The sequence below is a fragment of the Dioscorea cayenensis genome, chromosome 16, assembly GCF_009730915.1.
Source record: "Dioscorea cayenensis subsp. rotundata cultivar TDr96_F1 chromosome 16, TDr96_F1_v2_PseudoChromosome.rev07_lg8_w22 25.fasta, whole genome shotgun sequence".
Classification (NCBI taxonomy): Eukaryota; Viridiplantae; Streptophyta; class Magnoliopsida; order Dioscoreales; family Dioscoreaceae; genus Dioscorea; species Dioscorea cayenensis.
The window spans coordinates 2483707-2539274 of NC_052486.1; the positions used below are offsets into that span (position 1 = coordinate 2483707).

The 55568-nt window shown below is 34.0% G+C and overlaps 4 protein-coding genes across 6 annotated transcripts; 1 reads left to right on the top strand and 3 right to left on the bottom strand.

Moving 5' to 3' along the window:
- Positions 1–3130: 3130 nt before the first annotated feature.
- LOC120279021 (putative multidrug resistance protein) lies at positions 3131–11830 on the bottom strand. Its single transcript, XM_039285854.1, is given in 10 exon segments — positions 3131–4662; positions 5686–5856; positions 5858–6586; positions 9821–10361; positions 10475–10932; positions 11012–11140; positions 11142–11191; positions 11305–11338; positions 11340–11360; positions 11441–11830. Coding segments are annotated over 10 exon segments (3756 nt in total). The 5' UTR covers positions 11690–11830; the 3' UTR covers positions 3131–3288.
- Positions 11831–13040: 1210 nt separating this feature from the next.
- On the bottom strand, positions 13041–31318 carry LOC120279631. 3 transcript variants are annotated; one of them, XM_039286557.1, is made up of 12 exons: positions 31251–31318; positions 24856–25096; positions 23310–23460; positions 22364–22541; positions 21077–21192; positions 17375–17434; positions 15622–15775; positions 15100–15166; positions 14399–14470; positions 14163–14228; positions 13850–14008; positions 13041–13713 (listed from the first exon to the last, which is right to left on the bottom strand). In XM_039286557.1, exons 2-11 carry the CDS (start codon positions 25036–25038, stop codon positions 13868–13870), a joined length of 1188 nt encoding a protein of 395 aa, XP_039142491.1. In that variant the 5' UTR covers positions 25039–25096; positions 31251–31318; the 3' UTR covers positions 13041–13713; positions 13850–13867. The 3 variants fall into 3 exon arrangements, with proteins under 3 accessions (XP_039142491.1, XP_039142492.1, XP_039142490.1); XM_039286558.1 differs by lacking the exon at positions 13041–13713 and having other exon boundaries at positions 13720–14008; positions 22364–22538; XM_039286556.1 differs by lacking the exon at positions 13041–13713 and having other exon boundaries at positions 13720–14008.
- On the bottom strand, positions 30349–31164 carry LOC120279183. The gene has a single exon (XM_039286048.1). It carries the CDS (start codon positions 31162–31164, stop codon positions 30349–30351), a length of 816 nt encoding a protein of 271 aa, XP_039141982.1.
- An 11795-nt stretch (positions 31319–43113) lies between the features above and the next one.
- On the top strand, positions 43114–46034 carry LOC120279083 (protein CLMP1). The gene is given in 3 exon segments (XM_039285939.1): positions 43114–43815; positions 43817–44068; positions 44070–46034. Coding segments are annotated over 3 exon segments (2322 nt in total). The 5' UTR covers positions 43114–43188; the 3' UTR covers positions 45513–46034.
- Positions 46035–55568: the final 9534 nt, after the last annotated feature.

Sequence of the window (55568 nt, forward strand, 5' to 3'; positions counted from 1 at the left end):
CTCAAACATTAATGTCACGCCCCGAACCCGGTTCGCCAGACCTGATGCGCTAACAAACGACAGCACACCTACAAGGCCGAGACCCAATAGACGTGCAAGGCCTCAAAACCCGATTCTCAAAGCGGTGAACTATTAAACTCCTGATCTTAAAAAAATTAAACAACAAATTATGAGTTTGACAGAACAGTAAGTATCCACTAAAAATTATCGGGATCATAAAAGTTTCAAAATTTCAAAAGTCAAACAAAATATAATAAAATACAAGTTTATCAAAATCAAATTCAGAAGTTAAGATTTTTTTCAATAAAACATAACTGATCAAAAAGTCAAGCATATATGTCCCACAAATAACTAATACCAAAATAAAATGTCAAAGGTCAAATGTTTACTCTCGGTGACCCGAGCCAGAATATCAGAGCTCATAAGTTTACCGTCAGTGACCCGAGCCAAAATAATCAGAAGCCGTTATTCTCACCGATGGAACGGTGGGAAACTATAGTTTCTATTTCACAGATACATGTCGACAAAGTCAATGTTTAAACCCCAATGATAGGGTTATTGCAAAGTTAGTTGGGGACTACAAGTTGCTATGTCAAAATACATAATGTCCAAACATTTATTAGAACAGAATATAGAAATTTGATGATCCCATTTTTAAATAAAAATAATTCCAATTCATTTACAAAACTAAATACTTACATACGAATTGCAAATAATAAGTAAATAAGTAATTCAAAATATAAATTGAAATAATAACCATTTTTTCTCAAAAATTTTATAAATTCAAAAAGACTAGAATTTTCAAATATATACATATAATAGGATTTATATATGGGATAATTACCTGATTAACAACCAGATTTTGAATTCTTTCACCAATTGAGATTTTTTAAGAAGTCCTATATTTGGGAATAACCCATCAGAATTACAAGTAAATCAATTTCTAAAATTCACACGAATGCAAAAATATAATCAAGACACTAACAAAACTACCTAGGTCAAGACTAATAACCAATTCCCCTACAACCTTAAGATTGAAATCATCATAGCTTTGTGAACTCTAACCCAAATCAGAAATTTCAAACTTCTGAAAAAAACTAGACATCCACATCTATAACATATCCAAATCTCACAATGATTTGAGCTCTACAGAATTTAAGCCATCACTTTTAAAAATCATAAATATGCAAACCAACAATTCCAAACATACCTATTCCAATAAAAATATCTCACAACATATAACTTCAAATAAGATCAAACTTTAAGAGCATATAACTAACTCAAAATGTAACAACTTTCTTATTAAATATGAGTCCTGATTCAACCTCTAAGATCAAAAAATTCTCAAATCAATCTTCATACTTTCTGCAGAAATGTCATTGAGCACACCTATAGGAATCTGATCATATCTCACAATTTACAGCGATAAAAATTCTAAAATTTGGCAGAGAAAAAGATAACATCAACTTCTACAACTTTCTTGTCTAAATCTAACTCAGACTCTACAATCATGAAAAAAATTAATAAATTCTCAAGGGCTGCACAGAAAAGATGTCCGTGTCACCTGAATTTAAAGCCTATAATTTATAGGATACTACTTGATGCAGAGGTATACTTGAAACCCGTTGATTCGCCTTCGAATGCCCGGTAACAAGTTGTCTAAACCCTATTGATCAAAGATAGCCAGAAATTTGGGAAGAGTAAAATCTTGTTACTCAAGAAAATAGTGATAACAAAACTGATTTTCTCTTGCCCATATGCTTACATTAAATAGGCAAAAATAGCACTAAGAAAGGAGATAATTCAAAATTTTACCAAAAATAGTAAATTCTCAAATATCAGCAAGAAATAAAAAATCTATCAAAATAAAGACTATTGCCACAAACGGCTCACAAATCATAGATTTCTATCCTAAGATATAACGAAATCAATTATTACTAAAAATGGCAAAATTAGGTTTTTCGAGGCCTAAACGATGGAATTTGGCCAAATTTTGATATGACACACAAGCAAAGCTAGTGATTTGTGTTCGTTGACCCGTTTTTCTTCAAGTGAGACCCTTAAAAACCAAAACTCTACCGCTTGAAAAAATTACCATAATACCCTTGTAAGGTCATATCCATTTTGTCCAGAAAGACATAGGCTTGCTCCTCAATACGTCCCTCATCACTACTCCAAAAATTCTGAAATTTGGAAGGTACTTAGCTAACGTCAAACTCTACAAGTTTTTTATTTTACTTTCCTCCAAATTATGCCTTTAAGACCCCTAAAATCGAAGATGAGTTTCCACCATTATCAAAAACGAAATCTGAAACCTATCAAATTAATCTCAAACTCCTCAAACATGAAGTTAACGTTACCCATCCATCACTAATATCCGGCACTAACATATCAAGATCTAGAAAAATAACAATAATAATTCTACAATATTTTTCAAAGATCCTAGGAAGAGGGTTCTTACCTCATCAATAACAGTGAATCAACCACACCCGTGACGGCGAGATCCTTCTCTTTTCCTCGTCACCGACACCACCCACCAATAGGAAGAGAAGGATGAGACTAGGTTTTTCTCTTTTTCTAACGGCAATCTAAATCAGAAGGAGTGTCTAGGGTTTTGAAACTGAAAACAAAATCAACGGCTATGATTAAAAGATAATACCAATGGCTAAGATTTAATTAAGGGGTGGGGCTCACAATTAATGATTTGATCCTCTTTAATTTGAATTTATATGAAAAAAAAATTTATAAATGTGGACAAGTCACAATTCTTCACCACAAATTTTCTATAGCTCAATAGGTGAAAACTTCTCTCCACTCTAATTCTTTTCGAATTTAAAATAATAGATGAATTTAAAATATTAAAGATCATCTCACTATGATTGGAATTTTTCTCTAAATTTATTTAGTATAAACATGTCTAAATCTCAAACGAATGTAAAATTCCAAAAAAACCCCATGCACATTGTAGACTCTCAATTCAAGATTTAAGTGTTTTTGTTTCCCCTACGCAAATACTTCAATAATTTGCTCCAATTCAAATAAGATTCATGGTTCTGTTTTTTATTGTATGATCAGTGTTGTGTGCTTATTTATGAATGAGCTAAAATTTCATATAATTATTTCTGAAACATGTAACAAATACCTTTCTCCATTAATATATACCATCATGTTTTTTAAGTTCTTGCCATCTCTTGGCTATTAAAAGTAACATTCAACCACCTCAATACATAATTTTAACATATGAAATAAACTAGCAAGATAACCAAACAACAAAAACCACAATCTTCTTCATTGTGTTCTTTTCGGTCCCTGTTGGAGGTTAACAAGCGAAAAATAAGATCCAGAGGGACCCTTGGCAAGAAGAGAAGCATGACTACCCTTCTCTACAACCATTCCTTTCTCAAGCACAGCAATAAGATCACAATTTTGAATTGTGCTTAGCCTGTGTGCGACCACCACACTCGTCCTCCCTACCATCACTCTCTCGAGTGCCTCTTGTACCACTTTCTCCGATTGACTATCTAATGCACTTGTTGCCTCATCAAGCAACAATATAGCAGGATTCTTCAACACAGCTCTAGCAATCGCAATCCTTTGTTTTTGTCCACCAGACAATTGCACACCTCTATCCCCACATGATGTCTCATATCCATCCTTGAGACAACTTATAAAATCATGTGCATTTGCAACTCTTGCAGCCGCCTCCACTTCCACCTCCGTCGCCTCCTCGGCCCCGTACTTAATATTCTCTTTAATAGTCCCGGCAAACAATGTCGGTTCTTGTCCCACAAGCGCAATGTGTTGCCTCAATGCTCGAAGATGGTATGTCTTTATATCCCGTCCATCTATTTTTATCATTCCTTTCAAAGGATCATAGAACCTCTCAATAAGTCCGATTATGGTAGACTTCCCTGACCCGCTTTGTCCAACAAGCGCAGTCGACTTTCCGGCTTGAATGCTCAGTGAGAAATTCTTGAAAATAATAACATCAGGTCTGGCAGGATAAGCAAAATCAACACCTCGAATATCCACACTTCCATTAATCTTCTCCGGCATCTGCCCATCCGGGTCCTCTGGCTCAATACGTGTGTATCTATCCAACACCGCAAACACTGAAACAACAGCATCACCACCTTTAGCAAGATCACTCGTCATACTACCAGCATCTGCAATAACTCTACCAGTGCTAACAAGAATCATGAAAGTTTGGAGCAATGCTTTAGCAGTGATATATCCATGAGAGACAAGTTTCCCTCCATACCAAAAGTCAAGAGCCCAAGTGCAAGTCATAAGACTCTGAGAAGAACCAAGACCAATACCAGCATACCATGATTGCTTAACACTCTCCCGGCGAGGTCCTTCTTGAGCCAGCTCAAAGAGGTGAAGAATTCGATCTTGTGAAGAGAAAGCAGTGACCGTGCGGAGGTTACTAACCGCCTCGGCGGCGAGTTTACTGCTTTCAGTTTGAGCCTTCATGGATTTACCGGACATGCTTTTAAGAAGAACTCGGCGAGCATAGAAGCAAATGATGATGATGGGTTGAACGGCGATCATGACTAGTGCTAACCTCCATGCAATGACAAGTCCCATTGTGCATGCAATGATCACTGCAGAGAAGGTTTGAATCAAGAGTGCCATTCTATCTCCCACCAGTGATCTTACCTGAATAAGATCAGCAACAAAAACATTATTGAGCATATGTTTGTTTGTTTGTTTGTTTGTTCTAAAAAATAAAGTTAACAAGTTAATGTTTCTTCATGAGCACATCCAAAGTAAAAAAATATTTTTATTAGGTAACTCTTATTATTTTATATTATTGGATTCTAACAAAAGTATGTGATTATGGTAGGTTTACCATTAACAATTATGCAAAGATAAAAATGATATTTTCTTTCTTAATTAGATTTATTTAAATATTCTTGGAAAGATCATTTGATTATGTAAGATGAATGTGACAATTCTCCTATGAAAAAAGCTTTTGAAAAGATGGAAGCTAGAAGACAAACTAAAAAGAGCTTCTTTAAAATAAAGCCTTTGGTTAATAGTTTGATTGTGAAGTCTATAAAAAAATTTTTGTTAAAGACGTTTTTTTAGATGCAACGCTAAGCATAACTTTCTATGGAATAAAATCTTGCATTTTTCTAATGAAATAGTAAACAATTAATGATTCGTTGAACAAGTAGCTCACTAACACCAAGAAAAGAGATTTCTAAGTATAACAAAAGAAAATTCTACTTGTGGTGTAGCTTTTCCTTTATCCTCCATTAAAGAAAATGATTTGATATGTAGATAAGAGCACAAAAAAGAAAAGGAGAAAAGAAACAACAAAACCAAACAAAAGTTCCATATACATATTCCTGCAATTCTTCAGCAGAAGAATGGGGAAATATGAATGAAAAATTAAGAATAGAATATGATTCCTATCTAAGTGATCTTCAATGGAATATGGTCCATATGGACTTCAGTTCATCAAGAAAAGCGCACTATTAGTAGGATCAAGTTCTTGTTGCACTAATAAGTCCTCATTAATTTTATGTCTGCTTTTACTTAAAAGGAAAAGCTTTAGCATAAAAATTTCTTATATATTACTAGATTGTTTTCTTTAGTGACTAGCCAACTACATTATATTATAACCAATAGATACTTAAAAGTACAGGAAAAAAAATTAAAGGGTGTGTGACTAACCACATTGGCATCTTTAGCAAGCCGAGAGCAAATTGCACCGGTGGAGTTCTCATCTCGATCAAACCAACCAACTTCAAATGTGAGCATTTTCGACAACATTCTTTGCCTAACTCTCTTTGTAAGGTATTCACCCATGGCACCAAAATTATAGTGTTGCCCTACATTGAGCAACAAAGGATAACAAAGACAATGAGAAGAACATCAATGAGTACATCCTTGTTTTGTTCTTGATCTCAGTGTGATCCTTGAGAAAGTATACTGATATCATACTTCCCATTGCATAAGCATAGAGAGGTTGAATTCCACCAAATAAAATTGCACTAATGCTACCAAGTGTTGCTTGTTTCCATTCCGGTGAATTCATAAGCAATAGTCGTCGAAAAGATGGGACGGAGAACTTCATCTCCGCCTTATTATCGTCTTCTTCATCTTTGTTACTACCCATAGACCTCGCCGAGCTCGAACGGCTTGCTATGGAGAATCTCCGGCTCATGCTATTTGAGCCGCTTTGGTTGTTTGTCATATATGAGGATGAGGAGGGATCAAAATCTAACTCATCTCCCTTTGTTTTCGAGGATTGTTGGAGACGGATTAACGACGAATATAAACCATTGAAACTTTGAATGAGCTCGTCGTGAGAGCCGGTCTCGACAATGTGACCGGCTTGAACAACTGCGATAACATCTGCATTGCGAATGGTGGAAAGACGATGAGCAATGACGATAGTAGTTCGGCCAAGTGAAGCTTTGTCTAGTGCTTCTTGGACAATTCTTTCGGATTCAGAATCTAGTGCACTTGTGGCTTCATCGAGAAGGAGGATTTTCGGAGACTTGAGTATTGCTCTAGCTATCGCAATTCTTTGTTTCTGACCTCCAGACATTTGCACTCCTCTTTCTCCTACCTATAATCATAAATCCAACCATAAATGTCGCAATGAAATGGAGAAGAAATCAAGAACAAATATCTATTTTTTTATGTTTTGAGACTAAATCCTAATTCAGAGAATAAACTCTAAACTTTTTGCATTTAAATAATAATCAAAACATGTATAAGGAATACTAAATAAAATGTATAACTAGTTTAAATTTAGTTGCAGAATGAAGATAAAATGAAGATAAAATGAGCTCATATATTTAATTTCGTGAACACAATTTCAAATAACATGAGCTCATCAAACTTGACTATATCAATTCATATCCTTTTAACTATTACTAAAAGAGACTTTAAATTTAGTTGCAGAATGAAGATAAAATGAAAAAAAAAATGTCATGATTATCACGGACTTATCTATCTAACATATGCTTATCATAATCAATGAGTTAGCCAACTTATATATTCTAACTAATATTGTCATCAAAAGAAGACAAAACAATGCATTTCATGCAAGAAAAGAAAATTCCAATTGAATGTTTACTCAAGCAACATCAATCAAATAAAGTTCAATTTTTGATCTATGGATACATGAATGCTTTAATGAATGTTCAATGCCCACTTTGTAAAGGGACAAGGAGAGGAGGAAAGGGTGAAGGTGAAGGCACCATTGGCCTTTGTTTACTCTAATCAATCATGCTTTTCAGGTACTGCTTTGAAAATTAGAAACTTTGACAATACATATATAATCATGCAAAGCAACATCAATGGATGTTAAAGATACTCTTTCTCCACAAAAATATATAAAATAAATTTAATTTAATTTTTAAAAAATGACTAGTCAATAGTTACTCCCACCGGAAGAAGACCTTCTTTTTCTATTTGTAATTTGTATAAGTTAATTTTTATTTTCTCCCTATATAATGACTCATTTTGCTGAAATTAATATTTAAATTTTAAAAAATTATGAAAATTTGTTAATCTAGGCATAAGAATTTTAATTTATTGTATTGATATTAAATATTTTTTAAAAAAATTATCAAAATAAACAAATCATTATTTATATTATTCATCGTGTATGAGAAAAAGATTTTGCCTCCCACATAAAACTCCTGTGCATCCGCGTAGCATCTTCCAAATCTAAAACTATCAATCATTACTTAATTTGAAATTTTTTTAAATTTTTTAATAAAATAAATATTATATAGACATTCTTTCACCCACTTGTATAAAAACACATAGATGCACCACTTTTTTCTCTCTCTAAATCTATGTATATCTATCTATATATTTCCAAAGGTAACTTTATTCAACTTACAAACTCATATCCGTCCCTCTTTTTACATAAAAATAATATAAAGTACCATCCTCCTAAGAACCTAGTTTAGGGATGGAAAATAGGTTAGGATTTCCCCCATTAATAAGTTACCTTAAAAATTACAAACAAATTAATTAATTACCAAAAAAATTATAAAAAATTAATTTCTAATTTTTAAAAAAACTCTAATTTTGATAAATTATTAAAAATTAATTTTGAAATTTATAACTATATATTATATAATTTATTTATTTTTTTAGATATAAACAAATCATTAAATTAAATTACCCATCTTCTATCGTGGAGGTGGTTATAATTAATTGATTATCTAATTCATAAAAAAATTATTCAAATATTTTAAAAATATATATTTCAATCAATAACTTCTTAATCTATTGACACTGAATTTTGTGTGTAAAATATGTTTTTTATTAAAAATAAAAATTCAAATCTCAACACATTCAAGGTATAAAAATACAAGTGTATTAAAATAATAACTCTATATTTATACATGTCTCAAACAGAAACTTGTCTTAGATATATATATATATATATATATATCATATTTCTATCAAAATTATTAAACACTACCTCACATGAAATTTATGCGAATTTATATATAGAGGGAGTGACCTGCCATTAAGACATATAGGTAACCAAAAGTGAAAAGCTAGAATCATTGAAGTATAATACTATTAAAAGGAAAGAAGATGGGTTTGGTGAAGAACTGACAGGACATAGAACATGAAAAGAGGGAATAAAGCACAGTGATTCCCCCATTTAAGGGGCAATTCATGAGAGTGCCACTCACAGGGCCATCCTTGTGCCTTCTTCTCCTTACATAGTATAATTCACTGATTTTTAATTCTATTTTATAGATCTTTTGTTTTTCATGTTCCTTCCCATCTTAAAAATTCTTGTTTCTTCTTCTCCTTCCATAGTATAATTCACTAATTTTTAATTCTATTGTATAAATCTCATGTTTTCATGTTCTTTGCTATCTTTGAAATATATATATATATATATATATATATTAATGAATTCAAACCTATTTTATAAACTTAAACTGATAAAATGAGATGTCATTGTTTCATTAATATTTGGTTATCATTAATTTCAATATTTCAAATAATTATATTGTATTTATTTTACCTATTTTTTAGAAGTCACATACTCTAAACTAATCTAGCATAAAGATATTATGACTCTATAAAGACGTAGACCTCTCTCATCATGTCCCTTTTGCATATATATATATATATATATACAAAATTTCAAGAGTTAAAATCACTTGTTTAAATTATACAATCCTTTTACCACTTGAACCAACTCCTATTTATTTTAAATATAATTAATTAGTATAAATATTAAATATAATCTATATTACTTAGTCTATATAAATATATTAGTTTTTTTCTCCTCTAAGATTTCATAATTCTTTTTATTTTTAATATATGGAATAAATAAAATATGAATAAAGGTGAAACTTTTCACTATCTACACTATCTATTAAAAAAGCTTTTAGTAAATAATATTATAATACATAATAATAATGATTTATTATTATTATTATTATTATTATTATTATTATTTAGGATGTGTAAGGATATATGGATGATAGGGACAAGATGGGGGGTGTTTATGAGGATAACAAAGCAACTAACCTAAGTGACACTCACAATCAAATGATTGACCTCTTCTTGTGCAGGACCCCCCTTCCCCAAATTGGGCATGTCCAAACAACTCCATTATGAGGAGCATTCCACTATAAATTATACTTTCCTAATAAATTTTAAATAAATCTAAACAAATTATGTGAGTCCCTAAAACTGCAAAATCATGATTATACCCCTTCCAAGTTGATTTATGAATCAAATAAGCATCCAAAATTATAAAGAAAAATATACATAAAAAAATTAATAAACTTAAAAAAAGATATATGCAAACCTGAGTATCATATCCCTGAGGCAACTGAGAAATGAAGTTATGAGCATTGGAAGCCTTGGCAGCAACCACAACTTCATCCATTGATGCATCCTCTTTGCCAAACAATATGTTTTCTTTTATTGAAGTTGCAAACAGAGCTGGTTCTTGACTCACTAAACCCATTTGAGACCTCAACCACTTGAGTTTCAACTTCTTAATGTTCACACCATCCAAAAGAACCTCACCATGCAATGGATCATAAAACCTTTCCAACAATGCAATCACTGTAGACTTCCCAGAGCCACTACCACCAACAAGCGCCACCGTCATCCCGGCCGGCACCTTCAAGCTAAACTCATTCAGTATCAAGTTCTCCGGCCGGGAAGGGTACGCGAAGCCGACCCCTTTGAACTCCACCTCTCCATGCACATTCACTAATACTTCACCATCTTTTGTATCAATGTCAATTTTTGGAACTCTTTTCATCACCTCCATTATTCTTTCCCCAGCACAAATCCCCTCTGAAAAGTACTTCACATTTGATAATCCAGCTCCAAGCGCACTAAACATCAAAAAAAATAAATAAATAAATATATATATATATATATATATACATATATATAATTACCCGCACTAAATATTAACAAATAAAAAAGAAGAAATATGAATAATTACAGGCCACCGACGACAATGGCAGCACCAACAGCAAAAACAGTACCACCTTCAGCACTATGATAGATGACAAGCTTACTACCATACCAAACAAGGAATGCCCAAATAGCAAAGGTGACACCATTGCTGCCAATGGCTAAACCTTTAGTAAGTGCTTGCCGGAGACCGAGCTTGACAGAGCTATCGAGTGCAGTGGAGAAGTCGGTCATTGTTTTCTGTTCACCGACGAAAGAATAAACAGTCCGAAGAGATGAAATAGCTTGCTCAACCACCTTTCCAGCCTTATCATACTCTTCCCTCATCTTCCTTGCAAGTCCCATTAGTATCCTTCCATACATGATTCCAGGAATGATTAGAAGAATTACAGTTGGAAGTGCAACTAGTGCTAGTCTCCACATTAGGAAGAACCCTATTATGTAGCTTCCAATGAAAGTGGATGAGTTCATGATGAAGTTTGGTACCTAGAAAATATAATTACAAGATGATTAGTGAGTGAATGCATGCATGAATGTATGTGTATGTGTGTGTGTGTATGTGGACCTTTTCACTGATAACATCTTGGATGATGAGACTGTCACTAGAGACACTGGTGATAACTTCACTAGTAGATGCCACCTTGAGATCAAAGTACTCCACATCTTGTCTTAGCACTGCTTTTAAGTACTTTGGTTCTCATTCTTGATGCTTGTCTCTCTGCTGTTCTTGTCCAACAATACCCCTCTGCATGAATATACATTAAATTTACATCAGAAAAACATAAACTATATTTAGAGAGAAAGAGAGATTGAGATCTATATTTGTGTGTGTGAGTGTGTATATATATATATATATACCTAGAAAAGAGGCCACAAAGCAAGCACAAGCCAAAGTAGACAAGGTTGAGAGAGTTCTGAAAAAGTATATCAATTAGAAGAAGATATATATATATATATATATATATATGAAGATATTATATATAAAGATAGATACCTGATTGATGTGATGAGAGAAGAGAGAAAAAGAGGAAAGGGTGTCACCCAAGTTGTTCATGATCTTGCTGGTGATGAGAAGCATGACAGGAGTAGAGAGGCCATCAACAAGAGCACCAAGGAAGCCAAAAGCCATTAACCATTTGTCTGCAAGATCTGCATGCATGAAGATTGTGAATATTGAGGAACATGAGGAGGTTTTCACACTCTTTTTGTGGTCACCATTAACAGCATCTTTCTTCTCTTCCATTATCTTCTTCTTCTTTCTTCTTCTTCTTCTTCTTTCTTCTTTGAAGGGAAATAAAGATAAAGAGAAGAGAGAAAGAGAGGGAGGACAAAAGGCCTTATTGCTTTATGCTCTTGGGATTGATACCAAGAGCTCTCTAAGATAGGCCTCAATATATAGAAATACATATAAGAGAGATACTGTGAGAGATTTGGTGTTAAATGCCAAAGAAAGGGAAATTATCTGTAAGTCCCTGAAGCTTTTTTTCTCTTGACTAAAAAGCCCCTGTTCTGTTTATTTTGGTTTGGCTTAATTTAACGTATACGGTGTAACATATCCGTTGTTAGTGAATTAATAAATAGTGTTATTAGTTGCTGATGAAGGGGACAGTGTGGTTTTCATGTTCCGGCATGCAGCTCAAGACTAAAAGCATGAGTTTCTTAAAAGAAAAGGATCTTTATAGAGATTTCTCAAAAATATAAGGACTTATGAATACTTTCAAAGAGTGAGAGTTGGAAATTTTACATTCTACACGCTTATTTATAAATAATAATAAAAAAAGTATAAATCTATTACGTAATCCCTGACTTAAGGTTGTTAATAGATGCTTGATATTAGCTACACAATTATATTTTTAATTAAATGGAATAAATAAGACATAAATAAAAGAAGGAAGGGGTGGTGTGGTGGATGACTTTAAATGGGAACATTATCGTCATTGATGATGTCTGGAAGAGAGACACCTCGAGAAGTTAAAAAGAAAAGAATAAGGGTAGGAAGACCTATACCTATACTATATATATATATATATATATGTATATAATTATGTATTCATATATATATATAATTATATCTATAAGTAGTAGTTGTCTATCATTTCATAGATCTTGTAAGGTATGCACCTCCCAAAATGAGGAAAAGAGTGATGCTGTGGAACTAGTGCACAGAGCTATCGCCTAAATGGTGGAGAGTTGCAGAGGGATTATTCTCTTTTGCTGTTATTGGAAATTGGATGGAGGAGTGGCAAAATAATGAGGGGAGATGGAATGGGAATTTGTATTTGATTGGAGGGGAATATGGGAGTCAATGGAGGATGGGTTTTCTTATTTTATTTAAGTCTTTCTTTTTTTACTTTTGTTGTTTTTTATTTTATTTTATTAAGTTTATGTGAAGCCCCACACTCTTGTAAGTTCTAATCATTCTGTGTTTATATATATTATTCTTTGGGAGTTGATAACTTGTTTTTAATTACCTAATTTAATTGTATTTCAATTCACTTTGGGATTTATTCCCTTCCGTCCAACTCATCACTTGATTTTATTTATTTATATATATATATATATATTTACAACAAAAACAAAAACATGCATATACATAAAGTTAATATCTCAATACACATGTGCTCTCACTTTATATGAATCACACAGACATTCAAATCTACCTCTTTACCATGACATGAACATCTACATGAAAAATCTAGTACTAATAAACCTTAAGATCATTAGTTATCACCAAGGAGAATTTGCTTACAAGTTTTGGCTTGCTTAAACTTATTTAAATAATAACAATTAAAAAAAATAGCTGAGCTCAATGAGCGACATTTGTATGATAATTTCAGCTCAATGGCACTTTTAAAAAGTGTAAAAAAAAAAATGCCTCTTGAAGCTTCAACAAGAGTGAAATTGATGTAGAATTGAAAGGACTATGAAAGGCCAAATGAGTGAAAGAGGATATAAATAAAGATGAAGTGGTTGTCTAGTAAGAGCAAAGGTGAGAGAGGTTATGAGCCTCCAGTTGTGCAACTAGCAGTCTTTTTTGGCCAGACAACCTTTGATCTTTTCAGTCTAGTTGGTGACAGAAGTACACAAGATTGGAAAGCATGTTGCACTTACTGTTTGAAAGACCTTTGAGCATGCAAATACTGTATCTGATGTGCCACAACATTTCCTCATACATAATAATGTGTCATTTCTAGTCCCGGTTGAAAGGGTTGATTGAAAGATTGATTTTCTGGGAACAATAATTGGTATGCTAGCATTTTACTGATTCTGTAATATAAAAATTTAAAAAAAAAAATTTCAAAATTTCAAAATTTTGCACATTTCACAAGGAATATTCCAAGAATACTTCCTCGCTGGTTGGAAGAAGGCAAAAGAGAAGTTATTAGAGGTTTTAGTATTTTACCAAAGGGAAAGGCCAGGATCAACCACCGTCTTTGTCTTTCTCCGGTCCAGTATATACGGTGCTACATACTGATACAAAAATAAGAAAGCAGCCAATAAGTCGATTGAACGAGGGTGTCAATCCCGATAACGTCATGCCGCAGACTTGTGATATCAGAACCTGAGAATACATGATATAATCGGCAAGTAAAAATTAATCAAAAGGAAGAAAGAACATGAGTGATATTTTTATTATAACAAAGGCTTGTTATACGTATCGGCACCAGTAATCAGTTTAGACATTCTGGAAAAAAAAAAAAAAGAGGGGGTTAGACCTTTATATACAGAATATTTGTCGATTTGCATACTTTCAAAAGTTGAAGTCCCCGTGCTAAGGAAAGCTGTGGAGAAATAGGCACCATCAGATTGGATTGCTAAAATAATTAGAACAGAGAAGATACGAAATACTAAAACTACAAAATAAATCTACATGTGATCAGAATCATCAGATATCGCCAGTGAAAAGGATTGGTGAAGAATAAAGCGAACAATTATGAGAATATAAGAATACCTCTGCAAAAAATGCCAAGATGCTTAGGACAATCATTAGGAGAAAGGTGAAAAAATTAGGTAGTACAAACTCCTGCAAAGGTGGCAAAATCATTAGGGAGGACAAATCATCCATGAAACATCTTTAAACTGTTCAAGAATAGTTAGCGCAATTGGTAACCAAATCATTAAAATGAATCAGCTATGCAAATTTTAAAATGTCTAGTATCAGAAAAAGTGAAGAACAGCTACGCATGTAACACATTTTTATTCCTAATATGATTGCCTTTTTATCATGGTAAGATCACTAACTACAGAGGTACTAAAAAACAGCTGTTTTGTTGTGAGGTGGCAGGTATAAATGCTCAATACAGCAGTGCATAGCATGAGGGGCCGCTGAACTTGCAGCTCACCTGCATAAGTACTGAATGGCATCACCGAGGCACAAGGCACTCAAGCTTAACTTATGAAAGGACTTGTGTTTACAAGAAAAGAAAAGACTGGGGACTATTGAAATTCAACCTTTAAAAATCAGATTTGGTGGCATATTGTTCAATCAGTGATGGGATGTGAAGACCTAAGTAGATACACTTCAGATGACCCGATAACTATTGTTTACCTATAACACAAGGCCTCTAGTAACATAAAAACTATTTCCTGAGTCAAACTATTGTAACTTTAAGCACTAGGAGAGTATTGGTGATAAAGAGCTTGAGAGAATACCTGCCAGGTGAAAGTAAATATTGCTGAGAGAGGAGTAGCAAGAATCCCAAATGAAAGCACTGTATACCTAGAACATTAGTAAGATAGCACCATAAATTACTTGGCCCAATCAATATTTTTAAGTAGCATTAGTCTTAAAATATATTAATTAGCACTGCTAACGACATCAATGAATTATTTTTAGTAAGTAAATTCTTACATATGCTGCAGAGAAACTGAAGCAATAAAAGACTTGTGAAGCAGTTGAAAAAATAACAAAAACAAAGGAATAATATAAATACTACAAAGATGTGTTGAGGCATGAAAAAATCAACTAGTTATGAAAACGGGTGGGAAGTATGTCATGAGTGAATTACGTCAATCCTTTTGCATCCGCCATCTATATACATCAATTTAGGACATTAAAACTATAGAAAACGGCATTTGAGATATTGCTATTACTCATTGTATCAAGGATTCAGGTAAGAGAGATGCTTACAATATTTCAAACCAGTAAAAGTTATAAGAGTTTAAGTTGCTTACAAAGGCTGATCAGAAGCCTTAGCCCCAGCTCGAATGAGGCAGTAACTAATCCCACCGGCCATCGATGAAACTATTCCAACTAATAGCGGATAAATAAGACCCCTTCCTTTAGCCACATTTGGATTTATTGGTTCATCTACTGCATACGGAATTTCTAGGAAAAACAAGATTTAAAATGAATATTAAACCAAGATCCCTACTTGCAAAGGAGAAGAAGAAGCATATATTATTTCTCAAAGTAAAAAAGCTTAGCAAGACTAGCAAAAAGACATTGACGTACAATAAAACATTAATTTCTTATTCAAATGACTCAAATATAATATTATAGTGAACAAATACTGATGTCAACTTAATCATTGATAAATTACAAATTTAAGGGGGAAAAAAGCAATAAGATAGGCTAATAAATTGGCTGTGTGAAACAACAAAGATAAAATTTGGAAGTATCTAGATCTACAGGACATTCAAGGTCGCACAATGGCAAAAGATGATTGTTTTATAAGAAGAAACTGGACGAAAGTAGAGACCTTCCTTAATTGGACAAAATAAGCTTTCAAACAACATGAGTATTGCTAATATATGAGTTCTATAACTGAAAAGGAACTACATTAACGGCATACTAAGAATGCAGAAGTCTAACATGCTACCATAACCTTCAGACTGCATTCATCAGTGGCGTGGCAGGAGGGCTTACAACCCTCAGAAGGAAAAAATACACCTATTTGTTTATAATGTCGTATTTTTAATCCATTAGTTATTTAATACTTTAGCTTACTCCTAGCTCAATGATAAGGAAAATTCTATCCGAGGTGCAGTATGATAGATTACACCTAGGATCTATTCCTAGATTCTCTAAGCGGATGAGGGGTGTAGATAGCAACCACTGCTTTAGGTTTTTTTGTACATGTCCCTGAAAATTTTAATTTATGTGTGTAAATTACAAAATTTATTGTTTGTCTTCAATACCATCATAAATATTTTATGTTGACACACATGCTCATGAAAGAATTAGGGAAGGGTATATTTTAATAATATACACCAATACATAGGTGGAAAGGAAAACTCATGATCTTCCATCTGACACTGTGTACCAGAGAAATCTGAGACTGGCCTATAGTAGAATTTCCCTTATGCAACAATCATCAGAGTCAGGACTCAGGTATCAAAGACGTGGCATGATTAGGTATACCTGACTGATCCTAAGACAATGGATGTCTCGTCACATACGTGATGTGGGTGAAAGACTATTTTCTACTGAAAGGTCATTTTCTTCAATGTATGAGAATGTACAGCTAGATGACAATGTCTGTTTTTAGTTTTTCCACATTTAAAAAAAAAAAATTTGTGATGCATCATGCATGACTAAGGAAGACAGGAGCTAAACAGAGTTACTATTGTACCTAGAAAACTCAACTGAAGGCCACACAACTAAAAGAAAGATTTAGATTGTGCATCTTCATGCATCAATTGATGTCTTCTAATGAATGCCAAGTGTTGGTAAGGCACACAATCACATGCAACGTACAAAGCTGAAAATATAAATAATTCATGACAGTTTAAACAAATGTAAAGAGATCTTTAAATTGATCCAGAATACAAATGTTGCTTAAAAAGAACATGTACTAGCTTTTCATCACATAACCAATATTTTAGATGGTGAACACAGAAATCCCACAGTACATAAGAAGTGGCCAACAATATCATGTGGATGGATAATTTTATTGATACAGGGGAAAAAACAAGGAAAAGATACCTCTTGTGATCAGTACAGGTTGGAAGATGAACAGAAGGCCGATGAAACTACAAGTGAGACCTGATACATTGATGAAATATGGCAAAGTTTACTTCCTGCATGACTAAAATAACAATTCATAAAAAGTTGTTTGTGCTTATTAGAATCAATATGAAGTTAATTCACAGTTAAAATGAGAATAAGCAGACCAGCGCTAAATTTAAAGTCTTGTATATGGATTAAGTTAACCATTGATGGTGCGCCTGATGAATAAAATTCAACATAGGAGGTTTGTCAATTTCCATTGTTTAAAAATTCAAAACAATCAATAAACCAATAATACATTGTTTTTATAGCATCCCAATTGAAGGCAACAAAGTGCCAAAGGACAAACCCATACAACAAGAATTATAAGAATATGTCAAGGTAAACAAATTAAAGTTAAAAGGTGAAAGTCAAAATACTTAGATTAGCTGGGAAATGTTCCTATTAAAAATTAATGGAAAGCACAGTTTTGCTCAAGTTTAAAAGAGACTCACAAGCCAAAGGTAAAAGAGTAATAGTTGGAATCCTCTTATATATGAGTATATCATATTTCACTTTTTTCATCCTTTCGAGATAAGTATGAACCTCTTGCATTGCAAGGATAGGCAATGTAGAGACACGATAAAAGAAAAACTAAGGGACCAATCTTTGCTAATAAACGATCTTGATAATCACAGGAATACTAGTTCATATCAGCATAGCCTAATTTTTTTAATTTTTAATGGGCTTACCTTAAGGTTTACCTATTGCATCGAGACATAGATCCTGAAAGATATGTGCAAAAGCTCAAGGTAGGTTTTTTTGTAATCAAAGGCATGTGACCTGCAAACAGATTTTAAGGGCCACCTTTAATGCTTAACATAGACCCTCCAAAGGGATTGACCCATTATTGGTTATAAACTTATAATAGTTAATAAATGTACATTTATATGTTACTTAATATCATTTTGTAAATTTATTTGGCATGTATTAGAGTATTCTTATGGAAGATGGTGCTAAATGTATTCTCAAGTACAAGGCAGTGCTAAAGGACAAGAAAAAACCAAAAGAAGCAATCAAGAGCTAAAACGAAGAAGATGGAGCTCGCTCGGCATCAACAACTGAAACAACTGAAGAACAGGCAAGACATAATACTTACTGGCACCTTACGACCGTGCTTACAACTGTAAGCCTCAGGCAGAAAACCTTACTGGCATGCTTATGCCCATAAAGGGCAGGCATAAGAATCAACAGAGAGACTTATAGACAAGACTTACGCCCGTAAATTAGACCGTAAGGGCTGCCCCAAGGAGTTTACAGGAAGCAACATACGCCCGTAAAGGTGGCCGCAAGCGCAATCCAGAGAAGATTATGGCATTAAGTTAGGGCGTAACACCAGATAAAAGATCTTACATACGAGACTTATGAACGTAAGGTGGTCCGTAAGACACGCGACCCATCATCTCCGGCTCCTTACGGCCTCGTTCTTACGCCCGTAACCAACCCCTAAGTGGCTAGGTATAAAAGATTCTAGCGAGGGTTTTAACACAATCTTTTGATGGCCAAGCTCTCCAAAAAAAAAAAGGATTTTTCTCCGGATCTTAGAGGGTGAATCATTAAGGAGAGAGGGCTTATCCAACTTGGAAGAAGAAAACTAAAGCCATTGAGAAGCACCTTGCTGGCATTTGTGGAAATCAAAGGGGAAGCTCTTTCGCAATTTCAAGACGTGCAATAAAGAAGAGAGTTTTAATGCTTTCAATGATTTTTATTGTCTCTTGTGAATTGTATGGTTGTTCTCCCTTGATGAAGAACTTAATTTGTAGGTGTTTGGGCATAAATGAACTCTGGAGTTAGGTTTTATTGACATTGGTTGTGGATCTTTCATGCTTTACATTTGGTATAATCACCGAAATAGTCCCTGTACTTTTCTCTCTCTTCCCTTTTGGTCCCTCTACTCAGAAATGCTCCCGACTAGTCCCTCTACTTTTGAAAACGTGCACAGTTAAAAATGCTCCTGGTCCCTCTACTTTTAGAAATGTGCCCACTTAGAACTTAGTTAAAAATGCTTTCAGTGCCCTCTACTTTTTAGAAATGTGCCCACTCAGTGGGCACATTTCTAAAAGTGAGGAACTGAGCATTTTCTAACTAGCAAGTTTTCAAAAGTAGAGGGACTAGTCGGGGCGTTAGTGAGCATTTCTAAAAATAGAGGGGACTGATGAGCATTTTTTAACTAAGCGACATTTTCAAAAGTAGAGGGACTAGTCGGGAGCATTTTTGAGTAGAGGGACCAAAAGGGAAGAGAGAGAAAAGTAGAGGGACCAACTAGGGTATTATACCTTTACGTTTATTTCTAATTGCAATCCTTTACTTTTGAATTCAATCGCGTGTTATTATTGTCTTGAATGTTATTAAGGCAAGCGCCCTAATTTCATGTTTGATGTGCTTGTGTGACGAGTCGAGAGACCCACCTAGCATAAGCAAGCCGCGATTGGATGGGATTTGTGGGTAAACCTGGAGGTATGATACTTTGAAGTCGAGATTTCACCTTCCACAATCCTTCCGAACGAATTGGCAAGCAATTCCATACACTTTGCAATCATAGGGAACAGATCTAAAGAGAGATTTCACTTCTATTTTGTATAGGATTAGGGGCATCACTTCGAGAAAAGGGTTGTCTACAATTTGAATTCTTATTGATTTTTGTTAAGATTTCACAGAGCGCATTGCGATCGTGGGGTTATCTATATCAGCACCGTACTGGATCAGTTATTATTCACCTTGAGAAAAGGGATAGTATACTTTAGGATTTCTCTCGGTTTAATTAAGATTGCTAAACTTACAACCTTTTGTCCTAGACGTATAAAACCCTAGAGGAAGTCTATACCCGAGCACCCCGTTTCCCTTGTTTGTTTGACCGTATTTGCTTTACTATCTTTGATTTTTGTTTTCTTTTCATTAATTGCTTTCACATCTGCGAGTGTGCTAGTTTTCGGTTTAAGAATTAATACTAGTAGACTCTATTTTTCTAAAGGATCGATACCTTGCTCTTCAGCACACTTATTACAAGATTGACACATACACTTGCTTCCTAATCAATAGTTCTTTAGAACTACCATCTTTCATTATTAGCTACTTCAATTTGAATGAAGATACTGGGGATATAGTAAGCTCAAATTAAAGTTAGAAGAAAAAAAAAATCTTCTTCGATATGTAAATTTTAGAAAAATACAAGAAAACCAAGAGTGACAAGGAACTTAAACTAGAGGAAAATGCTATCACTAAAATGTAAGTTGCTTAGAAAAATACACAAATGCAAGAAAAACAAGGAAGTTAAACTAGAGAAAACAATATCATGGAGGTTGTAATGCCAACCTTAACAGAGCTATCAACAATCACGTCATTCAAAGAATATTCTCAGGTTTTAAGTTTTGGCTATAACAGAAACATGAGGAGATGAAATTGCACATGCAAAAATAGAATATATCGCATATGCCATGCGATATATATAAAGGCCTTAGGTGTAGTGGATATATCCACTACACCTAAGGCCTTTATATATATATGCATATATATAACCAAACAATAGTAAAGGAATAACCATTCATAACTGATATTCTCCAACCATTTATTATAAACATGACACAACAAAACAAAAGCAAATAGCAACAAAAAAGTGCAAATTTTCTTTTGAAATCATACCTACAGCATCTGAAATAGTCAACTTTTCCTGCAAAATGATTCTTGCTCCCATAGAAGCTATAAGTGGAGTTGTAAAATTTAACACAACAGCCTGTGACTGCGGTAAATTGTGAACACTGGAAAAACAAAGGAACCATGGTCATCAAAGACTTAAGAAGCAGTAATGGAAGAAAACAATAAAGTCTTTATAAATACTAAAAAACAGTGACTAATGTCTGCACCCTTAAAGAAAAAAGAATAAAACACAACAAAGCCCATGCAACATAAAAGAGATGGCTATTACAACATAGCCTATAAATTCCTCTCACAATTAGCTGACTAAAGTCATTAATTGGGGAACTAAATACCCAAATATGGAGATCTCAGTATTAAAGATGTAGCTAATGTGAGCATCTATAAAATGCCACAGGCAATCTAGTTTGACCATTCATCATCCAAATATTCAAGCTTGACTTGTAAGATTTCAATTCTGTAGAAACAGACAGTTATAAATTTAAAAGTAGGTGAGTAGCAGCTAGTAAACAAAGTAATTTACTTCTTCTCTTGAAACAAACAAAAATTCTAATCATATCTTCAGCAAAGCGCAAATATAAAAATTGCAAGGCAAAAGTAACTTTCTTATCCCCTTCAATGAGCTCAAAATTGGGAACCATTACAATTAGTCTCCTAGACAGCCATCTAGCATCCATGTCGATAGCCAACTCAGGCCTAAAAAAGCATCTTTGGTAGAAAGTAGCTTGCCTAACAATCCAATATCTATCCAAAAGCTAAAACAAAACTAAATGGCATCATAAACCCATTTGATACTTCACCTCAGAGCAAACCTCATACTTTTGGGACAAAACAAAGAAACAGTGAAATAAAGAATATGTGGCCTACTCATTCACAATGATGTGAAGTTTATTATTCAATTACAGCTAATTCAATGAACAAGGTTATCCATATACAAAAGCTGGTTTTTCTGCCAACCAGGAAATGAAATAAAACCAGACGAAAGTTATTTAAGGTACCCAAGAAAAAGGCAAATAACAATGAACTTGAAAGCCAGAACTCCATTAAAAATCAAATTTTGGAAGCCATAAGTAATACACATCTGGGCATTAACTGCAAACACTTCAATTGTTCCCTGTTCAAATACAAGTTGGAAAGAACCAAAATTAATAAAAATTTCTATCCTTCCTTTTTAGCAAATAAAATTAGAACTATTTGCTTGACAATCAGTACAATTGAACTCAATCAATTTTACCATTTTATGGGTCAGTAAATATCAGAAAATGTATTGCTTACCTATAGATAAAAGTCATCAATGAGATGAAACCAAACAGAGATCTCACAAACAGTAGATTTCTTATGTGTTTTGGTACAATAATTGGTTGCTCGGTCTTCCTCAACCACACAAGGGATATAATCAAGATAGTCGTACATCTCATGAGAACAGTTTGAAGTAATGGGACAGAATAACCTGCTGAGGACATAAAAAGAGAGAAAAAAAGGGGGGTCAAAGGCCTCCAAAAAGAAACTTCACCTCTGAATAAAACAAGATCATTTAAGAAAAAAGATTGCTTGACACATATGATACTATCCACTGGAAGTTCTCTGTGGTTATGTTAGATATAATATTAATAAGCAATTACTGAAGAACATCTTATATAGGCCTTTTCACATCAGTGCCTACCCCAAGCCAACTCTGAACTTTTCCTTTGAACTGGTACACAAATTACTAATTACAAATATGGATGTAAGACAAGGGAATGAACACTATAACCCCCACAAAGATAACATAAGCTCTGGTACAATATTAGTCCCAATCGTTATTTATAACTGATGTATCTAGCTGATTAAACGCAGCAGAAACTCCACTCCTTGATGTCATTTTGACAGATTACAAGAATAGAAACATATAGTGGTGAAGGCAATAAAATTATCACAACATGAACTAGTTTATAGGTGTTAAATTGACTAAACATTCACCCATTCTATCAAGGGGCTTCCATGATTAAAGATATGAACATATTTTTAAAAAAAAGCACGTTAAAACTTTGGACTCCCACTCACATCCAAAGATTGTTAAGAATATCTCAAAAGAGATTTCACAAGCACCACGTGAAATATATTTCCACAATTTGTGCGTCATCAAAGTCTAAATAGCGTCATGTCCTTTTCTAGAAGTTAAATACATAATTTTAAAAATAAAAAAAAACCACAAAACCAGTGATGAAAACAACCTTCTTACCAGGAAAATTATCCATCAAAACTTCCATAATGAAATAGATGGTAGAAGCGGACACCATGCATAACACGCCTGAATATCTTGACCCATTCCAAACCCACAAAATATGACTAAATAAGTTGACCTCCATATCAGCTGCTCTCTGAATGGGTTCCTGCAAAAACGATGAGTAGAAATAAATTTAAATCCGCAAAATAAAAAACAAAAGTCAGAAATTACCAATAAAAACAAGTACCATCCTCCTTTGATGGGAAAGCCTCCTGCTGTATAATTTGTCAAATATGTGCATGCATGTACTCTGTGTGTGTGTGTGTGTGTGTGTGAGGAAACAATGATCTACACCCGCACACATACAAAAAGAAAAAGCCAAGATGTAAATCATCATAGGTTCCTAGTACCTAGTATAATACATTCACCAACAAAACTCTCTAGCCACATTAACATTTTATCCATTGAATGCATAGCACTTTATCATTTTTTCCATACCGATAAGGAATTCAACAATTGATGTTGGTAGATTTCATTTTATCATTTGAAAGTTGCTTTCGTAGTTATGATGGCTAAATTTTGATGTTAACTGATAATGTCAGACACATCATGCTCTATGCGTCAAGAAGGCCCTCTAAACACTAACCTATTTCATATGTTACAAATTTAGATGAAAGAAATAGGAGATGTTAGAACAATAGAGTGATAAGTTTGTCTGTTGATATCATCAATCATCATTAAATATCAGGAAAAATCCACAGTTATACAATTCAAAACATTTGCATTAGAAATAAAACATGAATAAAAAGAGGTATGCAAGACAAAGCTAAAAAGGTGACCTCAGAAATCAAGCACCATGGCAAAATTAAAATATAACAAACTAATACCAAGAAGGCCAAGTCCATGGCTTCAACTTTTCTAAAAAGAAAAAAAAAGTTCAAGAAGTAATTTTGCTGATTTGGCATTTCACAAAGCTTTTACACAATGCTCATCAACCAAGCAAAATCTAACATAAGACTTCTTTATGTTTTTGACTGATTTGGCTGTTTCTAACCCAAACTATTGGCAAACTACTTAGAAGCAAAAAATGCTTATTATTTTGCCAAAAACCTCCCCAAAACTTAGCCCCACGCACAAGCATGCCAGCAAACAGCACTAATGCCACTTCACAAGCAACAATGTGCCATCACAAAGCCACAAGCCATGGCACCATACTAGAAGAGCCTACTTTATACTACAACTAAGTGTCCTTTGAACGGTATGTTTCAAGCAGAGAAGATGAACACCCCACCAAAAAAATCAGAATGGCACATCGTCACTCCAATTGAAACAATCTAGCAAGCCAGCCATTAGGAGACAAAAAGACCTTCCGAAATCCTCCAAAAAAAAAAAAAATGTAAAACAAAATCACGCAATATCCTTTAATCATTCTGAGGTAAAAACCCTAACCAAAATCAACCAAACACAAAACCCTAAAAGAAAACCATGAATCATCCATCAATCCTCCAGGTTAAGCTATCAATCCACATAATTAACAAGAAAAACGAAGACATAAACGAACCTTAGGGGGTCTATTCTTGTTGGGATAGGAGACGGAGAAGATGCTCATCTTACGGGGAGCCCGGTCGCCATCTTCGGCAAGGAAAGGAGAGATCTCGTCGGCAGGTGCGTCATCATGGATGGGCACCACATGAGCTCCTCCTCCACCACCTCTGCCCTCATCGCCGGCATCGGAAGAGGCCATCTCGTCGGCAGTGGTCCTCAATCGCTTCTATCGGAGAAGAAGAAGAAGAAGCAGCGTTTTTGGGAAAGAGCTCGAAGAGCTATTTTATTAATATCAAAAAAAAAGTTTACAAAAAGTTCAGTACAAACCAAAAAAAACAAAACAAAATACAAGAGCTAAATAAAAACAAGGGAAAGACTGACTAACCAAAGATACAAATTCAAAAAATAACCAAAGAAACAAACAACAATGATTAAAAAAACACAAATCCAGAATTGGAGACAGATTTCATAAGCCATTGAGGAAGGTCCCGGCCCGAGTGGAAAAGGCTCAATGCGTGAAGATTACGGCCAAAGATAGCAAACTTGGTGGCGAGATGCAACGAAGCTCCAGGAATCACAAGAATGCGATGAGAACCAGTATCAATGATAAATCTCTTAATGGAATCAATATAAGGAATCAAGCGCCAAGTAGAAGCATGATGAGTCGACTGGAGAACAGATGGAACACCAGAATTACCAATGAGAATGTTACGGATTTGGAGAGGCAGAGAAGCAGCAGTCAGTAAAGCAGCATCCAAAGTTTGCAGGTCAGCTTCAATCAAGGAATCAGCAAGAAGAGGAAGCATGCCTGCACAGAGAATTGTATAATTAGATGAAGAAAAGAAGAACCCCCCAGAACCAACCTGTGTCTGAGCATTCCAGTGAGAGGCAAGGAAAAGGAAAGGGCCATCAGAACAAGTGAAGTTGGAGAGAAGAAGTTTCCTGCAGCAAGAGTTACCAAATGCACTAGAGTTCTCTTTAGCATAACTTAAAGTTTTTATGAGCAATAGCATGAAAATTGGAGTTAAATTACGAAAAAAATGGCATCACAACGAGCTTTCGGAGGAACCAAGCAAAGCATAAGCAATAATAATTCGAACCCTCAGAGAAAAAAATTAGAAGAGAAAATCCAGTCACCAGAGGAAAAACCATTAGAGAACATAATCTGCTTACCAGTCAAATTAGAGAGAATACTCCAAACTTGTTGAGATTTAAAGCATGTGTGAAAAATATGTTCAGAAGATTCAAGATATAAGTTGCAGAAAATACACAAGTTCTGTGGACCTAAATTTATAGAATGCAGGAAATCAGAAGTAGAAAGCCTTCCAAGGAAGGTCAACCAAAGAAAGTATTTGACACGAGGGATCATTTTAAGGGACCAGAGCTTTTTCCAGCCAAACCAGGGATTCAGATCCTTAAATCTGTTATTCAGAAACTTATAAACAGAAGAAGAAATTGAAATGCTGCAAGAATTAGGAGCCCAAACCCACACATTAGTCTCATTAACATCTATTTTGCCCAAATTGGAAAATATCAAACTAGCATTGGAACCAAATAGAAGTGAAAGTTTCATAAAATCCCAATCATTATTAGTACAAAAATCATCCCAATTAAGAGTAAATAAGTCAAGATCCATATTAACAAATGTAGGCTTGAAGGCGATAGGTATGTCAACACACCAAGGATCAAACAGGATAGAAGTATTGGAGGGATTAATATTTTTTTGATCCGAAGTAAGGTTTGAGAAAAGATGCGGACCAGAGAAAGCCCTCTCGAAGAACTAAGAACACTTAGAAGGGATAGAATCCCTCCAAAAATTAAGATGACCATATTTCAAATATAAAATTTTAACCCAGAAGGACTCATCAGCATTAAGATATTTAAAAATGAATTTAGCTTTAAGAGAATGTTTGACAATCAAAAGGTTCTTAAGAGCAAGGCCCCCCTCAGTTTTAGGATCCATAATGCGATTCCAAGATACAGCAGGAACACCCTTTCCATTGCCACCCTTGCACCAAAAAAAATTCCTAACAATCTTGGTAATATCTTGGAGGATGGAATCAGGAATAGGATAAACAGAGAGGTGATAAATGGGGATTGCAAGAATATTGGAATTGATGAGAATAGATTTAGCTGCCAAAGAAAGCCGACAATGTTTCCATCTAGCACAAATATGAGAAATTTTATCTACCATTGGTTTGAAGAAAGAGATTCCAAGACGTTTGGGAGAAATCAAAGTACCCAAATAAGTAAATGGAAAAGAAGAATGATTGAAATCAAGAATGCGACAAATGCTTAATATCACTCTGGAATTGAACCAAGTAGGAAAATAAATGGCTGACTTAGAAGTATTAGCCTTTTGACCGGTGAGATTATAGAAGATATTAAGGCATAGTTTGATATTTCTAGCAGCTTTCCTAGTGGCATGAGAAATGATAACAAGGTCATCAAAGATACATAAGGTGATTAAAATTATGAGCAAGTCCGGAATCAAAAACCAGGGAACCATATTAGTATGAAGGGCAAGATTAAGCATAGAGGAAAGGTTCCGAGAGACTAAAAATAAAGAGGTAAGAAGAGATAGGGTCACCCTTGCCTAACCCCTACGAGAAGAGGAAATCCAGGGGAAGGGCGACCCATTAATCGAAAAAAAGAAAAAAAGAGGAAGAATAAAAGGCGGGTTTTAATCCAAGATATCCAAATGTTAGGAAAATTCATTCTAGCGAGAGTGGCAAGAATTGCGTTCCAACTAATAGTATCATAAGCCTTTTCAATGTCGATTTTAGTTAACATCCTAGAGGGGCCATTGATATCATGCTCTAAAGAATGGGCAACCTCTTGTAAAGCAATGATATTATCGAATGAACACCTACCAGGGACAAAACCAACCTGTTCCTTGGAAATAAGCAAAGGGAGGACATTCTTAAGTCTATTAGCAAGGATCTTAGAGAGGATTTTGAAGCACACATTGCAAAGAGAGATAGGACGAAAATCAGAAACAAATCTAGGATTATTCACCTTAGGAATTAAGGCAATGAATGTCTTACCCCAGGAAGCTGGCAGGGTAGAATTAGTGAAAAAATAATTTATAGCATTGAAAAGATGGTCACCAATATCAGCCCAGAAAAAAAGATAAAACTCAGCATTAAACCCATCAGGTCCGGGGGACTTACCAGAAGGGAGTTCACAAACCGTAGCATAAAGTTCATCCTGAGTGAGGTCCCAAATAAGGAAAAGGCCATCTGAATCACTAATTGAAGGGAGATCACTGGGAAGAGCATTGAAAATATCCAAAAAACTAGCATGAGAAGGGTCAGTCCATAAATTACTATAAAAAGCAGTGAACCTGTTTTCAATATCATCTCTAGAAGTAACAGAAGAGCCATCAACATCAAAAATTTGAGGAATGGAATTATAATGAGAGTGCATGCGAATCTGATTATGAAAGAAAGAAGTATTCTGATCCCCATTATTCATCCATAGCATATGCGCACGTTGAGCCCAACGGGTGGAATTTTGGCGTTGAAGAGAAGCATACCTGGAGTACCAGTCCGACAAAAGAGATGCATCAGGCAGATCAAAGGACTCCAAACATTCCAGACCATTGATTGCAGATTCAGAATTCTTAAGGGCAATATCAAGAGAAGTAAAGCCTGTCTTACGCCATAAGCAGATATTAATACGAGTACGATGAAGACAATGGGTAAAAGCATGTAAAGGAGTACCACTCGGGGAAAAATTCCAAGCAATCCGAACAGCATCCTGGCAACCAATATAGTCACACCAAAAATTTTCAAATTTGAAGGAATTATTTTTACGAGAAGGATTGGAAGAAAAAGAAAGGAGAAGAGGAGCGTGATCCGAAAAGATTCGAGGTAAGTGGATAAGAGAGTACGAAGCAAAAGTGGAAAGCCAAGAAGCATTAGCTAAACATCTATCTAACCGAGCCCAACGACGAGCCATGCCCGATTGATTATTACACCAAGTGAATCTGAAACCAGAGAAATTAAAATCAAAAAGATTATTAGAATCAATGAAATTTAAAAAGAAATTAGCTTTACGAGAATAATAAAGGAAAGAACCCCCTTTATGCTCGCTGCGATTCACAATGGTATTGAAGTCACCGACGAGCAGCCAAGGAAGATCCAAAGCAGCAAGTCTAGACAACTCAGTCCAAAGGTTTCTCTGAGAAGAAAGACGATTACCATTATAAACAACAGAGATAAGCAGAGTAATTGAAGAAGAGGGGGAAATGACAAGATGAAGTGCTCTGCGTGAGACAGCAACAGGAGAGACAACACCCAGAGATTTACGCCAAAGCACAATAATACCACCGGAAAAGCCATCAGCTAACAAAGCTGTCCAGTTCCACGAACGAGAAATAATTTTACAAAATCTGTCCACACGAGAAGAATTCGCTCTAGTTTCAACCAAACAAACCAAAGTAGGACGATGAGAACGAATCAGATGAAAAAGACGAGTGGAGGTATCGGACGCCAAAATCCCCATACAATTCCAACACAAAATTTTTTTATTAATCATAATCATAAACATAAGGAGAATAACATAGGACAAAGTGTAGAAGACTTCCATAAGAAATAAAGAGGAGCGACGGAGTTTAACAAGAAACAGATGAACACTCAGGAAGAAGACCCTCCTGGTTCCATTCTCCCTTTCTTTAAGGATGCTACCAATTCATGAGAACTTTTCCGAATCAACGAATCACGTCGTATTTCTTCTTGATATTTCACTAAAGTCATTGAATCATCAGGTTCCGCACCTTCCGACATCTCATCGTCAGATTCACCGGAAGCGTCATCCTCCTGGCTATCACCATCCACAGAGGGATCACCTACTAGAGCAGCAGAGATCCGATCAACAGCCATGGCATGGGATGAATCAGGAATAGGGAGAGGAGGGTTGACAGGGAGAGAAATGGACGATCGAATAATGGGTGGTGGGGTTCTCGAACGGGTATTAGGTGTGACTTTTTCTTTATTGGGAACATAAGGAGGAGTGGCAGAGAGCCTTGGAACTGCCACCATCATTAAAGACGATTCGTCTTTAGCAAGTGGTGGAGAAGAGCTGTCAATCAAAGCAACAGCTTTGTCAGAGTAGGGAACGGGCGGATCAGGAGAATCCATAGAGTCATCCATAGGGAGGTCATCAGTATTATTGTATTGGAAACGAATGGAACGGTTTCCAAAGGTCCCACCTCTACCACGGAAACGGGACCCGGAACCAGCGCCTCGGGAAGAGGAGTTACGAGTTCCCAAAAAAGCTGGGTTCTCCTCGGCTGCAGCGCTATCAGACACGTGATTGGCACGAGTACCACCACCACGTCCGCGAGCGCGGCCGCGCCGACGAGAAACCAGCAACCAAGACCCAAACTCAGACTCCTCCGGAGAACCAGAAGTAGGAACAGGGGCAGTCGAGACCGGCGGAACCGCCCCAGTTGGTTCCATAATTGTGTCCCGGTCAACGACATCCAAAGGGGTTGCGGCACCGATCACGACCCACGCCGAAAGCTAGGGGTGGAGGGACACCAAAGATCCCCTGTTGTCGTTGAATGAGAACAATTCTTAGAACCATGACCTATGACGCCGCAGGAATAACAAAAAGTAGGTAACCTTTCATAAAGAACAACGACGAAGACACGATGTGATTCGTCACCAATCCAAAAACCACGATTCAGGGGTTTGGCAAGATCAATCTCCAGACAAACCCTAGCGAACTTAGATCTAGACAAAGAAGCAGTTAGCTCATCAATTTTTAAAAGATTACCCAGATGGGCGGTTACCATCTCCAGGGAATTACCATCCCAGAACTCAACAGGGAGATTGTGTAACTGAACCCAAACAGCGGCAGTGGAAAGCTTGGCAAAAGCAGGTTCAAAGAAAGGCTCCCAAGGAGAAAGTTGAAGAATAATACCATTAATTGACCAAGGTCCATCACAAAGAAGATGCTTCAAAGTATCATGGGAGTCACAACGGAGCAGCAAAAAACCATTGGGAAGATCGGAGATAAGAACTTCACCGAATTGCGACCACTTAGCAGAGAGAAAGGCCTTTACCTGATCGAAAGGAGGTGGCTTGCCAAAAAACTTACCGAACAAGGAGTTTTGAAACTTCAGATGGGCACGGGCCAAGGCATCACCATCAATTCGAACAAATTGCGAGGTAGAGCTCTTGAGTTTGGCTAGAAGAAGGGGGTTTTGTAGAGGGGAAGTGTCTGAAGAATGAGGGTTAGAGGACGCAACTTGCGCCCAAGACTGGGGGCGGTCAGGCGGAACGACGGGGTGAGGGGCGTGCCCCCCACTTGCCATGGCAAGGGGGAAGAAAGCAAGAGAACAATCAGGAGAGCACTTGGGAAAAAAGAGAAATTGCCGTTGCCTTTATAAGAAGCAGCGTTGGAGAATTCATCGGAATGAAAGCAACGAGACGGCACAATGGCCAGATCAGTGTGCTTAACTCGGTCCGAATTCATGGATACTTTTTATACATAACACCCTGTTATATATTTTAATTCCTGAAAGTTCATATTTTAATACGTTCACTTTATTTTTTATTTTATTTTATTTTGTTTTATTTTTTTTTACAAACAGAACTCAAGACGTGCAAAAATATGTCTCAGTAACCATATCCATATATGTTCTTATTTATGCTAAAAGACCATTAACAAATATATTCACTTTAGTCCATAAATTATATACATATATATATATATATATTTATGCTAGTGTCACAATGGTTTAGGGGAAGGAATTTAATTTTTATACAAGAATTTGATTTTTAAATGTGTGATTAAGACTTACATTGATGGGTTTGTCAAAAAAAAAATAAAAAAATCAAAATATATATTTTGTTTATGTATGTTGATCTTTCTACTGTATTTTGATTGAATTTAAAAATAAATTATTTATCTAATCAATAAAATGTGGTGCACACTAATTCAGTAATTCTTTTCTTTCAAGAGTCTCTATAGTGGCATTTCATATACGCAAAATAATAAAAAATAATTAAAAATAATAAGTAAAAAATTAATACCTAAAAAAGTTTTTGTGTAAAATGAAAAAAATAAATACCACATACATATATATCCTAACTCTTAATTCTATCTTAAGAATATTTTTCTTTTCCGAATCTTTCCTTTGAGAGACATTTGTCCAATTTTAGTTGGGTGTTTATTCTTGTCCTTTAACCACTTTTCACAATAGCAATGTTGTTTTCAGTTTCACATGTTTTTTCAACACCATGATCCAGCCATCGCAAATGTCACTTCCATCTATTAATCATGCTCTTAACAACAACAATGTCACTTTTCAGCCTCATATGATTTTTCAACACAATGTCATAACTAACCAAAGACAAATAATGTTTAATTACCTAATGACAATGACCTTTTTTTTATCTACATATATTATATTGGTTAATGTGTGGCTTTGTTTGACCCGGAGACAATGACATCTTTTCCTTATCTACACATGAGTCTACCAAGTTTGAAAATATAAAAAATTTTCTTTCTAAATTCTCGTTTTGAAAAGCCATTTGACAATTTGTAATAGATTACATTTTCAATGCTCATGACTTGAAAGAGCAAACATCAATTAATATCACCCACATAATCCAAATCCAAACCCCCTCTCCTCCTTCCTCACAAATCCCCTTCCTTCACCTCCCTTTAACCCCTTGTCTGGTGGGTGGGAGAATTGAGGGTTTGAAAAAATTTTATATTTGGTTAAACGGAGGAGTGTGGAGGGATGATCAATTTTTTTCGTTTGCTTGGAAGGAGGAGTTAGGAGAGATGTAATATGTATTTTACTAATTTACCCTTTTATATAAAATTGATCATAATAATTTTTTATACGTATCTAAGATTATTTTGTTCAAACTTTGTTAATATTAATATAAATATTACTAATAATATTATTTGTATAATAATAATATTATTATTATTATACAAATAATTATAGTATTTTTAAACTAATATTATAATTATTCAATTTTTTATATTTTTTTATCTTTATATATTATTATTATTATTAAAAAATATTATTATTAATTTTCAGTTGACACATAAAAAATTTAAAAAATAATAGGAAAGGTGAAATTAGATTTTAAAAAATATTATGATAATTTTTCAAATTGATAAATGATAATTTAGTCTGTTGATAAAAGTTTAATAAGTAAAGAAGAGGGTTTTTAATAAATAAAAGATATAATGGGGATAATTGAAATAAATGAAGGACAACATTGGTATTTTATATCATTTAACAAAAAAAAAATAAAGTAAAATACAAACACCGACTCCCCCAAAAGACCCCGATTTAGGGCGATGGGTTATGAGGGGTGAGGAAGAGTGAGACACCACTCCCTCACCCCTTTCCTTCCCCCACCAAAAATCCTCTAACCAAACATCCACTACACCCCCTAAGCACCCCTTCACCCCTCCCCACTCCCCCACCAAAAACCCTATTCCTTTGGATTTCCTTTGTTGGACATTTGTCCTCTTATGGTTGGCCGTTGAGGTTGGACGCCTTAAATTTATGGGTAGCCACATTGTAAAAAATAAAATAAAATAAGATATATATTTTATTTATGTATGTTGATCTTTCTACTATTTTTTTATTGAATTTAAAAATAAATCATTTATCTAATCAATAAAATGTGGTTCAATCTAATTCTTTTCTTTCAAGATTCTCTATAGTGGCATTTCATATATGCATGATAAAAAAAAAATAAGTAAAAAATTAATACATAAAAAAGTTTTGTGTAAAATGAAAAGGATAAATACCACATACATATATATATATATATGCTTACTCTTAATTCTATCTTCCGAATATCTTTCTTTTCCGAAACTTTCGTTTGAGAGACATTGGTCCAATTTTAATTGGGTGTTTGTTCTTGTCCTTTAACCACTTTTCACAATAATAATGTTGTTTTCAGTTTCACATGTTTTTTCAACACCATGATCCATCCACCGCAAATGTCACTTCGATCTGTTAATCATGCTCTTAACAACAACAATGTCACTTTTCAGCCTCCTATGATTTTTCCAACACCATGTAATAACTAACCAAAGACAAATAATGTTTCATTACCTAATGACAATGGCCTTTTTTTTTATCTGCATATATTATATTGGTTAATGTGTGACTTTGTTTGACCCTGAGAAAATGACATCTTTTCCTTATCTACACATGAGTTAATCAAGTTTGAAAACATAAAAAATTTACTTTCTAAATTCTCGTTTTGAGAGGCCATTTGACAATATGTATTGGATTACATTTTCAATGCTCATGACTTGAAAGAGCAAACATCAATTAATACCACCCACATAATCCAAATCCAAACCCCCTCTCCTCCTTCCCCATGATTCCTTCACCACATGCATATATATATGCTTACTCTTAATTCTATCTTCCGAATCTTTCATTTGAGAGACATTTGTCCAATTTTAATTGGGTGTTTGTTCTTGTCCTTTAACCACTTTTCACAATAGTAATGTTGTTTTCAATTTCACATGTTTTTTCAACACTGATCCATCCACCACAAATGTCACTTCCATCTGTTAATCATGCTCTTAACAACAATGCCACTTTTCAGCCTCATATGATTTTTCAACACAATGTCATAATTAACCAAAGACAAATAATGCTTCATTACCTAATGACAATGACCCTTTTTTTATCTACATATATTATATTGGCTAATGTGTGACTTTGTTTGACTCGGAGACAATGACATCTTTTCCTTATCTACACATGAGTTAATCAAGTTTGAAAACATAAAAAATTTACTTTCTAAATTCTGGTTTTGAAAGGCCATTTGACAATTTGTAATGGATTACATTTTCAATGCTCATGACTTGAAAGAGCAAACATCAATTAATACCACCAATATAATCCAAATCCAAACCTCCTCTCCTCCTTCCTCACGAATCCCCTTCCTTCACTTCCCTTTACCCCCTTGTTTGCTTCAGAGAAAAAGTGGGGGGTAAGGAGGGAAAAGAATGGAGGGTTTGAAAATATTTTATATTTGGTTAAATAAAGGAGTGTGGAAGGGTTATCTATTTTTTTTCGTTTGGTTGGAAGAAGGAGTTCGGAGAGATATAATATATATTTACTAATTTACCCTTTTATATAAAATTGATCATAATAATTTTTTATACATATCTAAGATTATTTTGTACAAACTTTGTTAATATTATTATTAATATTAATATTACTAATAATATTATTTGTATAATAATAATATTATTATGATTATACAAATAATAATAGTATTTTTAAACTAATACTATAATTATTCAATTATTTGTTTATCTTTTTATATCATTGTTATTAAAAAAATATTATTATTAATTTTCAGTTGACACATTAAAAAAATAAAAAAAAAAGGTGAAATTAGATTTTAAAAAAATATTATGATAATTTTTCAAATTGATAAAGGATTATTTAGTCTGTTGATAAAAGTTTAATAAGTAAAGAATAGAGTTTTAGGTAAATAAAAAATATAATGGGGATCATTGAAATAAGTGAAGGACAGTATTGATATTTTATATCATTTAACAAAAAATAAAATAAAATACAAACACCCGGCTTTGTTTGGTTGGGGAAGGGAGGAGGGGTGACACCCCTCCTCACCCCTCATAATCCACTCCCCCAAATTGGGGTCTATGGGGGAGTGGATGTTTATTGTTGTTGTTTTTTTAAAAAAAAATAATACAAAATACCAATAATACCCTTCACATATATGTATAATTCCTATTGTATCCTATTTATTAAAACCCTATCTTTCTCATTTCACAAATGACAAAAATAGGGTATGCTTGAATGATCATTGAGTGTTCATATTTTAACCAATATTTGTCAATTATAATTAAGATGTTATGACTCCTCATAATTTTTTTTTCAAATAAATATTTTTCGCTAATTATTGTGTGTGTGTTTTATAATGTTTATCATATATTATATATTGTGTTATTATTATTATTCTACAATTGATTATATATATATATATATATATATTATTACCTATTTTATTGTAAAAGGGCAAAATAGTCAAATACACATTACACTCTTTCTCTCTCCTCCCCACTCCTCTTTCAACTAAACAAAAAAAAATTAACCACTCCTCCACACTCCTCCATGAACCAAACACAATATTGTCTCAAACCCTCCATACTCCTCCTTCCCCCCCTCACTTCCCCTTACACCCCCTCCCCCTCTGAACCAAACAGGGGGCAAAAGACCCCAATTTGAGGGAGTGGGTTATGAGGACTGAGGAGGGATGAGGCACCTCTCCTCACCCTTTTCACCCCCTTCACTCCTCCAACCAAACATTCACTACACCCCCTCACCCCTCCTCACTCCCCAACTAAAAAAACCCTATTCCGCTGGCTTTCCTTTGTTGGACATTTGTCCTCTAATGGTTGGACATTCAGGCTAGACGTCTTAAATTGATGGGTAGTCACATTGTAAAAAATAAAAATTATAATAATAATAATAATAAATCAAGATATATATTTTGTTTATGTATGTTGATCTTTCTACTATTTTTTGATTGAATTTAAAAATAAATCATTTATCTAATCAATAAAATGTGGTTCAATCTAATTCTTTTTCTTTCAAGATTCTCTATAGTGGCATTTCATATATGCATGATAAAAAAAAAATAAGTAAAAAATTAATACATAAAAAAGTTTTGTGTAAAATGAAAAGGATAAATACCACATACATATATATATGCTTACTCTTAATTCTATCTTCCGAATATCTTTCTTTTCCGAAACTTTCGTTTGAGAGACATTGGTCCAATTTTAATTGGGTGTTTGTTCTTGTCCTTTAACCACTTTTCACAATAATAATGTTGTTTTCAGTTTCACATGTTTTTTCAACACCATGATCCATCCACCGCAAATGTCACTTCGATCTGTTAATCATGCTCTTAACAACAACAATGTCACTTTTCAGCCTCCTATGATTTTTCCAACACCATGTAATAACTAACCAAAGACAAATAATGTTTCATTACCTAATGACAATGGCCTTTTTTTTTATCTGCATATATTATATTGGTTAATGTGTGACGTTGTTTGACCCGGAGACAATGACATCTTTTCCTTATCTATAGTCAATTAAGTTTGAAAACATAAAAAATTTACTTTCTAAATTCTCATTTTGAGAGGCCATTTGACAATTTGGAATGGATTACATTTTCAATGCTCATGACTTGAAAGAGCAAACATCTATTAATACCACCCACATAATCCAAATCCAAACCCCTCTGCTCCTTCTCCACTAATCCCCTTCCTTCACATCCCTTTACCCCTTGTTTGGTTCAGAGAAAAAGGGGATTGAGGGGAGTAAGAAGGGTAGAAGAATGGAGGGTTTGAAAAAATTTTATATTTGGTTTAATGGAGGAGTGTGGAGGGGTGATCTATTTTTTTCGTTTAGTTGGAAGGAGGAGTGAGGAGAGATGTAATATGCATTTTACTAATTTACCCATTTATATAAAGTTGATCATAATAATTTTTTATACGTATCTAAGATCATTTTGTACAATCTTTATTAATATTAATATTAATATTACTAATAATATTTTTTTATAATAATAATATTATTATTATACAAATAACAATAGTATTTTTAAACTAATACTATAATTATTCAATTTTTTTTATATTTGTTTGTCTTTTTATATTATTATTATTAAAAAATATTATTATTAATCTTCAATTGACACATTAAAAAATTAAAAAAAAAAATAGGAAAGGTGGAATTAGATTTAAAAAAAAATATTATGGTAAATTTTCGAATTGGTAAAAGATAATTTAGTCTGTTGATAAAAGTTTAATAAGTAAAGAATAGATGGGGTGTTTGGTTTGAAGTAGTGGAATGGAAGTCATTACTTACATTGTGTAAACTCTTGTTTGGGTGTGGAGTAATGGGAGTGAGGGAGGTATGATGAAGGAGTGAGGAAGTTATGGAGAAGGAGTCACATGCACTTGAATTTTGAGGGGATTCTCGATTCCTTGATAATGAAATGACAATACTACTCTTGCTTTAACCCACTTTTTTTTTTTTTTGGGGATATTAACCAAATTGTAATTAGTTATTTATATTAGTTAATTAATTGCTTATTATAATATTAACAATAAATTTGGACATTAATTAACATTAATAGTTAAAAAGTAATTATTATAATTCAAAATATATTTTATTTAAAAATATATTTAAATTAGTAATTAGTTATATATTATAGTTAATTAATTGTTACTTAATGATATTAATAAAAAAATATAATTGTCACAACTCTCATTACTATATATATATATATATATGATAATATTCATTTAAAGGGCATAATAGCCATTTTATCATGTTTTCTCTTTTTTACTTTTCCCATGCCCAATAAACTACCTCTCCAATCCTTCCAACCAAACATAGTTTTCATTCCCATTACTTTTCCAATCCCCTTCATTATAATTACTCTTCCACTTCTCTCCATTCCATTCCTTGCAACTAAACGTCCTCAGAAATTTTAATAAATAAAAGATATAGTGGGGATTATTGAAATAAGTGAAGGACACAATATTGGTATTTTATATCATTTAACAAAAAATAAAATAAAATACAAACACCCACTTCCCCAAAAGACCCCAATTTGGGGGAGTGGGTTATGAGGGCTGAGGTACCGCTCCTCATCCCCTTTTACCCCTCTTCACTTCCCTAACCAAACATCCACTACACCCCCAAACACCCCCTCACCCTCTCCACACTCCCCCAACCAAAAAACCTTATTTCTCTGGCTTTCCTTTGTTAGACGTTTAGGTCGGACGCCTTAGATTAGCTTATTCAGATTGATCGGATTAGATTAGTTTGTTGGTTGTTGCCCTAGATCTCATCCGCTTCCCCTAAATCCTCGCCGCATAGCGCTGTGAAAGCTCTTTTAACCCTAGATCTCATCCGCTTCCGTTTAAGCTGTCTTTCTTTGGTAAAAGCTTTAGGAATATCATATTGGGATGATTCATGGTGTGGTAGTGGAAAGAAGTTGTTGTATCAGGAGGAAATACAAACAAGCTTTGATGCTAAGGTGAGCTCTTTGTCTTAGAAAGATAGAATACAAGAAGAAGATTGGTTGTCTGGGTTTCTTGTGCTCAGAAGATGAGCTAAGCAGGAAAGGCATTGACTTGCTGCTGTTTTGACTCTGGATACTATGCATGGATCTTGAAGGTGGAGGGGTTGCTATGATGTTGTGAAGGTTTGGAATGAAATGGACTCATCTTTCCTTCTTGAATGTGTGATTTGGGCTTTAGATTTGTGCTGTTTTGGAGTTTTTTTTCTTCTAGCTCTTGCATTGTTTTTCTTGATTTTGAATAGTATCTTGTGTTTGTTTGTTTGATTTTAAGCTATAAAAATTGGTTTTTTTTGTTGGGTGTTTGGATGAATTGATTTTTGCCTGATTTGCTTTGCAACTCCATGATTGCCACTTGGCATGATTTTTGAACTTTTGTGTTGCTCTCTTAGATTTCTCTTCTTCATTTATTGGGGCTTGGATTTTTATTTCTTATCACCCTGGTACAATATGAAGTTCATTCCCAGACGTGTTGCTGTCACCATTACAAAGACCGTTGTTGAGGTTGTTCAGGTATTGGAAACATCTTCCTCTCTCTCTCTTTGTTTCTCTTCGTTTTTGATAAACATGTCTGCTTGAGCTTTTGAAAATTTGGCTTACCAGTTTGATTTTGATTTGCTGAGGATACTTGCTTTGGTCTTTGGATAGATCTAATGATGTTTGTTTCCATTTTGGTCAATTCGGTTTGAGCTTTTTGGTTTGTTTATTCTCATAATGGTGTTGATTTTTTTGTTTTGGTTTCCTTGGTTTTCCAATCTGTTAACTATATGTTCTTATTGTGGTTGTGGATATGATTGTCTTTTATTGTAGTTTTTATTGATCAAAAAACATATCTGCATGTGATGATTATTATAATGTGATAAAAACTTACCCGAAAGCTCATTTTCGTACTGCACTAATATCAACTTCATATTGGAGTCTTATTTTTGTTTCAATATGAGCTTCGATAGATGCTAATACAGTCAATACTAACCAATATCACTAATGTTAAATCTTGAGAATTAATAATTTCCTTGCTCTATTGGATGTTCATTCTGTTATTGAACCTATTATACAAATTCATTATTATTCAGTTGCGGGCAAGTCCATATGGTGTCTGCGCAATTTGCTTTAGCAAAATGCTAGCCTTTATGATTAGGTAAAAGTGTGTATAGATATATATATATTATTATGTATAACCAAAATATGTCTTATAGGACCATTACATGCACTGAGGGATAGATGTGTCACCTCATTTGGATTTAGGATTGTTTTGATTTATTTGTCATTTGGAGTGAGGATTGGTTTTGATTTATTTGTATATTTTGGTTTCACAACCAAAGTAAGCCTTATGGCACCATTGCATGCACTGATACACAGTGACCCTTGGTTTTGATTGAGTATGAAGCTGAAAGGCACGTGCTGGAGAGAAGATACTTGGACCTACTGATAAATGCTTGAGTAGACATATTTTTATATATGTTTTACATGCATTGAGCATCATTTTTTACCATGGTTTATGTCTCATATTGTGTATTTGGTGTTCTTTTATGCATATAGGTGGTGAATGCCTTGAAGAGTTAAAAAGAAGCAAAGATAGGCTATAAAGACACAATGTTGGGAGTTATGTAGCAAAACACTGTAGCAAAGATAGGTGGTGAATGCCTCGAAGAGTAAAAAGGTAACAAAATACTGTAGCAAAATTACTGTTTATGCGCCCGCATGGAAATTCCTGCAGCCCGCATGGGCGCGTGGAAAATCCACATGGGCGCGTGGGGGCACGTGACAGTGCGGTTTTGGGCTTTAAATAGGCCGTTTGCCCTATTCTTGACGGACTTTTTGGCGAGGGTTTTGGCGAGCACTTTGAAGGCAAGGCGGCTAGGGTTTTGGAGAAGGTCTTTGGCGATATTGGGGGGGCGTCCATCACCAACTTTGATCGATCTTCTCTCCGTCATAGCATAGAGGGAGCCTTCGGCGACCTAGCTTCGGAGAAGGATTCTTCAAGACGTTGGGTGACCCATCAAGGCCATCATCACGAATTTAAGGGGGCTTTACTTTATGGTTTTCATTGCTTTTCATTGTATTCATCATTGTTTTGTAACTTGCTCCATGGAGGGCTAAACCCTAGTAGGTATTTGGGCATGTGAACCCTAGGATCTATGTTTTTGTAATGATTTGCTTTATGTTTCTATTAAATCCGAGTTGATTTGAGTTTTAATCTTGTATTCCCATTGCTTGTTTGTTTAATTAATCCTTGTGGTTGATTGGATTTGATGATTTGTTACTTTGATGAGAGAGATGTCTCCATTAGAGTTAGAGCTTCAAGGTTAAAGAGGGTTGAGAGGGTGAGTCATGAGGTAGTGGAGTGTCCCCTTTCCCTTCCGATTGAGTGTTTCCTATCTCCGTATTCCCTAAACTCTATGCAACCATATTTGGTGTGAGGAGTGAGATTGAGAGATTTCTCCGCCGGGACCTTGTAGGGGGTTAGGGATCCTTCGCCGGGAATTAGGGTTGGATCTATCTTTAGGAATCGGTTTCACTCTTAGGTGTCCCTAGAGCGTATTGCGGTCATATGGGGTGTGAGATGTTGAGATTGAGCGATTTCTCCGCCGGGACCTTGACGGGGACTAGTACTGGTTGCTTGGAGGCAAGGGCCGGTTGTTCTTGGATTACCTCGACTCATTAGACTCGGTTTAGAAACATTTAGTGAATCTTGAGCTCCATGTTAGATCCTAAGGGGAGCATTATCCGGGTACCTTATCTTTATTGATTGAGATCTCCTTTACTTGTTTTTCTTGCCTGTTTGCTTGCTTATTAATTCCCTTGCAATTAGTTCATTTCATCACATTTATTGATTTCGACTAGATAACTAAGAATTAGTTAATACTAATACTTTCATTCCCTGTGGATTCGACTACCCACTCACCGGGGTAATTATTACTTCGACACCTGTGCACTTGCGGTTTACACGCATATTCGGACGTGTCACCTACCCAATTAGGATGATTAATCGACATGTCTGTAGGTTAGTACTCTTTTGATAAGAAATCAATTAAGCATATTTGAAAATCCAGTCCTTTTGGATATATTTGATTGATTGTAATTTTATTTTTATTTGAATTCATGTGTACAAGTTCTACTTTTGGATGAAGATAAGCCACAATTGTTGACTTTGGGCCTATATAATTCATGTTATCCTGCCAATCTATTAGCATCTCCACATTAATTGAATTTTTATTGATTTTTTATGTACTCTTATACATGAAACTAGATAAAAAACAATTATCCTTTTTTGGTTATAAAAGTATGTGATGCATTGTGTTACAAAGTGAGATTTTAGATTCGATTCACATTTTACCAATACTGCCCTTCAGTTATTTCAATAATCCCCATTATATTCTTTACTTATTAAAAACCTTATATTTTACTTTTTTATTTCTTAACATTTATGAAAACCAAATTATCCTTAATCAATTTGAGAAATTACCGTAATATCTTTTTAAAATCTAGTTTCATTATTCATATTATTTTTTTCTTAATTTTTTAATGTGTCAATTGAAGATTAATTATAATATTTTTTTTGGATAATAATAATAATAATAATAGTATAAAAAGATAAATAAACATGAAAAATTGAATAATTATAATATTAGTTTAAAATAATAATAATATTTGTATAATAATAATATTATTATACAAATAATATTATTAATAATATTAATATTAATATTAACAAAGTTTGTATATTTAGATACGTATTAAAAAATTATTATGATCAATTTTATATAAAAAGATAAATTAGTAAAATATACATTACATCTCTTCTCACTCCTCCTACTCCTCTTTCCAACCAAACAAAAAAAAAATTATCTCTCGATATTTTTCTATTGGACTAAATATAAATTTTTTTTTCAAATTCTTCATATATTTTTTTTTTTAAACTTCCCAAGGGTTAGTGACAAAAAAAGAGGGCAATAAAAAATATTTGAAAAAATAATATGGCTATTTTTCAGGGGCTGACAAGTAAAAAAACCCTTAACCAAAAAAACGAACCAAACATCTCGGTTCAATCCGAACCGAACCGACCGGTTCGTTCTCCGGCCTAACATTTGGCGGATAAAAATGACGCCTTTCTTCGTCACCCTTTCAAACCAGAGAGAAAACTCTAGAATCTCAATCCCCTTTCTCCTCCTCCTCCGCCGCCGCCACCTCCTCCCCCACCGTCTCCGATGGGGAAATCCGGTGCCAAGAAGAAGAAACTCTCCAATCCTTCCTCCGCCGCCACCGCCTCCTCCACCGATCCCTCTCCTTCCCCTCCTCCCAATGGTATCCCCGTCACCGATCCTTCCATCTTCATGAAGCGCGCCCTCGAGCTCAAGGAGGAAGGCAATCGTCGTTTCCAATCCAAGGACTACGCTGGTGCTCTCCACCACTACGAGCTCGGCCTCAAGCTCCTACCCAGATCCCACCCCGAGCGCGCCGTCTTCCATAGCAACCGCGCGGCGTGCCTCATGCAAATGCGTCCCGTCGACCACGATGCCGTCGCAGCCGAGTGCTCCCTTGCTCTCCAGGCCCAGCCACGCTTCCCCCGTGCACTCCTTCGGCGTGCCCGCGCTCTGGAGGCTCTTGGCCGCAACGACCTCGCCCTTCAGGATCTCCAAGCTCTTCTCGCCTCCGATCCTTCCCATTCCGACGCTCTCGACCTCTCCCGCCGCATCCGCTCTGTTCTCTCCCCTCGCCCTGACGATTCTCTTAGCCACCCCTCCCCCGCCGCCCTCGGCGCCTCCGCCGTCGGCTCCCCCATCGCCGGTCTTGGCCCCTGCCTCCCCACCCGCCCCGCTACTAAGAAATCCTCTCCCTCTCACTTCCACTCCCACTCCCACTCCCACAACCACGGTTTCCAAATCTCTCCCTAATGGCCTTGAGCGTAGACTTTCCCAACCCCAAGCTGCTCCTAAACCACCCTCTCCATCGGTTCCTCCGCAACCCCAAGCTGCTCCGGTTCTTGGGAAGAGTTCTTCATCTGATTCGCGTTTGTCTCCGATCACTAGATGGCGGCCTCTCAAGCTTGTTTATGACCATGATATAAGGCTTGCTCAGATGCCGGTGAAACTGCGGGTTCCGGGCATTGAGAGAGATCGTGATGACTAGGTTTCCAGCATCCAAGCATGTTCTGATTAAGTACAAGGATGATGATGGTGATCTTGTTACTATTACCAGCACTGCAGAGCTCAGATTGGCTGAATCATCTGTTGATAGGATGGGTTCTGAAGAAGGAGGAGGAGGAGGAGCAAAAGGTGTTTCTCGAGCTGAAGTGGATGAGGGTAATGTGCTCCGGGTGTTAAGGCTGCACATTGTTGAGGTGAGTCCTGAGCAGGAACCTGCAGTGCCTGAAGAAGAGGAGAAGCTGGTGGAGGACGAGGGCTTGATTAAGGTGGATGATGGATCATCGAATTCTCCTTCAGAGGATGGTAAGGCACTGGAAGTTGGTGATGTTGATAGTGTTAAGAAAGAGATGGATGAAGAGGTTGTGAAGGAGAAGATTGGGAAGAAGGAGTGCAATCATGCAGAGTGCAAAGAAGTTGAGATTGATGATTGGTTGTTTGAGTTTGCTCAGTTGTTCCGCACTCAGGTTGGCATTGACCCGGATGCGCACTTGGACTTGCATGAGCTGGGGATGGAGCTGTGTGCAGAGGCTCTTGAGGAGACAGTGACCAGTGAAGATGCCCAGGCTCTTTTTGTGATGGCAGCTGCTAAATTCCAGGAGGTTGCTGCACTGGCTTTCTTCAACTGGGGAAATGTACACATGTGCGCAGCGAGGAAACGGATTCCTCTGGATGAGACTACCTCCAAAGATGCCATTGCAGCTCAGCTGCATGGCGCATATGATTGGGTGCGGGAAAGGTATGAGCTTGCAGGACAGAAGTATGAAGAAGCACTTCGGATCAAGCCGGATTTTTATGAGGGTTTACTTGCATTAGGGCAGCAACATTTTGAATCTGCAAAGTTGCAGTGGTCCTTTGCCTTGGCTAATAAGGTTGACTTTACAACATGGGATTCTTCAGGCACAATTCAGCTTTTTGACAGCGCAGAGGAGAAAATGAAGGCTGCCACTGAGATGTGGGAGAAAGTGGAAGCGCAGAGGACTGCAGAGCTTAAAAGCCCTGGCACTAGCAAAATGGAGGAATTACTGAAGAAAAGGAGAAAGCATGCAGTGGGTGTGGATGTTCAGGAGGAAGTATCACCAGAAGAGGCAGCTGAACAGGCTGCTGTCATGAGATCTCAGATACATCTGTTTTGGGGTAACATGCTCTTTGAGCGCTCACAGGTTGAATTTAAGCTGGGGTGTGGAGATTGGAAGAAGACTCTTGATACAGCAGTTGAAAGATTTAAGCTAGCTGGGGCTTCTGAAGTCGACATCTCTGTGGTTCTTAAAAACCATTCATCCAATTTGATGGGCATGGAAAACAATGAAGCTCATGTTGTGAATCTAAAAATGGATTCTTCTGAAACAGATTCCAAGCTTGAAAATAAGCTTGTGGTGGAAAGTTGATTCTAACAGCGCTTCCATGAACTTCGTGTTGGAGGATGTGCACATGTATGATATATGTGCGCTTGGGAATGGAATGATTTTCTATTGATCAAATGGCTTGCCGTCTGAAAGTTCTATCTATTGTTGCTGCTTAAACTCCGGCAGCTGCAGTCATGAATTGTTTCCAAAATGAGAAGGTTGGTACTCAGATGTGCCAGGTGTGTACTTTTTGACTGTTTAATCTAAATTATTTTGTGGAAGACCACGAGGACGACTTAACGTTTCCTGACAAAAATGATGGATTTTTGTTCTGATTGTATGCATTTCTGTTTTCAATCATTTTATCCTTTTTCCCAAGCAAAACCTTGTTCTGGTAATTGCAGTAGCTGTTACCACTTATATTAGGTCTTAAACCCACACAGCCGTGTTATATGTGAACATCAGATAATTGTGATAGAATGTGTTTTGTGCTGTTTAGATGTTGAGATAGATCATTCCTCATGGTGAATTCTATAAAAGTTTCACTTGCATGAATTAACTTTTTGTTTTGAGTCAGTTTGCTTCTGAAACTCTGTTTATGCTCAAACTGTTTATTCTTTGGAAAGTTTCTATGAATGCAAATTATGTTCTTGATGGTTCTTCTTACATGAAATGTTATTATGTAAATGGACTATAACAGAGTGAAAAAGCTGGATAGACAGTTGTAAATTAGGAATAATCAGATTTATTTCATAATTCCAGCCAACATGTCTACATGTCTTTGGCTCTGATATGTGGGACATTTTGTGCTGATGTTGGGAGCCATTTCAATAAGTGTGGACATGTATGCTCAATAACTAAGGCTTTGTAATTTGTTTGAGAAGAAGAAGAAGAATGGAAAGCAAGAATCTTAAGTCTAGACTCTAGAAAGAGAAGATGAACTTCATAAAAGATCTTTTGTTTCAATTCCATTTGCACTTAATAATCCTCTTCATAGCTGCTACCTTTTGAATCCTATATTCTAGCCATCGGAATGCCTGGTACAAGGCAAAAAAAAAAAGTGAGTAACGGAGGTGATTGCTGTGGAAGGGTCAAGTTCAGGGATAGATGCCAAAGATGATATTTCCAAGAGTCATTGAGAGACCTACTCCTGCCTTTGATTAGCCTAGGATTTAGTAAGGTAAATGACATGACATGTAAGTTATCATATGTGTTTTGTTTCTTTGATAGGAAATAGTTAAAACTGGCACAAGAGTAGAAAATTGCAAGAATTTTTTTTTTCTTTTGCCTGTAGATCATAGGTATTAGTAATCTGCATACTACACTATGCACAATGCTATTATGTCTTTGTCAGGGAAACTATTGGTTTGATTTGATTTAGGCTAAACTGATTCTCAATCAATTGGTACCAAACTTGTTTGAAAAGAATATGGTTCCACATACACCATTATTACGCCTGTTCATATAATTCTTTATTTGGATCTGCAGGCAATGATTTTGGATTCATACTACTTAAAAAATAATTTAGGTCTGTGCCTTCAAGCTTAGTGTCCAACAATGCACATCATCTTCATGCTGACTGGTGCTACTACCATTACTCCCACTTTTGTTGTCCATATCTATCCCTTTCTTGATTGGGTTTTGATTGGGTGGATCCTATTGTCCATAGGGCTTTTTAAAGTTTCCTTAGAAAATAATTTAATGCCTGTGCTTTTGTTAAGGAGTGTTGTTATTTGGGTGTATGAGAGATTAACAAGAGTAATATGTGCTAAACTTTATTTATTTTTAACCCTTTCAAATATTTAAAATGTTATCCATATAATAAAAAATTTGTTGCTATAAATTATGATGTAAATTACGGGTGTTTTTCCGCTTAAGCCCTTGCTTTATGTGTTTTTTTGAGATTTAGATCTGTGTTCTTTCTATTTGATAAAAAAAAGAAACCCAGAATATGACTAAAATACTTATATTTCATTAGGGAAAAAAAGATGAGAAAGAAAGTAACCTTACCAGAATATTAACAGAGGATGTAGATAGTGGAGATGATTGTCAAGAGAATGTCGGTATGTGTAAGGTGATTTGCATTAAACATAAATAGTTTAAAGAGATTGTTGATCAGGGTTTAATAGATGGTGTTTATCTGATGCGAGTAAAACGTTATTTTTGCTGAGTTTGTTGAATAAACCCAATTCTAAGTTTGTCAAATACGTGACTCCCTACACGATAATAATCTAGACATGGATATCAAACTAGCATTGGGGTTAATCCTTCTTAATACCTCTTAATGGGGTTATTCTTACTGTGGTTACTCTCATGTGTTTTGGTTTTTGGTTATTAATAATTAACTGGGAATAATCCTGTCTTAATACCAAGTTAATATCCAATTAAATGCAACCTTGGAGATTTCAAGCAGACCATTAGATAGAACTTTCAAAGTTAGGGAACTCTTTTTCTTTAATATATTATGTAAAAAGTTGAGTTTAGAGATCCTCAAGGGATTGAATATATCCTAAAACATGCCATACGATCATTGTGATCTCCAAAGAATGCTGTCCATTTGTCAAACAATTGATTGGTATTTGATATGAGTCAATGAAGAAGGTTATAATCAAGTTGTCGATTACACTCGTTGCTTGATTCGTGATACTGGTATCTTAGAACAGTCTGAGGGCTTACCTGGCTTTAAGTGAGTTGTATGAAATTGGATCCTTCTGTTTTGTTTTTATATCATCAAATTGTTATATTTTTCAAATTAGTGATTTAGGTTATCGACAATGAGAAATGAACAAGTAGGCATGGTTTTTAAGTGCAACACCCTTTGCTGCAGTCAATTAGAAATTCACTAACTTTGACAATGTTCAGTCATCTATTTTACTCAAAACTTAACAATGTTGTGCACAATATTCACTTTTTCCTTGAATTTCATGGCATGTTTCTGGTGCATTCTCATTTGTCAACAAAAAACATTACTGCCCCTGCATATGTAATGAAAATACATCTCTAGTTTTGCAGGAAGGGCATCCATTAATTTTCTGCAAACCATGCCAAAGTAGACATTCATAGATTCATATTCAATGCCGCACTTTTCCAACACTCGTTCAACCTTAGGCATTCCGTTTATATGATGTGTAAGTCAATGACAATCCTTCGGTGAAATGAATAGCATGTTGCAAACCTCAAGTGTCCTGTTAACGTCTTTATACTTAAATTACTATTATGTTGCTTCGAAGTTGTCGGACTATTTTTGAGCACGAATTTTTCGTTGTTCCTTTTTATGGTGTGAAAAGAAGAGTATCTGAAGAAGCAGATACTTTCTTAGATGATTTTTTGAATTCAAAAGGGACTGGTTAGATGACTTTACCTGAAGCCTTAGTCATGGTTTTGTTTTCCTCGTGCTAATTGTAATGCCAAAGTGACCAAGAAAAGGTTGAACATGGTGAAATACTTAGCCTTAGGAAACTTTTACTAAGTAAACATGCGTGCCAAGAGACACGGTATGGTATTTATTTGGTTCGGCTAATTTGACCTCTCGGCACGGTATTTATTTGGTTCGACTAATTTGACCTCTGTCGGTAGAGAAATAATATTTTCTTCAACATGGTATGGTATTTATTTGGTTTGGTTATTTTGACCTCTCGGCACGGTATTTATTTGGTTCGACTAATTTGACCTGTGTCGGTAAAGAAATAATATTTTCTATGGTTCTTAATTTATTGATATATATATATATATATATATATATTGGTTTTTATCAACTTGTTATTTAATCCAATGATTATTTTATTTACTATGTCTTTAGTGTACTATAAGTTAGATAAGTCCATAATATAATATTTTTTCAATATTTTGAATCATGTGCATATATATATATAATGTTATACATATGAGAAATTAAAAAAACATGTTTTATTATTATTATTATGGTTTTAATATGTTTGATTTTTTTGTCTGTGTTATACTTAATGGTTTTTATTTATTTATTTATTAATTGGAGACTTCCCAATGAAAGTCTTTGAAGTGTAAAATGGTTAGTATAACTTTTCATTATTTGGACATTTTGGTCAAAATCTACAGAGTTTGGTTTTTTGATGTGACCTGACAACATTGTTAGCCACTCAAAGGTACTGGTTTTGTTGAAAAGTCAATGAATTTTAAGACAAACCCTTCCTCATTCATTCTTCTCAAAATTAAAATAATACAAAAGTATTCATTATTTATGATGATAATGTGTAATATTTATTTATTATTTTGCATATGCATTTTAATTTATTTTTTTTATCCACTACTCTCTCTTAAATTTTCAATTTATTAGTTGGTAAAAAAAAATATCAAATGATAAAATAATGAATTGATGTGATGTAGTAATATTATATATTCAGGCTTAATATTATACATTAACATTGTTCATTATATTCTTTAAATCATTGTAACTGATGTATTTTTATATTTAATATTTTTATAAAAAATAAATTTATTATATTTATAATAATAAATCCAAAGTTTAAAGTAATTTTATTTGCACTAAGAAATAATAGAAAAGGTTGGTAGCTTATTAGCTTTTGTTATTTTGATAATTTATTTCCAAATGAGCCCACAAAATTAATATTATTTTATAGGTAAGGTTAAAGGTGTAGAAAAAAGAATGCTTTTCTGTTTTAGATTCCCATTGGAACTAAGGTACTTGTCTTATTATATAAAATTCAATTAATTAAAAGTATACATTAATTAAACTCCAATAAAATATTAGCGAATTAACAAATGTAAACCATTGGTACATTGGTGCCAAATGATTCTAATTATAAATAGAGGAAATTATTTACATAAATATGTACATTTTCTTATATAGTTTTATATAACAATTTTATTTATATACCTAAACAATTTTTAACTTTATAAGAGCTAAATGAATAAATAAAAATAATTTTATGCAATTTATATAAGTAAATATCAGTTTTACATGTGTATATAAACAACTTCCTATTTTTAATGGGTATGTAAAAAAAATCTTATAAATATTTAATTTTATATACCAATTAATTTTTTTTATAAAAATTACAGCGATCACAATTCAATGAGGCCATATGTACATGACATGAATTGATTATCCAGCCAATGCATTCTCATTGGGTGATCTATTTCTACCACTATGTCTGTTCTCGATCTATCTACTCCTGTTTTATAACCGGTACCATCACTATGATTAGCGGGATATGGATTCTGGTATCTTTCAAAGTGAGAAATCTTTTATTGTACTAATTACTTGATATAAATGTGAAATAATTATTTATAAAATTATTCCAAGTTGATTCAGTGCCCACTGAATAAATTGGCAATTTGATTCACTTGTTTGAGAAAAGTCAAGGAACAAGAACAAGAACAAGAATTGTGTGGTCAAATCAATAGCAGCAAAAAAATAAAGGGCACAACCATCAACCATCATTTGGTTACCACTTACCACCATTTCCTTCAAGTTTCAAATTTTATTATGTTTCTCTTGACTTCTTTTCCCTTTTTTTTTAAATATTTATAATTATATATATTATCTTTTTTTAATATACTTTCTCCGTTTTATAATATAAATTGTTTAAAAATATTATACAAAAATTAACAATAATATTAATTTTTATAAAATTTAATAACTATATATTTTTTTTTGGGACTATGAATATGACTTTATTCATTTATGTATTTAAAAAAATTTGAAAAAGATAAAATTTAAATAAAACAAATAACTATTGCATTGATATTATAAAACAATAATTATTTTTTCTCAAAACAATTTATATTTCAAAATGGAGGACATATTTTGATTTTATTTTTTATTTTGAATACATACAGGGAAAATTACATAGCAATCCCTGAAACTATGCATTTTTCCTAAATAGACCCTTTGATATCTTTTCATGAACCCTATTAAAACCCTAGCAGACTAAAAATCAAACTTTTGAAAAGTAAGAGTATGTTGAAAATACAGAAAATAGAAGATGGATTCAAGATTTTCACAAAGATGAAACGAGCTTTTTGGTGTTTTTTAACAAATAATAATAATAATAATAATAATAATAATAATAAATGACACATTGCACATGGGGAATAATGGTGAAGCACACTAATGGATATCAATTATCATAGTCAACAAAATTGTTTGGTTGAATGTTTTGAGATAGAGAAGTACGAGCACACAAGACTCAACAAAAAAAAAACCATTAATAAAAATAAAAGGACTTGGTTTTCTTTAGAACAACTTTTTTATTAAAATAATTATACGTGAAAGTTTCAAAACTTCTCAGACAAACCCTCCGACAATTTAATTTTTCAACCATACCATTTTTTTTTTTTGACAACCTCTTTTCAGTTACTTCAACTCACTCTATCAGTTTATTTTATCTTACAACATATACTTCTCGTTTAATATGTATAGTTTTCGTTTAAGATTATATGTTTATGTTTAACTACATAAATTTTCACTTAATATATATGGTACTTTTTCGTTTAATATTTATTTTTTTGATTTTTCCGTTTAATATTATGTGTTTTCGCTTAAAAACCTGAGGATCATTTCTGTCAATGGCAACTATTTTTATGACAGAACGACTAAAAATTAAATTGTCAGAAAAAAAAAATTTATTGCGAATACCCAAATTTAATCTGAACACTATGTGAATAAGTGATACTTTGAAGGACTTTTAAGATATTCTCAGAATTTTTTTAAATCATATTGTCTTTGTTCCCTTGTCCAAACACTAAGGAAAATTTTTATTATTCACTTCTTCAATTCACTAGTTCTTCTTTCTTATTATATATTTATATATCTACACACTTAATAACCATTTGTTTGTAGGGTTCGGTTTTTATTTTATTTTATTTGGAATTTATATCTTTACAAAGTTTCTTGATTATAATATATTTGATTATTTTTTTTAAAATATTATAAATAGGCGACAAGTGTCTCTTATTTAAAAAAAATTAGAGACATATAAGTTTACAAGTACATGTGCCTTTACCCTTGCTTCGGCTTTGGCGATCAATTTTTGGGTCTTTTTGAAATGAACATCAAACGTAAGAGATCCGATATTAATAAATCAAGAGATCGTTCGTAGTATGTATGATCATTTATTTTATTTTAGAAAAATATTATTTAATTTCTATAACATACCTAAGTTAAATTGACTATATGTAAGCTAAAAGAATAGGTTAACATCTAAAAAATATGATAGAAATTATTGGTAATGCTCATGATCCATGTCAGTGCAAAAGCACTTTAATTGGCTTGATTTGGCACCAAGTCAAGGTGATGTGGCAACCATTGTGACGATGGCATAATTGATGACATGGTCAAAGAGTCTTTGGCTTGGAGACAAATATCTTGGGAGATCTTGGTATGTGTTACAACTTAAAGGCAAGATTTTATCAAGACCATATTTAGAGAGATTTGATTGGAGATTAAATATGGATGAAGCTTAATTGAGAAAATACCTATCAATGGTATAATTGAAGGCTATTGAAGATATGATTTGAAGAACCTTAATAAGTATGATTGAAGACATACCTATTGTTATTATGATTGCCATGATTGATTGAAAACCTATTCTTGGGAAAATTTGAAGGCCAAACTTGGATGAATTGAAGATCAAGTTTGGAAAGTTTCATGAAGACGCACAAAGTCGTGTACCCCTTGCGAGGAGACTGCGTGGTGAGGAACTGAGGAGGTAAGCTAGTTGTCAGTAGTTGTCAGGGGCATGTTGCAAGTTGAGTTACAACATAAGTTGTAATAGCTAATTTTGGAAATTTCTAAAATTAGTAGCCACGGAGATTCTAAAAGAGGTATGGACTATATTTGGGACATTGAGACATCTATATAAGCTACTTGCTCTGAAATTGAGTTTAGCACCGGAGTTAGAGAAAGTGTGGGCACTAGACAATCTAGAAAGGGTAGTGATCTTTATTTATGAGTGTGAGTGACAAAGTATTTGTACTCATTTTATTTTCACCTCTTTTAGTGGATTATTTATTTTCGGGTTTGACCCCCCAAATGTAGGCGAGTGGACGCCAAATTAGGTTACCAATTTCGTGTGCCTCCTTTTTATTTGGTTTATGTGAGTTTTTCAATGAGTGTTTGAGTGTTCTCTAAACCACAAACCACACTGGCGGAACTAACAATCCATATTTAATTTTTTTCTACATAATTTAATCCTATTAATTTTTATGAGTAAACCAATATATCTTTATTAAAAGAAAAAAAAAAGCATATTCTTGCAATTGTTAACAACCAACTTATTTGCTTCTAGAAATAAATAGTACTATCAATCATTTTCTTTTTAATTGTAATTCACTTTTATTTATAACATAATTATCTATATATATATATATATGTATATTAGTATTAATATTTGGTAGATATTTGAAAAAGACACATCTATTTTTTTATTTTATTTTATTTTATTTCTTTTAAACATCCATACACCATGGGACACATCAACCAACATTAAATGCCATTCTAATGTTTGCATAACAACTTCCGTACTTGCATAACAAAACATTTCTTTAATAATTTAATAATAGCAAATATATATAATAATAAAAAAATAATTTCCCAATTAAATTTTATTTTAATTAATAGACTGCTCTTTATACCCCAACTATCCATTGAATCTATCTAGTTTTTCTTCATATATATATATATATATATATATAGACGCATTTAATTTTATTATAATTATATAAATTTTCCCACTTATTTAAAATTTTTGAAGTTGAATTAAAAATTAATTTCAATAACTGAAGAAATATAAGTTTATTGTGTTTGTCATTAATAAAACATTAAAAATAAAATTTGGAAATTTTTATACGTTATTTTAATTATTTTCTTAGATAAATCACAATATATAAAAAACCTAAAAAATTATTTTTTTTCATGATAAATTATTTTATTTTTTTTACAAAAATAACAAGTGTTAAATTATTTTAGTAAATAAAATTAAAAAAATAAATAAATAAAATTTTAAAAATAAATAAATAAATAAATAGAGGATGAAAAAAAAATTCAAAAGATAATTAATGATGTGACATTAGAGTGGGTGGGAGTTATCAGTTAATGGTGGTCAAAACCAATTAGTTCCACTTTTTCTTTGCCTTTTTATTTATTTATTTATTTATTTATTTGTCTTATTTTAATTTAATTAATTAATATTATTTTTAATTTTATGGTACAACACTAGTGAGTGTGAGGTGGGACCCATGTTTAAATGCACCCTAATACGTACAAAGTTAGTGGCCCCACATGTGAGACTAAACCCCAACATGTGACATCGTTATTTAATGCCTAATGTTGTTTTTACATATACCCCCTTCATCTTTTTCCTATTTATATCTTATACTAGATATTTATCAAACTTCTTATTTTTTTATTTTTTTAATGTTGTTATTTGACATTAAAAAGAATTTGAAAAATCATATATTGTTAAAACTCAGTGAGTTAAGAACATGAAAATTTCCAAAATCTAATATTTGGAGGAATTTTTAAATATAGGATAAATCAAGGGGGTTTTTTGTAAAAATAGCCCTTTAGCGCTTAAGTCACGCAAAGCATGAAATCTCATTAGAAAAGTGCATTCACAACTAAATATCTGAAATTTATAATTTTTATAAAAAAAACATCAGAGATTTATAAATAGGGCAAAAAACAAGGGTGTATTTGCGCAAAAGAAACACATCATGAAATGAACGGCCTCGATTGAATTGGAGGCGCATCCGGAGACAATCTTAAAAATCAAATCATCTAAAAATTTATTGATTTGTAAATAGGTTAAAAATCAAGGGGGTAATTTAAAAAAAAAATCCTTCATCAAATGAACGGTCGAGATCGAACGCGCTGATCATCGCTAGGGAATTCACGGGTGGTGACAATATGATAATTAACCTCTGTAAAAAAAGAAAATTAATATTCAATTATTTGTAAAGTAAAAAGAAAATCAGGGGTGTACTTGTAAAAACAAAAAAACGCGTCATTATATGAACGGTTTAGATCGAAGGATAAGGACATCCGAAGCCAATCCACCGGTCAAAAGAGTATTAAACTTAAAATTTCTAACCAGATAT

Coding starts and splice junctions, on each gene's coding strand:
- LOC120279631 (XM_039286557.1), bottom strand. CDS start 25,038: ATGGCCTCTTCCGATGCCGGCGATGAGGGCAGAGGTGGTGGAGGAGGA. Junction 22,542..23,309: donor TTTGATGGATAATTTTCCTG/GTAAGAAGGTTG, acceptor TTATGTCCTCAG/CAGGTTATTCTGTCCCATTA. Junction 14,229..14,398: donor TCTTGGCATTTTTTGCAGAG/GTATTCTTATAT, acceptor ATTTCTCCACAG/CTTTCCTTAGCACGGGGACT.
- LOC120279183 (XM_039286048.1), bottom strand. CDS start 31,164: ATGGCAAGTGGGGGGCACGCCCCTCACCCCGTCGTTCCGCCTGACCGC.